The sequence below is a fragment of the Magnolia sinica genome, chromosome 18, assembly GCF_029962835.1.
Source record: "Magnolia sinica isolate HGM2019 chromosome 18, MsV1, whole genome shotgun sequence".
Lineage (NCBI taxonomy): Eukaryota > Viridiplantae > Streptophyta > Magnoliopsida > Magnoliales > Magnoliaceae > Magnolia > Magnolia sinica.
The window spans coordinates 4,588,951-4,661,039 of record NC_080590.1 but is presented as its reverse complement, the minus strand read 5'-3'; the positions used below and the strand labels follow the sequence as shown (position 1 = coordinate 4,661,039).

The 72,089-nt window shown below is 39.4% G+C and overlaps 3 protein-coding genes, 1 long non-coding RNA gene and 1 other non-coding gene across 5 annotated transcripts; 3 read left to right on the top strand and 2 right to left on the bottom strand.

Annotated features, from left to right (window-relative positions):
- The first annotated feature begins 23,821 nt into the window (after positions 1 to 23,821).
- On the top strand, positions 23,822 to 27,708 carry LOC131233782 (norbelladine synthase-like). The gene is made up of 2 exons (XM_058230574.1): positions 23,822 to 24,028; positions 27,285 to 27,708. Exons 1-2 carry the CDS (start codon positions 23,845 to 23,847, stop codon positions 27,581 to 27,583), a joined length of 483 nt encoding a protein of 160 aa, XP_058086557.1. The 5' UTR covers positions 23,822 to 23,844; the 3' UTR covers positions 27,584 to 27,708.
- Positions 27,709 to 32,615: 4,907 nt separating this feature from the next.
- Positions 32,616 to 32,689, bottom strand: TRNAI-AAU (transfer RNA isoleucine (anticodon AAU)). The gene has a single exon. It is a non-coding gene; the product is annotated as a tRNA-Ile (tRNA).
- Positions 32,690 to 36,041: 3,352 nt separating this feature from the next.
- LOC131232812 (small ribosomal subunit protein eS6-like) lies at positions 36,042 to 47,142 on the top strand. Its single transcript, XM_058229295.1, has 7 exons — positions 36,042 to 36,266; positions 36,410 to 36,474; positions 37,667 to 37,724; positions 38,163 to 38,271; positions 38,347 to 38,463; positions 38,580 to 38,735; positions 46,656 to 47,142. The coding sequence occupies exons 1-7, from the start codon at positions 36,057 to 36,059 to the stop codon at positions 46,892 to 46,894; spliced, it is 954 nt and encodes a 317-aa protein (XP_058085278.1). The 5' UTR covers positions 36,042 to 36,056; the 3' UTR covers positions 46,895 to 47,142.
- Positions 47,143 to 47,367: 225 nt separating this feature from the next.
- Positions 47,368 to 48,738, top strand: LOC131232811 (uncharacterized). The gene is made up of 2 exons (XR_009164949.1): positions 47,368 to 47,678; positions 48,221 to 48,738. It is a non-coding gene; the product is annotated as an uncharacterized LOC131232811 (long non-coding RNA).
- A 4,169-nt stretch (positions 48,739 to 52,907) lies between these two features.
- LOC131232711 (uncharacterized) lies at positions 52,908 to 63,594 on the bottom strand. Its single transcript, XM_058229134.1, has 7 exons — positions 63,302 to 63,594; positions 59,432 to 59,542; positions 59,187 to 59,285; positions 58,803 to 58,913; positions 58,410 to 58,713; positions 56,297 to 56,436; positions 52,908 to 53,731 (listed from the first exon to the last, which is right to left on the bottom strand). The coding sequence occupies exons 1-7, from the start codon at positions 63,437 to 63,439 to the stop codon at positions 53,195 to 53,197; spliced, it is 1,440 nt and encodes a 479-aa protein (XP_058085117.1). The 5' UTR covers positions 63,440 to 63,594; the 3' UTR covers positions 52,908 to 53,194.
- Positions 63,595 to 72,089: the final 8,495 nt, after the last annotated feature.

The window sequence follows — 72,089 nt, the reverse complement described above, 5'->3', positions numbered from 1 at the left end:
GACATCACACCAAAGAAAGAGAAAGGGAGAGAGAGAGAGAAAGAGAAAATTGGTGAGATAGAGGGACCCCGCCACTATGGGCCCCTCACTACATTACATACATCATTGTGGGTTCCACAACAAGTGGGTCCTTAAGATAGAAATTAACGGTGGATCATCCACCTCTAGGCCTTCTCCTTGCTCCCCTAGTTTCCTTAGCTCCTTGCTTTCAAGGTTGATGGTGGTAAATAATGAATAAACGGTTGAAATGAGAAATGAGAGAGTAGGAAAAGTGGGCCATACTTGTTGTTTGGGAGGGAAGGAGCATGAACCTGGGATGTTGCTTGAGAGATTTTTTTGAGAAATGAGGGAGAGAGAAGTGATGGGGTGATAAGGATGGGTGATGGGTTGAGTGATGTGTTGTAAGAAAGGGATGGGTGGAGAGAGAGAGTTGACTTTGGGAATGGGAATGGATGAGTTGCTTGTACTTGGGTATGGCTTGTACTTAACATGAGTGATTGATTGATTGATGGGACATTTTGTAGAAATTTTTTCGAAATTCGTAATGTGCGGCATTTTCTTCGAATTGAAAGCAGGCCCACATCTTCTGACCTGGGTATCGGTTCGGTGCGCAAGTCACGGCATTAGAATCGCGGCGACGACGAGGTCGCTAAGGTACAGGTTTCGGGTCGAATCGACTTCGGTATGTGAGACTCAGCTTAAGATCGCGCGCAAACGTCAGATACGTGTTGAGGATTGCCGGAATTCGACCGGAAAGACCGCGGAAAGCTAAGGAATAGTACGGACTATGATACGGGTCTTACAGAGTGTCTAGCTCTCGTATTAGATCTTCCTGATAGAAGGTTGGATGAGCAGAAGATGAAGAAGTAGCTATGACAGTGATATAGATTTTGAAAGAAGAAGAATATGGTATGAGAGCAATAAGCATAGAAAATCAAAATCAATTCAAAACTGCATATTTATTGATTAGGAGCGTTCGCATTAATGAAAGGATAGCCATGACTATTCTTAGGATTCAATCGTTTAAAAGAAGTTGCTAGTGCCACAATAACAACGATGAGAGAAGCAAGACTATCATTTGGGTTTTCGTCTCAACCGAGTAGAATCAATAGGTAGTTGACTCATGGAATGAAAAGCCGATAGCATTTATTATACTAAACAACGAATCACTGTCGCTATCACATTTTTGCCCAAAGGCAAAGTGACATGGGGGGGGGGGAGGGGGAGGGGGCAATATTGTACCTCTTTTTTTTTTACCATTCATAGAAGAACCAATTAGGAATGAACATATATCATTGCACAAGTAATATATATAGCACACATAAGATCTGCGAAGATATTTAAGGCTCTTTTTTGGGAATAATAGCTAGTGCTAGTCGGGTGATACAAGTCATCTAAGGGTAGAACGTGGTCGAGAAATCAAAAGCGGAACGTGGTCGAGCGAGGAAAACAATTATCCGGACATATGTTAAAAAGAGAAGTAAGGATATGGAAGACTAGAGTAGTGCTGAAGCAGTTGTTGTAACCGATTAGATATGGAAAGAAGCATTCAGATGGTTGTTTCAGAAAAAAATTATAAATGGAAAAGGAGCTCAACGAAGCAATGTTTCTCATACCAACCCAATCAAACAAACCAACATAATCTGTCTTTTATATTCCTTAGCGTAATCCAACATTAATAGGATTAATAATTTAGTAGTTATGATTCTTAATGGTAATCTAAGTCTACACTCATATGCTATGCTGGATGATTTTCATTGTGATATAAGAATTTCTTTTATTAGAAATGTGCTTTGTAGCTACTCCCTACGTTCGACTCTTAAGTGTTTTCGTTTTTGTTTGCTTTTGTATTTAAAAGTGCTTTTATATGGAAGGTAAGGTGGAACCCATTTTCAGTGGATAAACCCATCCCTTCCAATGCATATTCGGAGGATGAATCTTACCCTCTGACAATCGCCTAATTATTTTTAATAGCTTATGGGTGAGTGAATAGATGACCAATCTCCTCAAATCTCAATCATATATAGTGATGTATCTGTCTATCTTTGTGCTTGGTGTCAAAATTATTATGTTGAAATCGGGTCACAAAGTCAATTATGTCACACCCACAAATCACACCAGAAGTCATGTTGATCTAACCAGCAGGTGGGCCACCGCATGATTATGAAGGGGTTTTTTTCATTTTTTGGATAGTTATCCATTTTTTTTCACAGTTTGTTTGCACGACAACTGGATCTGCTGGATTTCTTGAGTGTCTAATATTTATGATGAAACAACTTGATAAATGGGGTAGATACCATTGATACTTAACAACCAAGATCCCAAGTTGGATTAGGTAGAGTTAGTAGTTAGGCTTTTATTGTACTGAGTAAACTTTGTTGGCCCACCGTGAATACATGTGGTTTATCCACACTGCACATCCGGTTTTCTAGCTCATTTAAGGGGTTGAGCCCAAAATTGAAGCTCATCCAATGCTCAAGTGGACCACACCATAGGAAACAGTGGGAATAATAATTTCCACCGTTGAAACCTTTCTAGGCCTACAGTGATGTTATTTATCATCCAACCTGTACATAAGATCACACAGACAGGGATGAAGGGAAAACACAAATACCAGTTTGATAAAAAAAACTTTGTGTAGCCCTCAAGAAATTTTTAACAATAGGCATTTAATTCACACTGTTTCCTGTGGCATAGTCCAATTTAGCTTTGGATATGCTTCATTTTTGGTACCAAGCTCTAAAATTGTCTATTAAAATGGATGGACGGAGTGGATGAAATACATAAATCGTGGTGAACCCTACCAAGTTTATTCAGCGTACTTACTCAGCAATCCGCTTCCGCACCGTACATGTCCTTCTCAACTCTCAGTTCGAAGGCAGGTAATTACAATAATCCATAAATAGGGAAGGTGTTTACAATTATCGTATAGCATGGGCACTTGTTCGGAAATATACAAGCTTGATTCGCGGGGTTTACTTGATGCTGCTCACGTGAGCAGCTTCATGTGTCCGTAGTCCATTTCTCCACCGTACAAATGGTCATCAATCATCGTGCGTGTTAACCGGGACTGTGCAGCTGGGCCCACATATTAGGGTGTGTCTGTAACTGTAATGTCGCACCGATTCGATGGAGTTACTATCAGGACCGGTATACTCTGCATCCTATGTCCTAGGAAACGCATGCAAGTTCCCGATATCTGTAGGGCCCACAGAGATAAAGTAATGTATGTGTGACATCCAATCCGTCCCGCCTCGTGTTCACCAAAAATCAGATCGATCAAAATAACAGGTAAAAATATAAAGTAATACCTAAAAGCACTAAACTCACTTGGCCACCTGAAATATGTGTATGAGGATGATTTTTGAAGTGTTTCTTCATCCAGGTGGGTATCACCTGATTAGTGGATTGGATGGCATAAAAACAACACGGTCGGCCCAAGAAAGTTGATATGGTGCGTGTTTCTGTCCCTGTTGTTCCCTGAAGTGTGGGCCACTGCAGTCTTGGATCAGCCAATTTTTTTGTAATCGACACACTAACTTTTGTTTTTGCAATTGATGGACGGTGTGGATGTCACACACATCACCGATGGGCCAACAGTCCTCATGTGCTTTACGTTTCCTAATGTAAGTGTGGGAGAGAAATCCGGTGGTGTTTGTGTTTCGCAATGAAAATATTTTTGAATTTTTTTTTATTATTATTTATTACACACACGGAAGCGGATCGGCTGGCGTACCACACACCAGCTGTATAGCTGGTGTATTAACGTCAGCAAGTTCTGTGAGTCCCATCATGAGGTATGTGTTATATTTGGCGAGCTCGTCTTAAAACTTGGGCCGAAAAATAAGACAGATTTAAAAGTCAATTGGACCACACTGCTTAAAATAAGACAGATTTAAAAATCAATTGGACCACACTGCAAAAAGCAGTGGGGAATTGAACATGTACCATTGAAACCCTTTTAGGGATTATAGAAGTTTCGGATTAATATGAAATTTGTTTTTCCTCTTCATCCATATATTGTAACCTTATCAACAGATTGGATGGAAAATAAACATTACGATGGGCCCTATGAATTTTTTAAAGGTGAAAATCATTATCCTCACTTCTATTTTTTCGTGTGGTCCATTTGAGCTTTGGATATGATTCATTTTTGTCTAATGCTCTAAAATGATCTCGAAAAATGGATAAACAGTGTGGATATAATAAACACATCATTGTGGGGCCATGTAACTTTGATCTCCTTTGAACCGTTGGTACAACCGGAAGTTCGAGGAACGTCCGTGCTCATCTTTGCATCACACGTATCCACACCGTGTGGTACACCAGCCAATCCGCTTCCCACCCACACCCACGTGCAAGGTAGCTGGATTTCACCACCAATGGTATCGAACCCAAGACCTCCTGTCATGTCGAAACTCATCGGAGTCTACCTCCAAGGTAAGGACTCGAACCCAAGTTTTTAAATTTTTTGTTTTCCCTCCTTAATTTAAAATTTATATTGCTTTTTGGTTTTGGGTTTAAATCCACATTAGATTTCATGTTTAGAAAAATATTTTTTTTTTGTCCTGGAGCTTAAGCCCCATTCAAGGAGCATGTGAATTTTATCATATAGATTAAATATGCTAATAACTTTAATTTATGCCATTGATAACACACGTACGTCGCACTAATTCAAAATAATTCGGACCATGGGTGTGAATTAGGACTATTTTATGTGAGAGTATACTCACGCTTGCTATTGTTTAAAGAAGTTTTGGATACTGAAATTGTTGCGGAACTGTAAGTGTTTTGAGCCCTAAGTTACCAAATCTATCAAGTTTTTCTAACATCATGGTAGACCAGTTAAGTGGACCACCTTTATCTTTGGGCAGTAAAATCTACACGGTGAGGTGCACCTGACCAATGGCCTGGATATTTCACCCATCTGCCACAGTGGTAAATATGGTAGCAATCAGCATTAGTTGGATTGTACACTCGATCAGTGACGTCTCTATCCTCCTGTGTATTGCATGAGAATATACTTTACCGCATTGTCCCAAATCGGTGCGCTTGGAAACAGACCAGTACGGTACCGGGCCAGTGGTACAACAGTATTTAGGTGGTGAATGATATGACATGCCAAAACTGGTTTTTAATCCTTACTTGAGATCGTGGGCCTCTGGACTGCCTAAATATAGTGGTCCTTTGCTCATTCTTCATCGGGAACACGTCCATTTGCGCAGCAACTATAGGACTATAAATAGTAGTCTAGATGTAATATACATTGTGATAAATATCCCTTTGATTTTGAAAATTGCAGTATGGTTTGAGGAAAATTGATTCCACTATATTAATTACAATAGTATGGTAGTTTTATTTATTGTGAAATTGTTGCAGTTTTAATGCATTATTATTTCTTAAGAGCTACCTCGTAAGATCTGCCTTGTTCATCAGGGACACTGCCTCTTTTTTTCTTTTACACACACACACCCCCACATGCTCACGCCATGGTGGGCTTTCACCACCTATGGACACTGCCTCTTGTTCACCATGGAACCCAAAAATCATGGTGATCTAATACTCAGGTGGGCTACACTATCGGAAACAATTGGGAATGTTGCTCACTTGTAGGGCCCACTGTGGTGTTTATATGTCTAATCCATTGATCAGATGTGCCTAATCTTGATGAAAGAATTATCCAAAAATAAGAGTATTTCTAAATTCAAGTGGGTCATACAATGTGAATATAGAGGTTTTAGCTGGATGTGGATTGGGTACCACCCTGCTTGTCTCTAGCTCGGAACAGATAGGTCCTCCGAGGGGCCACCACTATGATGTATAAGTTTTATCCACACTGTTCATCCATTTTTTTTCATAACATAAGCCCAAAAATGAGGCAGATCCGAGTCCCAAGTGGACCGCACCGCAGGATGCAGCAGTGGTAACGACATCCACCTAGACATTCTTAGTGCCCACTATAATGATTAATTGCCACCCAACCTGTTCATAAGGTCAGGTACACCTGGATGAAGGGAAAACGCAAATATCAGCTTGATCCAAAACTTCTTAATGGTAAGTGATCAATCTCCATCTTGTAGTCCACTTGAGCCATTGATCTGTCCCATTTTTGGGCTTGTATCCTTAAATTATCCTAAAATGATATGACAAAATATATGAATGATGTGACAAAATGTAAGAATGATGTGCATAAAACCCAAACATCATGGTGGCCCCCGTCCATTCCTAGCTAGAGAAGGGGGTACCTTTTTATTTTATTTTTACCCACGCACACACACCCCACACACTCACGCCCTAGTGGGTTTTCACTACCTATGGATACTCGAACCCTTGACCGGGTGTTGAAACTCGAGAGAGTCTACCACCCGAGCCAGAGTAAGAATCCTAAGGGGGCTCACCTAGTATTAAATCAGCCATTTTATTTATTTATTTATTTTGTTCAAACAAGGGACGGTTGTTTTCTGCTATCTAAGATGGTAACCTTGTTGGGTACCTTGGCAAGGTACACAAGAATATACCATTTTCAAAAGGGGGGTTGGCATATTGAAAAGAACCACAATATGGTAGAGCTATGGGACAAGCTGCAAGGTAATGTGAAAATTAAGTTTTCCCATACAGTATAACACCATGTTGTAAGATATTCCATAATGATAATGGTGGCCATAACAGCCACCACCATTAACTTTACGACACAGTCTCATGGGGCTGTAATAGCTACTATAGTTTCCATTTTATTGGAAAAATCTGAAAATCCGTATATGACCTGTAACAGACCTTTATAGGGGCCGTTATAACGATTACATGTCTTCTTTTATTTTCATTCATAACAGTTATTACAACTATTACGAGCTCATAACGTATAATGGTTGCAATTGTTACTAACATTAAGCAATGTAAGATTAAAGAAAAATCACATATTCATAATTTTTTTCAAAATATTTTAGAAAAAGAATAAAATTTTCATTTGAAAGTTGAAAATTTGAATTTTGATTTTGATTTTTAAAAATATTATTACTTCATTGAACTAAAATAAATTCTCAACATGGAATTTAAATGGGCCACATACTACTATCACCAATATGGCTCGCAGAGCATATTTCAAAATTGTTAGGTTAGAGGCCTATTGGACTGGTCCATCTTTACAGCATCATCCAGCACCGGATGCAACAAGTAATTATTTTTGCTCAGTTGTATGTTTTAATTTTGCCTTTGATCCACACGAGTGTACATCAAGGAGTCATCGAGGAGTCACCTAACACATGTTTTAGTCATTTTTTATAAAGTAGAACACACACACACACACACACACACACACACACACACACACACACACACACACACACACACACACACACACACACACACACACACACACACACACATATATATATATAGGTCATTAAGTTATACTGGAAGACCTTTTGGAGTAAGTTTTGGATAAATATAATATTTGATTTTCCTCTTCATCCAGGTCCATGTGACCTTATGAATAGATTTGATGGAAAATAAACATTATGGTGTGCCTATAATGTTTTAAGGGTGAGAATCATTGTCTATGATGCTATTTGTGCTGTGGTCCATTAGAGCTTTAGATATGACTTATTTTCGGGCTCTTGCTTTAAAATGATCTCTCCAAATGAATGAACGGTATGGATATAATAATACATCCTTGTGGGGCTCCTGTAATTATGATCTCCTTTGAAGCGTTCGTACAACTTGGAGCTAGAGGAGCGTCGGCGCTCTCTTTGAAGCGTTCGTACCACAGGTACCGGACGCGGATTTCCTGCTAAAGGAGATAAGCTCCTGGGAAAGTGTGCTGGGTGGGCCCACCGAGATGTTTTTGAGGAATTGACTCCGTCTATCCATTTTTCAATCCCATTTTAGAAAGTATGTTAAAAAATTTAGCTGTATACAACACTCAAATGAGCCACACGAGGTAGAAATTAGGAAATGAAATTACTACAGTTGAAACCTCCCTGAGCTCTACCTTGATGTTTATATGCTATCCAAAATGTTTAGAAGGCCATTCCCAATGGGATGAAGTGAAAACACCAAAAGGATAGCATGATACAAAACTTTTATAGCTATAAGAATGCTTCAACAGTTTTCACTGAATGCCTACTGTTTCCTCTTATGTGGCCCATTTGACTATTGGATACACCTCATTTTTAATCGAACGTCCTAAAATTATTTTGAAAAACGGATGAACGGAATTAATTCCTCACAAACATCTCAGTGGGCCCCATCCACCATCCTTGCGCAGGAACTTCCTACGAAAGGCTTCCGAAGGAAATCCACGTCCCACACGCTCCGCATTCAAATAACGTAGTATCCCAACCATCTTGTTTTCGAATCCACTGCAGAAGTGGTACACATGCGTAACAATCGAAAAGATGCACCCAAGGGGCTCCATCACGTCACGATCCATGGAACATGAGCCATTGATTAGTATCCTTCATCACCCATTTAAATGCAACCAATTTTCGTTAGGTCGGATCTACTAAAGCAACGACTCCTATTTATGAATTTCACATGTGTGACGATGACATGGAGGAATATGACATTCCATGCCTCTAGCTGCACGTCTCGAGTTCAATCGGTTGGACAACAAGGTATGATCCAGCCATCAGAAAATTGCTAACCTGTTTAGTGTATTTAAAATCCAATCCTTCCAATAGGTTGCCCCAGCCACGAGGATTACTTACTGCAGAAATCATCCCTACATATCCATCATGTGGGATCTACATATGATGAATAAGAAAATAAAATTATGGTTCGCATGGATGTGGCAGATGCTTCACGAGGTGATCCTCATGATCAGGCCAACCTACTGGACGGTTTGGATTTCTTTCACACATGAAAGGATGGATTTATCAACTGGTTGTAACATGAGTTATGGTCCAACTGGTTGGAATTGAGACCTTTCCTCTTTTTCTTTTTCTTTTTTGTTAGCTTGTTAGTACACTCCCCACTGTTAGATCACACTTCAAGACATCAGTGTTAAAAAAAGGTATCTTTCACTATTCCCTTTACATAGTACAAGATGTATTTAGACTTTCCCTTTATATAGTACAAGATGTATTTATTTCACGCCAAAAAATAAGGGGGTGGGTTCAAAATCAAATGGATCGGGTATAAATAGCGGCTCAAATGAAGAAAAGGATACAAAAGGGAGAGTTATTTGATACTCCAGCTACGTAGGATGCTTGATACGCAGCACTCCGAAAGTGTAAATGTGGCGTACATTAACTCAAACTAAGCCGATTAAATCGTGGAAAGCACTGTCTCTGAATCAAAGCCCTAAAATCAGATTAGTTGAACAATCTGAACCATTGATTTTGGACACTTGTTTTTTGAAATAGGACCATTATATATTTTTTCATTTTTAACTATCTAATTAATTATTCACCAATCCGATAATCTGACAATCAAATTAGCCTAATTTTTGGGTCATGATAAATTGAAGCTGGGACATATAATGTGGACGGTTTGGATAGAATTAGTCGTGTTCCAAGCGTGCCACCTTCTCAGTGGAAAGGTCCCACGTGCAACAGGCTGTGAAAGAAAAAATGTCCAACCCAAGTAAGTGTGGAGCCCACCATGGTGCATGTTTATCATCCAATGCAACCAACGAAATTGCCACATCCTACAAATACGATGGCCCAAAAATCATGCTCATCCGGTCATCACGTCGGTCACATGATAGAAATCAATGCGCAACCACTCAAGAACATTGACGTGTGGCCCACTTGATGGTTGGATCCGCATGATATGTGAGGATTCCATTTTCATCATGGGGCAACCGTGTTTGACCCGTTGGATGCTATTCAAGCACCACCTTGAGCACGACACGCCCAAATTGTAAGTGAGACGAGGCAGACTGCTTGCTATAGGAAGCTAAGTGGGGCCCACTGTGATGTTTGTGAGAAATCTGCCATGTATATCGGTTTTTTCCCGGACCATGTTACAACATGAGCCGAAAATGAGGTAGATCTAAAACTTACGTGGGTTGCACCGCAGGGAGGTTTTAACGGTAGTCATTTCCTTACCCACTTTTTCCTGTTGTGCGGCCCACTTTGAGTTTCAGATATACCTCTTTTTAAACTGTGTCATATCACGATCTAGAAAAACAGATGGACGAGTGGATTTCTTACAAAAACCACGGTAACCCGTTACCTTACAGACACAGGAAGCTTCTTGCGACGGAAACGGATTGGCTACTTCCCCTTGCCACCAGCCAATGGCCGATGGTCGGTGCTCTGTGGGCCCACCATGATGTACGTGTTTCATCCATGCCGTCCATCTAATTTTCTAGATCAGTTTATGGTATGAGACCAAAAATGAGTTATATCACAATCTCAAGTGGACCACATTACAGGAAACAGTGTTGAATGAGCATCGACCATTGAAAACCTTTTGGGGGGCCATAAAAGTTTTGGATCAAGATGATATTTTTCTTCCCTTCATCTGGGCCTATATGAACTAATCAACAGATTGGATGTCAAATAAACAGTACAGTGTGCCTTAGGACGATTTTAATGGTGGATATCCAATCAATATTGTTTTCCTGTGGTGTGGTCAACCTGAGATTATAACCCCCTCATTTTTTGGTTCGAAGCCCTAAAATGATCTGTAAAAATGGATGAACTGAATGGATGAAACATATACATCATGGTGGGGCCCACAGAGCACCGACCATCAGCCATGGGGCAGGTTGCAGGGGGAGTAGCCAATCCGTTTCCTCCTGCGACAGCGATCCTCGTCCGGTGAGACCATCCTAATGGAAAGTAGGCGGATTGGTGGTGCCTACGTTGATGTTTGTGATAAATCTACTCCATCCATCCGTTTTACCAGGTCATGTTATGATACAGCCTTAAAAATGAGGCAGATACAAAACTCAAGTGAGCCCCACAACAGTAATAAACCTCCAAAGTTGAAACATTTAAGGGTCACGGTAGTTTCGAATCAGATTAATATTTGTATGTTTGTAATTCATCCCAGTAGGGATGACCTTATGAACAGTATGGATGGCATATAAACATCCTGGTTGACCTACTGTGGTTTCAACGGTAAGCGTTTCCCTACCCACTTTTTCTTTTCGTGTGGCCCGCTTGAGTTTTGGATCTGCCTAAAATTTTAAGCCGCCGAGTAACATTATCCAGCTAAACGGATGGGCAGTTTGGATTTCTAACAAACATAACGGTAGCCTCTCAAAGACTCTCTCCGTTCCTAGCTAGGGACGAGAGGGGTAGTACCCAATCCGCGTACATCTCTTACGTGGGTGCCGGACAATTTGAGAAGCTGCAAAATCCAAGACAACCCTCTTTATCGAAAAACGACCAAACGCCACATTTATTACTTCCACCAACACCGACAGCTGCCCACTACTTGTGAACCAAACACTTCAATCAACAGACTTCAGAAAATGTCCCAACAACTTAAAGACCATGGTCCATCGTACCAACGGTTCACAGTTGTCAACGTGATGTTACTGGAGAAAAGGGCACACGTGTACGAGATTTGCACCTTTCATCTGTTAGGCCCAAATATCATAGCATTTAGGACGATCCTATCCATCGATTGGACGAGTTCTGCCCATAACATTGTTTCTTTCAATTGTTCACTTCCAATAGTCAAAAGTTCCTCAGAATGGATAACATCGTTTAGCTAGTGTGATTTTCAAGCTATCATTTATCCGGGACCGGTAGATGAACGGTCCAGATCCGGTACATCTTGGGACACGTAGAATGTTACGTGGATACAAGCAGCAGCACTAGTTCATGCATTTCATTGTCGGTGCATGTTGATGGAGGACTGGAAATGGACGCGAATTTCCTGCGAAAGCCTTTGGCAGGAAGTTCCAGCGCAAGGATGCTGAATGGGGCCTGCAGTATGTTTGTTGGAAATCCATCCCGTCCATCCGTTTTGAAAGCTAATTTTAATATGTGCTACCAAAAATTAAGGGTATCCCGCACTCAAATGGGCTAGACGAGATGAAACAGTGGGAATTCAGTGAGAACCTTTGAAGCATTCTTATGGCCATAAAAAGTTTTATATCAGGCTATTTTTTTTTTAGTGCTTTCACTTCATCCCATTGGGAATGACCTTATAAACGGTTTGGATAGCATATAAACATCAAGATGGAGCCCAGGAAGGTTTCAATGATAGAATATCTTTTCCCAATTTTCCCTCTCTTGTGACCCACTTGAGTTTTTTATTCACCTCATTTTTTGTCACACTTACTAAATTGAGCTCCAAAAACGGATGGACGGAATGGATTTCTTAAATACATTTCAGTGGGCCTCACACAGCATCCCTGCACAAGGCTTTCGCAGGAAATCCGCGTCCGGCTGAAATCGCCTCCCACACCTGGTTTAGGCGCCGGCGTAAAACACCCGAGCACTGTTGGGTACGCCAATGTAGTATATGTAAATCCATGCCGTTCATCAGTGAGAAAAATTATTTCAACCGGAAAAACAAAAGATCAGACCAATAAAAAAACTACGATGAGCAACACCAATTATGAAAATGTTAAACGGCTCCTAAAACCACTAAGTTCAAATGGTGTGGCCCACACAATATACGGATCAGGATGGTTTTTTATATTTTCACTTCGCCCTCGTGAGTTACATCTGATAAATTGGTGTGATGAAAGATGCATACCATGAGTAACGGGACAAAACAACCTATGGTTGGCATCCCATCCCCATTGTTCCCTGTTGTGTGGTCCACCTGAGTTATTATATCTGAATATTTTTCGTCCCTTACGGTAGAATCAATAATTCAACCTGATGGAGGGAGTAGATTCATAAATATGTTGGGCCCTACAAGTTTTGGTATTTTTAAATGGATGTTGTAAAGCATCGCGGCCCATTGATGAAGTCATCTGGCGATGGTTTTGTGTCTTTTGTATGACTCCTATTAAGTGAGCCACACATAATTATCATATTTGAATGTTGGATTAATTAGATTGGGCGATTCAGTGGGCCCTAATACAGTTGTGATAATTGAATATATGTTTGGGGCGGGAGGCTTGAACCATACTCTCTATACTCGGTTATTAAGCTAGATATAAAAATATACGGTATAACGACCCTATAGGAAAAGGTGTGATGGGTAAGTTTCTAGTTCTCTTTCTTGTAAATAAATGTATTGATATAAGAGAGAAAACCCTAATTCCATTAAAGGTTCTCTTAAAGAGTGTGAGGTACAAAATATTAAATTCTTGTCGGCTACCGCCAACCATGTATGCCTTAAGATTATTATTACGAATCTTCAATGTTGATGTATGGACGATCAGCTGATAGCAATATAACATTTTGATCTTCCGTGACTCATACCCTTCAGAAGAACTGCCATTGAGACTAAGTTTTCTCTCTTGTGTTGATGAGGGGACAAAGACATTTATTTATGGAAAAGAGAACTAAATGCTTACCCATTACACTTAGCAATAAAAGTATAACATCTTTAATATACATTTTCTAGTACAAAGTCCAGCAGGAAGATTTATGGTTTCCATTATTAGAGACATTAAAAAAAAATGTACATGAAAGAAGAAGAGAGCCGTTGGGATGATTTCCCACATTCTTTACTCCTTGATCAATGGCCACACGTGGCTTCTCAAGGGTTTTCTGATTAGCCCACCCCATCCACGCACACGCACCGTGTCATTGTTCATCACCAGGTGTAAATCTCATATCCCACATAGGTGGATCAAAATATTGATTAGACCTATTTCTATGTAATCAATCTTGACGGTCCATATTAAAGGACATTGATGAAATGGTTAATTTTCTCAGATTGGTCTCATGTTTGCATGATGGGCCATTGAAATGTGCGTTGGGCTTAATTAACGGCCTGGATCAAGGGATCGAGCTGTCTAAGTTTCCAATCTAACTAGGAGCACTACAGCATTTCTCTTTCCTTGTAACCATAAATGTTTTCTTTCACTAATCATTCAGTGGAATGATTGGATTGGGAGATCCATGTGATCTTTTGAGCTATGGCCCATGTAAGTTAAATCCCTCCGGATGATAGGTTCAGATCTCACACGGTTGTTTACCAAACGTGTGAGACAAATAAATCACTGATGATCTAAAAGACCATGTGTATAGCCCATGTGCCACAGGAACACGATTCAATTGTGTGTCGGAGACTCGGAGTATGGATGTAACGGCTTTTGGGCCCTGGCATGCAGCTTGTCTTTAGGGACGGGGATTGCTTCCTTCCCCGCCTGTCTCCAGCTGGGAACCGGCGGGAACTTTGAGTGGCCACCGTGATGATCTCATCTACACCGTCTATCCATTTTTTTCATATTATTTTAGGGTATAAATTGAAAAATGAGTCAAATCCAAGGCTTTTTTTTATTTTTTATTTTTTGTTAGCTTGTTAGTACACCCACTCTCAGGTTACACTTCACTGTTCCGCACCCCCACTAGGGAATCGATGCCAAGACCTCAGTGTTGAAATAAGGTATCTTTCACTCAGTCTACCACTTGAGCTATGAATCTGGGTGTACTACACAATAGGGATTAAACTCTTATCGTTGCCATTGAAAACTTCTTAAGGGCCACATAAGTTTTGGATGGAGCTGATTTTTGTATTTTCTTTTCATTCAGGTCTATGCAACTTTATGAATAGTTTGGATGGCAAATAAACATCACAGTGGGCCTTAGACAAGTTTCGACAGTGAGAATCATTATCACCACTGTTTCCTGTGATGTGGTCCACTTGAGCCTTGGATTTACCTCAATTTTGGGCATATCCTCTAAATGAATGGATGGTGTGGATTAGACCCATACATCACGGTGGCCACTCAAAAGCTACTGCCCGTTCTCAGCTGGAGCCTAGCAGGGTAGGACGCAATCCGCGTCCTGTCTTTAGTGCTCATAATAAAAGCTTCGGGGGGGAATGCTTTCACCATTATGCACGTAGAATTCAGCACCACATGGCAAAATTTGATTGGATAATAGATAGCTTTTCAGTCCAGAAAGAAAGATCTAGGTGTGACCCCAGTCCACCAAACACGTGCCACCCGTCAATTAAATGCTTCACATCCGGTTAACCTTGGTGCCCAAAAATCTTTAAACCTTGAAATTCAGGTGGACCACTTGAAAGGGTGACAGATTAAGAGGGGAAACACTGAGTACTTCTATTGAGTTTTCTATGATTTATATATTTCATCATCGGCGTCTGTCAATTTTATTAGCTCATTTTTGGACATGAATTCAAAATTAAAATATATCCAAAGCTCGAGTGGACTACACGATAGGAAACAATGTGAATTCAGCACCTGCCGGCGAAAACAACTTGTGGCCCACGGAAATATAATCCATGGAAGTTTTGGATCAGGTTGATATTAGTGTCTCCCTTTCACCTATGTCTAATGGGTTAGGAAAGTTTCAAAATTAGACATTATTATTGCTGCTGTTTCTTGTAGTATGGCCTGCTTGAGGGTTGGATATGATTTAATTTTACATCACGGAATACAGTTACATTGAGAGGGGATGCTCACCTTTGATTTATGTGGGGGCCATCATATCGTGTCCAGGATTTCCGGACCCTTGTTCTACTCTGGATGAATAGTCTGGACTAAAATAAGGTTATTATGAAGATCAGATGGGCCCCGGTAAGAATCAAGATTAATCATCCCCTCCCACCTGATTCCCTGTACTGTGGTCTGTGAAACCTTTAGATCCATCTGATTTTCATGCCCTGGGGTTAAATTGAGAGGAGTCATCTGATCTACGAGTTGGATGTGATACATACACCATTTGAGGCCCACATCTTCCTGGTACCACCATAATACCACCGGAGGACGCTCACTTGGGAATATGAATCCCATACTTTCATAAAAGCTGTGGGGGCCACTTCAACGTTACAGTTGGGGTACTACCCTACTAGGACTTAGCCAGAGACAAGGGTCCTGTCAGCGGGCCATGGTGATGTATGTATCTGACCACGCTGTTAATTCATTTTAATAGGTTATTTTAGGCTATGAGTCGGAAAAAAGGTGAATTGAAGGCTTAAATACACCACAACAGAGGAAGCAGCGGGGATTGAAAGCCTTAACATTGAAAACTTCTTAGGGCCACTGAAATTTTCGATCAACCTAATATTTAAGTTTTCCCTTTTTTAAAGCCTATGTGGCCTTATGATCAAGTTAAATGAAAAATAAATATTATGGTGAGTACTAAAATGATCTATAAAAATAGATGGACCACATGGATAAAATATATACACAACCGTGGACCGCACAAAGCCCCTGACCGGACCGTCTGTCTCCAGTTAGTTGTGGTGGCGTAGTACCCAATCTGAGCCCATGACATGGGAGCGGATTGCCTGTAACCCCGGCCATGTGGGGTCCACACAGATGTCCATGACAAATCCACTCTGTCCAACTGTTTTGGAAGACCACGATGAGTAAGGATTCTATAAATCACGCAGATCCAAAACTCACCAATAAAACAATGGAAACAGCCTGGAGCCATCCAAACCGTTCATAGAATTTCCACCACTCAGATAAACTGTAGGAATAAATATAATCCTGATACAAAACTTCTTTCACCACCGAGCGTTCAATCCCCAGTGTTTTGTGTGGTATGGCCCACATGAGTTTTTGAATCTGCCTGATTTTTAGAATCTTGGCCTATTTTGGTCTTTCAAAACAGATGGACAGAGTGGATTTATCACGGACATCTCCCACGGCCCCACACGGCTCCAGGCACAATGATATCTCCGTGCATGTGGGCACAGGCAATCCTTCCCCGTGACATTCACTTCATCTACCAGGAAATTGAGGCAGAACAAACTCTCTGGATTAGCCTACTCCACGTTAAACAGTGGAGATTGAATGCCCACGATTGAAACATTTGAGGGGCCGCATAAGCTCTGGCACGATATCTCTGTTTTCAGTTAATCCTTGTGGGAATAACATTACGAACGGTTTGGATGTCAAATAAAATATCATGGTGGCTTCCATGAACGTTTCAATGGTTGGTGATTTATCCTGCAGTATTCTGCGTCACTTAGGGGTCGTTTGGTACCGTGGATTGGAGGGGATTGGAGATTTCAAATCTGCGGGTTGTTTAGCAGCATAAAGTAACTGGAGGTTTTAAACCGGGTTTGCAATCCATGGTAAGAGCTTGGATTACACTTAAAATCATTTCAATAGTTGCAGGTGTAACATGCATGTCAATGTACACTATCATTCTATTGAGCATATGACCCACTAATCATGATCAGCACCGTCTAAACATTGTTCAGCACCGTCCAAACATTGTCCATGTAAATCAATGATTGAAAATCGTTGGTTAGTCACTTAGACATGAACTTGTGCCTGTGGCCCATCTGTGACTTGGGATTTCATCATTTTCAGGCAAAGCATATATTTCAACAGGCTTATCATAACCATTATGTCAAAAATTACATATCTCACTAATTAGAGATATTAAAGTTGACTTAGTAATTAAATTCAAATCCCTGTAAGTATACCATGCATGAGTATTTTTGGATTAAAGTTAATTCACACTCCAGGGTGCCAAACACACTTGGGTTCCAAATAAGGGAGTTCCAAATCCACACTCCCAAACAGGCTCATAAGTTTTAGATCTACTTCATTTTTGGTCTCATCTTTACGTGAGTTAGTGAAGCTAATGAAAGAAGTAGATGTCAAACAGATTTCCCATAGGCAAGAGTTACTGGTAAGGCGTTAAATGATCAAGTTTGAGGTGTATTTAGTCAAAACTAGATCCGCCCATTTACTAAATGGGTGTTGGTTTAAATTTTGATAGGTTAGATTTGGGTCTAAGTCAACCCCATCAAACCCATTTATAAATGGTTTTGAAAATAATGGGTCTTCTTAAGGGATATTAGACTCACTTATAAATGGATCCGGGCCAATTTAATTTTATATTAAAATTAATCAATGCCAATTAATAATAAAAATGAAATTTAGCAACTTCTCGTAGTAACAAAAATGCAAATAATGGCGCAAGTAAAGATTGGAATGATAGAGATAATTATCTTTACTTGGTCACATGTCCTACTTTGACCATGATGCATAGTCTTCATGAACTCTACTTCATGTGTGTTACATCTTGAATTTTGATACAAACATTATTCAAGAACTTAAAATTATTAGAAGTATCATTGAAAGGAAAATATTTATACAAATTAAAATTTCAAAGAATAAAATTAATAATTTGAAATTTTAAATAAGATATATACTAGTTCACAAGTTATTGTGGTGCACATGATCATGTTATTTGAAATTATCTTTTTTTTTTCCTTAATATTATGCAATTGGGTACCAACTACCGAATGGATATAGTATAGGCCGGGCATCATGTCTGGCCCAGTTAGCATTGCACGATTTGGACCTATTAGTTTAGTCGGCTGGGCTTGGACCCGGCATATGTGGCTCAATCAACTTTAGCCTAGCCCTGACTATGCGGGGGCCGATTTCATGTCGACATTTTACATTCACTCTATACTAGAAATATCCATTCAATAATCACTTAGGCAACACGTTTATCTTGTATCTAGATTATTGGTTTTCATTTTTCTAAATATCTATTTCTTTCTGCATGGCGGCCCACCTGTTCTTTGGATGTATCAGGAGCATTCACCTATGGAAATAAGGATTTGATGAACTTTCAGACCTGGCCAGGTTAGGTTTGGGCCCAAGAAAGACCCCAGCCTAAGGGAATAGATACAGTTCTCTAGGCCTACAACTCCAAAATGGGCCTCAATGACAGCTTGAGCGTAAAAGCCTCTGTAGAAATGACATATAACCGAAACCCAAGCCCAGCGAATATCAGGCCAAGCCCGACAAGCCTTTTGGGATGTCGTCAGCCCTATTTAAGGAGGTTCACAAGCCATAGTTTGGAGATGTTAACTCATGACATTTGTTGGGCCACCACATGAAGTGAAGAAAATCTTAGGCAAACAAATGAATAATGAATGATCCAAGTTCAGATGGATGGTAACCGCAAAGATTCCATTGCTAGGATTGTAGGTCACAGCACTTGAAAAAAAAAAAACCACCATCTGTCCACATGTTTATGCATCCATGCCCTGGCCCTGCAGAACGGGTCGTCCAGGTCCAATCAGGCTACCCACGCTATTGGCATTTTTTGATATCATCAACTTCTTCCATTTACAAGCCCCTGATCATATGACTGAGATGTTCTGATCAAAGTGATTCTTAACAAGTATGGATAACAAAGGCCCATTGGATGACTTTTTCTAGATTCATGATTGAGCCAATGTCCGTTTCAAAATCCATCTGGATTGTCTGTTTCATTGGGCATGGTATAGTAGGTAAGATTTTCCATCAATGTGGCCCTTGTGAAGCATAATCCAAGGTGGGCCTCTATGGTGTTGACGATCCAGATGGATGATTGATCCGATTTCCATTTCAAGATTGTCCTTGGCTAGCATCGATTAGACGGTTAAGATTGTCTGATCAAAGTGATTCTTGACAAGTATGGGTGAGAAAAGGTGAAAAGCAGTGGACCAAGCTATTGATCAGATAGCTACAAACTAATTTTCAAATTGCATTTCAAGAAGAGTTTGCATCTCCGGCATTTAAGCCTTAACCCAACTAACTGGGATGGATGCTATTTGCCTGTCAGTACCATCCGGTAACCTAAAGGTCTGTAGGGCCCACCATGATGTTTGTTATATCCACTTCTTTCATCCATTTCACCAACTCAAGTTGGCAGTGAACCACACCATGATGTATCGCGGGTTGCTGACAGTTTCATAGCGAAGATGGATCAGAAAAGGCCCGGTCGATGACATAAGTGATCCAGACCGTCATACCTTAAATCGGGCGTATCTCGCAATCCGGAATGATTTATTGGACCTAAAATATATAATTTTGGGGTAGGACGAGCTACTTTAGCTACCAACCTTGCTGAAGTACCATCAAATCAACAGTCGTTTCCCTATTTTAATTCCGTTTTTACTATATATAAATAGTAAGTTTTGATTATAACTCTTCATCTGTTGCGCCCAATGTGAAAAGTGATTAGAATAATTACGAGACCAGCATGGTGAAGCCAAATAGGACACTATTTTTGGCCAAAAACGCACTAGTGGAAATCACGACCATCTATTTATAGTGAGTTGCGAATTATAGGAGTTCTAGTTATAGTTTGATTCTGAAATATCGTCCATTGCTTTTAAAGACAACAATAGATAGGAATCTAAAAATCAGGCATATCCAAAACTCACGTGGCCCATACCACATGAAACAGTGGTGATTGGTGTGATGTTTGCATGGTAACCCATGAAATATGCATTGGACGTAATGAACGGTATAGGAGCACTAATCTTATCAGCAAAGAGTGGTGATGGATCGATACCAATCTCTATGGTTTCATCAACCAGGACAAATGAAAGGAGATAGTAATTCATATATTAGACATATCTTAGTATTGTAATTACGCTTTCTTATCATCCTTGTATGCATGGTTTAATCAACCACGAAAAATGAAAAGAGATAGTAATTCATATATTAGACATATCTTAGTATTGTAATTACTCTTTCTTATCATCCTTGTATGCAATTAGCATCTTTTTGTACTTTGATTATATTTTAATTAGATGAAATATAACCATTTTGGAGGGACTTTTGTGCTCTCACTACCAAGGGGAGGGCTGTGTTAAGTTGGCAACCAACATTTACTTTTTATTACGGGATTTGTTATAATGAAGCTATGATGTCCATTACGAGGAAAATGTAGGGGTTGTTTGGATGTCAAAATTGTGATTTTCCGGCGTATTTTGTGATGGAAATCGTCCATCATGCACATCTTTGTATAATGAATGGTGAGTGTAACGGGATATAGCGACGGATCTAGTCTGTCGCTAAAGTGATTTTGCGATGGATTTCATTCCATCGCAAAGTCCCTCTGAAGAACCACCTTAAAAATAATTAGCGATGGATTTTATTGATTTTGCGACGGATCATAATCCATCTTAAAATCACTTTCACCCCAACCTATATATATTTTTATTTGTATAATTTAGTGTAAAATTATACTTTATTATAGTTTAAGAAGTTTTTTTAAATAGAATTTCAGTGGTTTAATTGTATTTATTTGTATATAAGATTATCTTTTAATAAATTGATTGAATGCATCAATTTTATTTTATTTTTGTTTTTATATCAATTGAGTGGAATTTATTAATAATTATATTTTGCTTTAAAACTGATATTTAAATGCTTTGTAATATCACACAAAATCCCAATCTACATCTTTAGTACTTTATTCGAAATCCAGAATTTAGAAATTTATGTTCGAAAAAAATTGAGATTAAAAAAAAATAGAGATTTTGTTAAATAATCGACATTTTGAAAAGGAAAATTGTGAAGTGAAAAAAAATATATGATTTTGAAAAAAAAAATTGAGAAGTTTTAAAAAACAATTAACAATGTTTGAGAAAATTTGAGATTTTGAAAAAAAAAAAACTGTGATTTAATAAAAATCTAGATTTTGAAAAAAAATAAATTAAGAAGTTAGAATAAAATTGATAATTTTGTTAAAAAAAAAGAGGATATTTTGAAAAAGAAAATTGAAAAGATTAAAAAACTTGTGAAAATTTTGACTTTGAAAAAAATATATTTTTTGAAAAAGAAATTGTGATTTTGTATTTTGAAAAAACGTTGAAAAGTTCGATAAGAATTGACAAGTTTGAAAATAATATTTTAAAAAAGAAAATGGAGAAGTTTGAAATAATTGAAATTTTGAAGAAAAAATGAGATTAAAATCTAAGGGGTTTGAAATCCTCTTAGAGGAGGTTTGCAATCCATGGTGAATGTTTGGATTATATCTAAAATCATTTCAAGAGTTACATGTGTAACATGTGTGTCACTAGACTATTAAACTATGGGGCGCATGACCTACTAATGATATACTAAAACAATTAGATTATCAATTGACTCACTATAATTACTTTAATTTAATGATTAGTGCCATCCAAACATTGTCCATGTAAATCAACGGTTAAAAATCATTGGTTAGTTACTTGGACATAATCTTGTGCTTGTGGCCCATCTGAGACATGAAATTTCATTATTTTCGGCCAAAGTTTATATTTCATTGGGCTTATTACAACCATTGTGTCAAACGTTACATACTTTCACTAATTAGATATATTAAATTAAGTTGATTTAGTAATTAAATTCAAACCCCTATAAATATACCAGGTCTACTTTTGGATTAAAGTTGATTTCGAATCTAAGGTGCCAAACACAATAGGAGGATTTCAAATCCAGGGGGTTCAGAATTCAAAGGGTTCTAAATCCATGCAGGCCCTTATATCCACTCCATCCATCTATTTTTTCCTAGCACATTTTACAGCATGAGCCCAAAGGTAAGCGGAAATGGTGGGAATGGAAATGCCCATCACCGGAGCTTCTTAAGGCTATAAGCCTTGATCAGGCTGATTTTTATGTTTTCCCTTCATCTTGGTGGGAATCACTTTATGCATGGATTGGATGGGATATAATAACGATTAAGGTTAAGTCTTGAAAGGTTTCAACATTGGGTGTTCCTTGCGCAAGGATTTTGGATGGGGTCCACTGTGATATTTGTAAGAAATCCAACCCATCCATCCGTTTTTCTAGCTCATTTTAGGACATGTGACCAAAATTGAAGAGGATCCAAAACTCAAGTGGGCATATGAGATGAAATAGTGGGGAAAGGAATGCCTGCCATTGAAACCTTCCTAGGGTCCACCTTAGATATTTATATTCCATACAAACCGTTTATAAGGTCATTTTCACTGAGATGAAGTGAAAACACCGTAAACTTAAACTGATAAAAAAAATAATTTGCGACCCTATAAATGTTTCAACGGTGGTCACTAAATCCCCACTGTTTCGTCTCGTGTGGCCCACTTAAGTTTTGAGTCCTCATTTTTTGTCGGATGTCCTAAAATGAGCTGGAAAAACGTATGGACGGAGTGGCTTTCTCACAAACATCGCAGTGGGCACCACACAGAATCCCTGCGCAGGGCTCAAAATGATGTTTTTGTTATATCCACTCCATCCAGCCGTTTATTCATCTCATTTTAGTACATAAATCCAGACATAAGGGATATCCAAAACTGAATTGGGCCACACGAGTGAAGATTGAGCGCTTACGGTTGAAACCTTAGTTAGGATCCTAGAAATTTTGGATCATAGTTTTGTCCGTGTTTTCCCTTCATCCAGGTGGGAGTCACTTTATGAACGGTTTGGATGACATCTAAACATCACAGTGGGCCTCAGAGAGGTTTCAATGGTGTATGTTTCTATACCCACGTTTCCCGTGGTATGGCCCACTGGAGTTTTGAATCTCTTTCTGTGTTTGGTCACATGTCTTAAAATGGGCTGACTAGACGGATGGACGGCGTGGATATAACAAAAACATGGTGGTGGTGGGCGCCACAGAACTGTCGCATCTACGCGTGTTGGCCTTATGGATCAAAGTAAGACCCACTTCATGAGGTAGGACCTACCAATACACTGTAGACAATCCTCTTGTATGTATGAATAATGCGAACCAACCAAAATGCAAGATGCCCAGCATTATTTGGTTGCATCTATCAATAGATCGAATGGCTAAGATCGTTTGTAGGAAATTGTACTTCAACCATGGTCCATCCATCACAAAACCTGACTACTGGATGGTTCTGATTTCCCGTACGCATTTTCCAACTAGCAGATCGATGATTCATTTGAAGGGTCCGCGGACTACCGGGTCAGGCTAGAATCTCTCGTATTTAAAGCACCTGAAAGTCTACTTGGCCACTAAAGATAAAAAAGAGCAACACAAAGAAGAGAGAAGAATGCACGGGCAACTTTCAAACGAGTTAGAGGTAGGTGTGCCTGCTACACACGTGTGGGAACTCTACAGCACGCTTAAGCTGGCCCAACTTATCAAGGAACGGCTCCCTTACATGGTAGAGAAGATACAAGTTATAGAAGGTGACGGAGGAGTCGGCACCATACTCCATGTTACCTTGCCTCCCGGTAAGCTCACTTTGCACTTGCACTCCAACTCATCACCATCTACTGTGCCTCCCACAACATCGTCTAGGGCTGCACCTCACCTTTACTTAAACGCTGTCATGGGTGCAAAGGGTTGGTTTGATCCGCCAGAGCCCGGCTTGATTACAAACCGGGCTAGGTATTCGTCTCAAACCGCCCGACCCGCTCTGACCCATTCAATCGTGATAGGGCCAAGCTTGGCTGACCTAACTCACCTCAGCACAACTACACTCGGGTTTTAGGAACTAAATATGAGACTAGAGATATGCCAGTGGATACGTACCATGATTCGGTATATTAACTTGGCGAAGAAATTATTATATACAGTGTGGCATATCGATGTAAAGTGAATATCAATTAAAAAAACAATTTAAGTAAAAATTATTTAAAAAATGAAATATTAAAAAATCTATCATTTTCTATATATATAATGTATTAAACGACGTATCAGACCATTCTTTGATGAGAATATTATTTGTTGAAGGTCAACTAAATATGCTATAATTAAACACAAATAAAATATGATTTAATAAATAGTAACTTATTATATTGAAACATAGTAAAAAGAAGACAAAAAAATTAAAAAGAAAGGGAAGGTTTATCATTTTCTTTTTATTTTTATTTTTCTTAATGGTCCACTTGGCTTTGATTTGTCGAATTACATTCAAATAATTTGTTTTGATTTCAAAATAGGTATGTATGTCGTTTAAAATGAGTTTTTAAGATTCTTTTATGTTTTAAATGAAAAAAGAAGAAGAATATAAGAGGAGTGATTTTTATTTAATTTAAAATTAAAGTTTTATGGGTATATTGGCCTGTATTGGCCCATATCAGTGCTGATACACCCGATATGGGTTGATATAGACTAATACAGATCAGTTTTTTCGTATCAGACTGATACAATCCCATATCGTGTAGCGTCTTATGCCGATATGAATTAACACATTCGTATCAGTCAATATGATACCAATATGATACGTATAAACATACATGCCCATTGTTAAGTTATATAGACAGGCAGGTTGAGTAGGTTTGAGTTCATGTCTAATTTATTTACTTAAATCGACCACAATTTCTAATCAGATCCCAAACCCTTGATCCATAGGGTTGATCAGCCCATGCAATGAAAATTTATACACACAGCATGTAATTAATTGAAATTGAACAGGCCAAAATGGATCCGAATTCAGATGTTTGATGAAATTACACCGATTTGATTATCTAACCATTCATTTGGTGGAAGTTTTTGGCCGGTAGTAGTAGAAATATCCAACGGTATTATTTCAACAAACAAGCGTCCGGGTCCCGGGCCTTAAAACATCCACTTGTCTTATATGAGGGAAAGGAGTGGTTTGAAAGACAATCACCAACTGCCGGTATTGGCCATTCACATATTGCCTAAATGATGACTGGACCAGCATCTAATGGAGTGGCTGTGGACAAATCCTCGTCTCGTGGGTCCTCGACATTCGATGTCCACTCTCAGTGACTAGAGTTGTTCATGTGGTGGGCCCCACCCTGGATTCCACAACAATCAGCGATAAATACGAAAGATGCTTTTTTTGTGGGTTCGTTTTATGTTAGTGCCATCTCCAGGTCGTCTGGACCCGACTATGTTAAAAAATTCACACTAGAAACATAATCATAAACATCAGTTGCCGAATATGTGTCTGGACCCGACTATTTTGTTTCTGACACCGATAGTTGGCCTTACATCATGCGATCTGCATAAATTTTGGATTGTAGGGATTAGACAGAAGTACCCAACAGATGTACGGTTCTGATCATCCGATTATCTCTGTTTGTGGGGTTAATAGGGTGATGAATGCTGATGACTGCAACCCGCCCCAAAAGGAATCCTTTCTGGTTTAATTAACTGTTTCACAAATTAACGGTGGGCCTTCCATATCATCCCATCCATGTGATTTTGGGTGTAAGATCATCTATGTAGACAAAATCAATGGTTTCAGTCCTAAGAGATGGTGCTCTTGTACGGTAAAGATTGGGAACACTCGTAACTTGGCTGAGTTAACTCGATTGGGCGAGATTTCAAGCCTGAGTCATCCCTGGAAACATGGTTTTTTGAGTGACTGGTCCCTGACTAGATTCGACTCATTAACTCGGTTGACTCGACACAAATAGGCTGAAAAAAAAGAAAGTTACGAATGGGCCCCACATAAGGCCCACACAAACCAAGACCTAACACGGGGCTTAAAATATATGGGCCTAACCATAACTCATTTCAGTCCATCCAATTCAAAATCTGGGCCCAGCCCATTGAAGACTATAAAACGACCCTCACCATAAATGGACCATTGTACATTTATTTCGTGTAAAATTTTGATACTCTGGCCGAGTGGGAGGGACGATACTCAGGCACGGATAAAGTTACACTTGGCATTCAAGCTGTTTAAATTGAACGATCAAGATTACGAATCTTTATTTTAGATGTATCAGAAACCAAAAATTACACTTATTTGATTTAATAGCTTTCAGATTAGTGGAAATCTTTTGGACGGTTGAAATGGTCCGTGTTTGACCGATCAGAGGCTATGATTGTTCAACCATTTAGCCAGTTTAGTTTGAGGTAATGTATGCATCGTGGACAATTTCTTATCGCCCGTGTATCAAAGCATCACGCAATGCCGGAGTATCAAAATACTCCCCTTTTATTTCTGACCGTCTACATGAAGGCTATTGCTTCAACGGTTAATAATTACCAAAATTATGACATATTTGGGGCCCATCTACGGTGAGAGATGGTCTCTCTCAAAGTTGATCAATTGATCTGGACGGTCAATTGAACGATCTTTACCAGACCCTTCCAATGCCGATTATCGAAACACCACCAATCTGTCTCTAGGATTATCTGACTGGTGCGATTTTTAGGTTGTGATAGCGAAGAGTAGATGAATGGTCAGGATTCTATATCTGTGGGTAATGATAGGGTCCTGATGGAACAGATAGTGAACATCATCACGAGTGGTCCAGATCGTGCAAGTGGGCCCCATGGTTAGTTGAACAGAACTGCTGACCCGATAGCCCCCACAAAGGCATTTGAAAATTTTGGAGCACACCTCATCCATGATGAAATCCAACAGATACAACGGTTTAGATCACCTAAATGTGGGCCCCACATATATAAACTTGAAAATCAACAGACTTCCCATAATAGTAACTCCAAATATTCTCATTTCCCATTTGATGTTTGGACTGTCATTTTCTGCTGTTATGCTAGGAATGCCGTTTGGTTTTTACAAAGAGAAGTTTGTCGAGATCGATAACGAGAACCGTGTGAAGGTGGTGGAATTGATCGAAGGTGGATATCTGGATATGGGATTTCGTTTGTATCGGCTCCGTTTGGAGATCCTCGAGAAAGATTGTGGTACGTCCATCATAAGATCGACCACGGAGTATGAAATAGACGACGAGTTCGCCGCTAATGAAACTCTTGTTTCTAACCAGGCACTAGAGGTCATCGCGGAAGCTGCCGCAAAGTATCTCCTCGAGAAAAAAGCTGAAGTCTGCAATGCTTAAATTCAGTGGCTTTTCATGCCTTTTTCTGCGTTTGGATGCACTCTTAAATTGGAACAATCCACAATCAATTGCAAATGATCAAATTGTAATTAGTTTCCTCAGTATTCCTACTACCGAAAAAGTGAGCTCCAAATTATAATGATGTTGCCTTTCAGAGACAATGTTATATATGATTTCGTAATTTCCTTTTGATTAAACTCATTGTTCAGTGTATGATTGAATCATGCATTCAAACGGTCCCTTAAGCTTGTCTTAAAACAAGAGTGGATTTCGTCATGTACTTTCACATAAAAGCCTATTTGTATTGTGAATTACATCAATGATGTATCGTAAAAGTATGATGATTACAAATTATAATACCTGACTAGGTTCTTTGACAAACGAATAAGAAATATAGATTTTCACTTCAATATAATGTAAAATTATAATGATTATACATTTTTTTAGACTGCCCTCAAACCTTAACATTAGTGTTGAAACACACATTTTCTACCACTTAGAACCATGTTTAAACAAACATTGTCAAGCCATAATGATGGTGGTTTTACATCAAATTATTGATGTAATTTGCAATACAAATAGGCATGTGAGTGAAATTGCTACCCACCTCAAGTTTATGGCATCATGCATTGTGGACCAAGGCTATTCATCAAGTGGTCCTCTCAGTGGATGGACTATGGATCAAAATCAAAGCGACCAAGCGATCATGTCCATACAACATTGTCCCATATGAAGAATACTTGTTATCTAGTGCGTGCATGGAAAAATGAGGAGAAAAATTACTCTCTTTTTATTAAAATAAGCCTTGAATCCACAAGGAAAAGAAATCCCTTAAACAAGAAAAAAGATTTGTAATAGTGAATTAATTGTTTTGTACAATGTATTAAATATGGCTCATATAAGCAAAGATGTCCCAAAGTCCTAATTGTAGGGACGACAATGGGTTCAGCTAGGGGTAGGCCAAGTTGGACCCAAGTTCCCTAAATCCTATCCCTAATCCTGACTGAGCCAAAAAGACCTTGGCCATGGCCCTAGCCCTCTAGGGCCAACTGGGACCTACATAGGAAAAAGTAAAATGTTCAACAATTTACAATGGCAAATGCAACTACATATGTATATTAAATGTGTATTGGTCACAAGCGCGTTTAAATTGTTCATTCATTTATATAACTGTGGCCCACTTAATGGATGAACTAAGTTGAACCGGTCCACATTCATCATTGGCCCAGAGCCAACTAGGCTTGGGCACCAGGCTTAGTTTTCAAGCCTAAGCCTTACTTTTGCGGCAAGTTTAGTCACCCAAGCTCTGGCCTTTTCAGAGTCAGGCCATATGTGTTGAGCTAGCAGTCCAACCGGTTGCCACTTCTACCTAATTCTACCATAGCTAGTAAACTTTTTAAAATAGTAAAACTTTTTAAAAATAGTCAAAACATTTAAACCAATACAAATTCATTAACCACTCTTAGCTAACTTAAAACAAGGATTATTGAGTCAAGACAAGACTCTTAAAACCCTAAAATAAATAAAAACTAACAACTTTAAAATTTATTAAAATAAACAGTAAAATTTGATCTCAAATCGAAATATTTTAAAATTACCTTATAATATGAATTTACTTGGTCAAGTTGTAGGGATCAATGTCTTATAATAGTAACCCCCAATATCCACTTATGAAATTAGGAGTATATCATGTACATGTTATTCAATAGAATGTGAGAATTGCGATGTTACATGAACGTGTGTTCAACCCATGCATCTAGTGAGCAACACAACAATGACCAAATGCTTCAAAAATCATGTCCATACGATTATTATATGAGCCACACTCTGAAAAATAATAGACATCCACTAAAAAACTTCCAAATTCATATAATGGCCAATGTGATTATTTGTCAGCCTTATATCCAGGGCATTCCACTTTCTTGAGACCCTTTTGGATGGGGAATTACGTGCACAAACCTCAATCAATTTTATGAAGGATCCAATCCTCCTTTTGGGAGGTGGATGGAATCTTTGAATTTTTTTCATTACAGAACTTCAGAAATGCAGAATATTGATTTTCTCATTTTGAGAGAACAGAATAACTAAAAGTTATAAAGTAAAACACATAAAATTAATGCATGATAAAACTCAAGGGACCCACATCACAGGGAAGAGGTGTGATGCGGACACCTACAAATAAAAAGCATCTATAGATGTGTTTTTTATATGAAGAAATGCCCCGCCAAGATGAGTAGACACACAAATATTCAGTCATTCCAAAACTCAGGCAAGCCGCAACAAGTGATTTTAAAAAGTATCACAACATAAATTGTACATGTTGTGGCCCATTTAAGGAAAAGTAGAGAAGATGAAGAGGCTCTCACATGATGGATGGATGGGAAGTCATGCAAACACTACAATGGGCCTCACACGTGGCATTGGTGGTTGTTGATGCATAATCTGGTCTACCCTTTTTTGACGTTCAAGTACCTACGTAGGAAGAAGTCAAGGAAGACCCTGGCTAGAGCAGGGACCCTCCGATGCTAAAGTCAGGTTAGGAATTTTGTAGGGTTTTGGGTGAAAGATTTTGTGTACGTTTCACTATAGGCAAAGTAGTTATTAGAGGTGATTTTTCAGCCCTCAAGCAATCCAGAGTCTTTCAGTCTATTCATCTGGTCAGTCCATTTTTATCCATAATAGTGGTTAAGCATAACTTACAGAGCTTTACTGCGAATCCAGCCCCTACTTGACAAATACTAAACTTGAGAAATGTTCAAATAAAAATATTCTAAAATTACGCAAACATAGAGAAAAATTAGGATAACTAAGAGCAATGTAAATCCTTCTTTACATTTTTACATATGAAGAATAAATACCCCTAGAGAGTATGATGTTCCATACACATGTAAATGACCATTGCATAACATATACATACCATAAAAGTACCTTATTCTAAAAGTCCAAATCTTGGGACACCATAGTAGATGGGTTATGACCCAAAAATCATGCTGAATGGATGACCTTAATTCCTTGATTGGTACCCTTGAAGTGGATGGTTACAATGAAATTTTTGGAAAGGTTGAAATTCAACAAACAAGGTCCATTCCTCATACATAAAATCGTCTAATCAATCTAAACTGGGAACTCTTCCCTATCGTAGGGTGCATCTGAGGGTGAAATGGATTGTCCAAATTGTGACTGCATCCTAGAGAGAGCTTAGGTAAATAATTGCATGGGTCAATCTATCCTAACTGTTCTATCAAGTGTTTGTAGTAGAAGTTCCAAAATGAATGGACAACAAAGGTATTGAAAATATAGTTTGCATTTAACATAGATAGAAAATGATAAAACTTATGCCTATCCTTGCTTACATAGAAAATATGAGAAATTGTTACAAATCGCAGTGTGGTTTTGATGCCGCAAGTTGTATTTTGAAAATGCAAGATCATCAATAAAAACCAATGCAAATACAATATCATGCCCAAGAATGTAGAATTCATATTGATAAGCCACCCATGAATGGTTGTTAATAAGGTTTTTCAATTGGAGAAATGGTTAGAAACAAGAAAAAGGATGAAGAACAATTAAAATTAGGACTGCCAACATGCTGGGTTAGCTCATGGGCCTTTTGGCTAAGGAGGCATTTGGGTTGGATTTGAGCATGCTTTTTTGCACCCATGAGAAGGGCTTGGGCAACCTTCGACTACTCTCGGCCTGACCCAATCTGATCCATGTCCATATATCTCTAAAATGCCCACGTGCGTGCACACACACACGCTAATTATAGGGCTTAAATGTGAGCTCACCCAAGCCTTGGGAAATTAGTTTTGACCTTTCGGGTCATAGATATCAATGTACATGGGTTATATGAGATGCAATTTAGTAATTTTTTTGAATCGTAATTACAAATTTTCATTTAACTAGGGCTTAAATGATTAAAAATTTCCATTTTATTTTCATATTTAGGATAAGAAGTGATCATGTGCCAAGCGAGGCTAGTCATGGGCACATACACTATCGGATGGGGCAAGTATAGACAACTCTTTGGGATTTTCTTTTAGACATGGGCCAGGCTTGGCAAACCGAGAGCATTTTTGGGTGAGATTGGACAGCATATAAAGCCTAACCTAAACAAAATTGAGAAAGAATGCATTACAATTCAATGGCCAAGTGTGCATTTGGTTTTACCAAATATCATGATATTTCATCGTCAATATGTCTAATCAGATGCAAAATATGATAATATTTCACAATATTTGGCTACCAAACGTACACTAGAAAAGAATTGAAAATTATGAAGCTGACCCACGGTAACACTACACTTAGTATAAGTCAACGTAAGAAATAAATTACTAATACAGTTGAAATTGAAAGAGATGGTATGTCACCAAAAAACATAAGAGACATATGATCGCAATAGAATGACTAAAAACACAAAATGATAAAACATGAAATTGTCAAGGTTGGCTATGCAAATCATCTTCTACCAATATTCTACTCCATTAAGTGTCAGAATTTCAATTACACCACAGTCATCGAGTCTTTCTTTCCAGCTCCAGCGGCATTTTGTTGAGCCTTTCCCTTTTCTTTGCCCTTGCCCTTTAGGCTGTATGTCAAACTTTTGAAAAAACAAAAATTAAAGAAGTGAAGCATAAAATAAAAACCAACCCTTGTAAATACATGGCACCACATTATTGATGCCACGCAGTATGTGCTACATTGCAGGTACCATAAATAAATTTCAAACTCAAGCAGATGGTTTATATGAGACAAAAATGAAAAATAAATGAAACGTAAAATGTTGAAAATAAGAAATGAACATAAAATATGGCACATGTAAGATTTAAAATATAAATGCAAAATCAAATCAATTGCAAATAAGAATTAGAACATAAAATGATAAAATATTTAATTAATATTTAAATATTTAAACACTCAAACAGGCCAAATTAATATTTAATTTTCAATATTATTTATAAATATCAAGGTGAAATCAATAAGTAGAGTAAGAAAATAAAATTTAAAATGACTAAAATAAATTTTCTAAAAATGGCCCATGCAGGTCTCGAACCTGCGACCTTCGCGTTATTAGCACGACGCTCTAACCAACTGAGCTAATAGGCCAACTTGAAAAATGTTTTACTGTATTATTTATAAATGTTGAATTATAAAATCTTGGGGATACACTTCCAGCAACAAAACCCCACCCACAACGATGTCGGGCCCAGTGTGATGACCGTTCAACATCCCCACCGTCCCTCCATTTCGCCACATCATGTTAGAATACGATCTTAAAAGTTAGGTAGAAAAAAGATTTAAGTGGGCCACGCCACAAGATACACGGGGATTCAACGCTTACCATTGAAACCTAGCTTGGTTGAAATTTGTTATTTCATGCATGTTTGGTAAACAATAAACATGCACTCACCTGCTGGGTTAAAACTTAAAAGGTAAGAAGACCAATACCATTCCACATACACGTGTGGCCCAACTCACGAGTTTTCTGGATTGACTTATTCATCAAGAGGCCCACGTATGCACGGCTGCAAGTAGCTCACAACATACATATGTGGTCCTACTTGCGAGTTTTCGTGATCGACACATTCATCAAGAGGCCAACGTATACACGGCTACAAATAGCCTTCCTCAGATTAAGATGACAAAATTCAAGACTTTGGCAACCCTCATCTGAGTGTTCGCACAGACACGTGTGAGTTTCAATCCATTAAGTAAAGGCACTTTTGGAGAGAGCGAAAGCTGTGGGGACATGTTTGAGACTTGAAAAAAAAGAGATTCGAGTCTAGATGGATGCGTCTCCACGTACCTATGCATGCGTATGTGTTATATCTAAACTGTTTAATTGGTCAGCTAGTTGTAAGGCTTAGCCCAAAAATAAGACAAATCCAAAGATCAAGTGGACTACACTGCAGAAACTATGTCTACTATTGAAACCTTTTGAGCCACAAAAGTTTTGGATCAATGTGATATTTGTTCTACTTTTTTAAGTTTGTGTGACCTTATAAATAGTTGGATGAAAAATAAACATTACTGTACAAATGTTTTAACCATGAGAATCATTGTCCTGTGGTCCGCTTGAGCTTTAAATATAACTTCTTTTTTTTTGGGGGGGTTGGTGCTCTAAAATGTTCAACCCAAATGAATGAATGGTATAAATACAATAAATATATCATCCTGGGGCCAGGTAAGTTTGATCTCCTTTGATCTCCTTTCAACCGTATCTACATTCCAGATATAAATACAATAAATATATCATCCCGGGGCCACGCAACTTTGATCTCCTTTCAACCGTATCTACATGAGTTCAAGGAGCCTCCGCACTCGTCTTCGCACGCCACGTACACACACCACCAACTTAGACCAGCCAATCACCCGAGTCCATTCTCTTTTTAGACCGGGTTTTGGGCTCCTATGTTGGGCCTGGTATGAATTCAGGCCCGTTTAAGTGGGCCAGCATTACGCTTGAATCTACCTAAGCTCCAATAGGTCATTCCAGCCACGAGTCTACCTAAGCCCCAATAGGTCATTCCAGCCAGGCCCAACTTATTCAACAGTGTTAGATTGTATTTGTATAGCGGGCCTGGAACAACCAGTGTCGATTTTCTCTAGTCGTCTGGACCTGGTCTTTAGATGTTTAGCTCAAGTAATGTGAATCTCTCCACCGTGTAAGTGGGTTTTACCGAAAATGGTCCAAATAGAAAAGTTAGGAATAAAAATAGAACAACGGTGCACCTTTAACTGAAAAGGTCCGAATATGGTGGCTGGAAGGAAAATTTTGGATCATGTGTACATATTCTCAGACCTGCTCGTGCAAATGATCAGGGCTGTCAACGTGCCGGTTTTTGGGCAGGACTTGCTAGGCATATGCCGTACTCGATGCAGATGACATTGAGACCGAATCTTTATTTGGGCCTACTTCTCTGGCCCAACCCTAAGCCCAACTGAACCCCAACCCAAGTCAACATCACGGCCCAAGATCTTACAGGCACACTGTCCGATCCGGTTTGGCACCACCAGTGGGGATTGAAAATAGAGGATGACTTAGCCGGACTTAGCTGGACTCGGCTAAATCTCGACTCATAACTAAAGGAATAGGGCCAAGTCATACAGTTAGAAATCTAAAGAGCCTCGGCTCCATTAAGCATATTGATTCTATCACACTGTGGATGGTTTGTCTTAAAAATCTCCTTCATTAGATAATTTCATCCGCATGAATTTTGTTCTACAAATAAACACCACAGTGGTCCACATTCTACTGAAAATGGTCCAAATGTTGGTCCTTGGGATCTTTTATTTCCTGAATTTTTTATTTTTTATTTTTTGGCATTCTCCGTTCACCGGAGAATAAACCAAAACATGTGCCCCACTTTTCAAGAATTGAATAAATTGTGCGAAGAAGGTGGGGGTGCTAGTCGTACCAAATATTATGCAGGAGCTTCTTGCAATCCAAGGTATTTCAGGTTCAAGGGCCAGCCACCATGAGGCCACCCATATCAACGGCTCAGTCCAGAGCCTTGACCGGATTCAATTTATAATGACATGGTGCTTTGCCTAAGCCCTTTTTTAATTCATCAAAACTTCAAGCATAGAAAGGTATAATGACATGATTTCTTCTTGGATTCTTAGTGTTATAGATAAGAGTCTCACTAATAACATAATCTATGGTGGTACGCCTCGTGAAATATGACTATATTTTGACCAATGCTTTTTTCAAAGTAATAATCTTTAAAATTTTCAATTACAGCTGACAATTTGCACTCTTAGATAGGATTAACAGTCTTTGATTGTTTACTATAATACTCTTAAATTACACTAAGAAGAATTGAATACTCATATTACTGTTCCTAATGTACATGTAAAGCTTTCAAGGAATGAAAATTTTTTCAAAGAACAGAGCCAATTTATCAATTCTTCATGGGCCTTAAAAACACTTATTCCTCAATTAGTAGTCAGATTTTAGCAATGGATTCCCTTGTTAATAAAGTACATCCCATCAACAAACGAGAAGAAAAACAATAACTTTACCAACCAACTCACAATTCTGGTAATAACATTGTTATGATTGTCTATGCCCAATCACATGATAATGCCTCATGGGGCAACTCACTTTATGAACTGAGCCAAAAAATTCAATGCAAATATAAATATCAGTAGATCATTTCTAAAAAGGTTATCATTAATTGCCTACCATTAAAAACACTATACTGTTTATTTTCCATCCAACTGGTAGATAAGGTCACGTAGGAATGGATGAAAGGTAAATACAAATATCAGCTTCATCCAAAACTTTCATGGCGCACAAAAAGTGTTTAATAGTCATTCACCACTGTTTCTTGTGGTGTGGCTCACCTGAGATTGGAATCTACTTCAGTTTTTGTGTCATAGCATAAAATGAATTAGAAAAACAGATGGACGGTGTAGATATAAAACTTACATCGATATGGGCTCCACGGTCAGGGTATCATCCACATCGATGGTTGCGGGTCCAAGCCAAGCCTCGTCCGGTGTACAGATGCAGGGTGTGTGTAATTTCCTTCAAAGACAGGTAGGTTTTAGTAATTCTCCCCAACCCATATATAAGTCGTCGAAACCCTATCCGCCGGCCATCATCGTAACACTCCCCTCTCTGTCCCCTGAAGAGGATTTGCGAGCGGAAGTCTTACCTCTGAAATCGACTATGAAGGTTTTCTCTCTCTATCTCAAAAGCATTTCTGCTGTAGGCTTTGGAATTTCCACAGCAGTTTTGCTGGTGGTTTATGGCATTTTCACCGGAAATTTGATCTGCTTTCTCACATTCTTTCTCTACTTTCTTTTCCAACTTGGCAGTTCAACATCGCAAATCCAACCACTGGTTGTCAGAAGAAACTGGAAATTGACGACGATCAGAAGCTGTAAGTTCATCTTTCCCTCTTTTCTTCTTGTCACATCTACCAGCTATTTCTTTCCTTTCCTTTCCTTTCTCTTTGTAAAAGGTGCGTAGGATAAGAAGTTTCTGCGTTATGTTTAGAAAAAAAAAAGGATCTATGTAGGTCTGGATATGGAGAAGATGGTAGGCATTTGAATTTGGTACTCTTTGTTTATCTATTGTTGTCAAGGTGTAGGATAACATTTATTTTTATTTTTTATTTAATGAAGGGGAAATGTTGATTTGGAAAAATGGGTGCATTTGGATCAAAGACATTGTACATAAATATCAATTATCCTTTTATGTCCAATAGTTTGAGGTTATGTTTGAATGCACAATCGAGTTGGATTGAGAGCATCCTATTTAATCAAGAGAAATGAAAGAAACTGATAGTGTTTCTTAGTATTCATAATGAGGATGTAGCTCTCAAATTGCAGTTATTTTTCTTTTGAGCATAACTAAGTTTTGATTTGCAATTTGAGCGCATACCCTTGATACGAATCTTAAGGAAGACGATCATAATTTGGTTATTTCTGCTTTATTTAGATTAATAATTGCAATTCAATTCATTAGCATATCCAAACGTCCTAAAGCTTTTTGTAAGAGATTATCTGAATTGGTTGAGTATGAATAGAGTGTTATAATGTAGAGTTACTGAAGGTGCTGCCACGTGATGTGTTTCTGTAATTAAATTCACAAAGGGAAACTAATATGAAAAGCCTGGTATGGACTGGATGCTTTTATCCACACCAGTGTCCTGAATTTTGCAAAATGTGGAGCTGAATGTTTTGGGGTGTCAGTGGATGTAATTTTATCAGTTACATCAATTACAAGCTCTGATTTATGTTGACAATCTTTTACTCTGCATTTGGCTGTTTGCCAAATCCCCTCTCATGACTCATGAGTGTTTCCAGCAAAATGGATCCACTTCCTCACTAATTGGCGTTTGGGGTAGGCTATGTTTTTTCGGATTTGAATCTGAACGAGGCATGCTTCCTCCCCAAATTGAAATCTGGGGAAGTTGTACAGATAGCAGTTTGCGCTGAGCACATTGAATCTGCTCCAATCCATGGGATCAGCTAAATTGTTACCTTAATGTTAAGTTCTGACTATGAATTGGTTGTTGCGTTTTTTTTGTGCTCTGTCTATTGACATTCTTTCTTCTTCCTGGTGAACAGCCGAGCTTTCTTCGACAAGAGGATCTCTCAGGAGGTTAGCGGGGATGCTTTGGGTGAGGTATTAGTTTTTTAACCTTGTGGAGCTGGTGACCTTAAAGCAGGTTCTGTCGCTGCAGATGCGACAGCTAGTGTGCAAAATATTTCATTAAAGCCTATGGTTATAATTCTGGAAATTGATTTATGGTTTTCTTTACATTTAGATGTGCCCAACAAATTGGACAGTCCTTATGACCACTGTCAATTTTCGGATTATAAAATTGGTTCTGGGCTGAAAGATGGAAACACAACATAATTTGGTTCCTGTTTCTCTCTGCCTCAAGTGTGCGGTTGAACAGATCCGTATGCATCCAACAGTACCTAAGATTTCAGACCCAGTTTATGAAATATCGAATGCTATCACTTATTATTACTACTTTCAGAAAGTTGTTTTGATTCGGTTTAGTTGGGTTCAGTATGATTGTGCGCTTTTTTTTTTTTTTTTTTTTGCTTTTTATAGGAATTCAAGGGATATGTCTTCAAAATTATGGGAGGATGCGACAAGCAGGGTTTCCCAATGAAACAGGGGGTTTTAACTCCTGGCCGTGTTCGTTTGTTGTTGCATAGAGGTGGTGTTGTTGGTATTTTATTTTATATTTTTCTGGCAATGTTCTGTTTTATTAATCAGTATCTGTTTTGCGCAGGGACACCTTGCTTCCGTGGTTATGGCAGGCGCAATGGAGAGCGTCGCCGGAAGTCTGTCCGTGGATGCATCGTCAGCCAAGACCTCTCAGTTTTGAACTTGGTCATTGTAAAAAAGGGTAATCTCTATTATCTGTTCTGTTCTTTAATCCAATGGCACCTGAGTTTTGATCTTTGCACAAGCTTCTGTAGATCCCCTAAATTGTTTGGTGAACTTGGTGTGTCATGGGAACAGGGGAAAGTGATCTGCCAGGCTTGACAGACATAGAGAAACCCAGAATGAGGGGTCCAAAAAGGGCCTCTAAGATCCGGAAGCTGTTCAACCTGTCTAAGGAGGACGATGTGCGCAAGTATGTCAATACTTACCGGCGGACATTCACAACAAAATCTGGTATGCACTCTTTTCAGTGGAAGTTTTCAATCTTAATTTGTTTATTGATTTTGTTTGCATTTGTAATCAGTGGCCTTTGATTTCTTAGTTTCATGCATCAATCTGAATACATGGACACTATTGAAGAAAAAATCTGGATACATGGATGGATAGATGCATTGATGCCATGATGAATGGATGGTTGTGGGGTTGCCTGTGTTGGCCTACAAGTGTACTCTTACATGCTACATAGAGGGAGGAAGAAGCCTCATCTTTTATGGCCTGCTAAGCTAATGGAAACTGGACATGACTTCTAAAATATGAAGATGGAGACACAATTATGGATCGACTCCTTGTATTTATTGATATGGATAAAGTAAGCTAATGGTCAAACTTGTACCATGCTATTTATTTATATTTAATTATAATTTTTAATTAATGTACATTTGACCTATTCTATTTTTTAGCGTAATTGAACAGGCTGCTATTTCAGTTGTTCTGTCATACCAAATTTAATGAAGCAAATGTTTTCAATGTGTTTACAGTAAGATTTTTGCAACATTCTTTATATATTGTGATCAGAATATAAAATATTAATAGGATTAGGAAAAAGGAAAAAAGAAGGAACTGAATACAACGTTATTCAGTTTGAACATACCCTGCAAGTATCCAATCAGTACCAGCTCATATGAGTGACAGGATTTGCAGAGGATATTCAAGTATCTGGGTATTATAGCTGCTAAGTAAACAGGCCTAGGCTCATGCCAAGTGAATCAATGAGAAGTCATGAAGTGGCCCAGGTGTTATTGCTTTGTAGATACTCTTTTATACTGGAGACTTTTTTTTTTTTTTTTGAGAGAGAGAGAACTACAAATTTATTGAGAAACATGCTGAAAGGCAAGAAAAGAATACAACACAACACATAAAAAAGAGCCAAAAAGATTTGCGGCCATGGCTGCCTTTACATATATTACCCACCTCAAAACAAGACCTTTAAATTTTCTTATAACCTCTTCCACTGCCACTCTCTCATTCTGGAAGCAACAAGACTTTTAATTTTATACTTGAGATTAGGAATGTGACTCTGCATGGTTATTTGTTTTGCCTAAAGTCACATTAATGATTAGAAATATATACAAGGAAACTCTAGTCAACATAATCATATGCCTTCTCCATGTCTTGGTTCTCAGTTTTGGTGAACCGATTGGTTGGCATAAGGGGTGCATTTCCACAGTTTCGTTCTTGATCTTCCTGAATGGGTCACTGAACAGTTCCTTTCCTATCGCAAGAGGGCTTTTTCAGGTAGACCTTTTGTCACCTATTCTGCTTACAGTTGTGGCTGAAGGTTTTAGTTTGATTGTGAGTAAGGTATTTTCTTCTAGCATGATTAAGGTTAAGAAGCAACAATGTGGAAATGTAGATTCCACATCTTCAGTTGGTTGATGACACTCTTGAGGTGTGAAGTGCCGGGGGAGCAGGTTTCCTACATGAAAGGTTTTCCGAGATACTTAGAAGTTATTTCAAGCCTATGTGTTGATCTTAGTAAAAGTGTTTTGGTGTGGGTGGATGTGACTGAAGATGCGATCAAGTCTTTGGCAACAAAAAATGGGTTTGAGTTTGAGAGCTTCCTTGCACTTATTTGAGTCTTCCACTTTGGAGCGAGCTGAATGTCACTTCCTTTTGGGACAGCATCATAGCATCATTTAAAGAATAGAGAAGAAGTCAGCAAAGATGGAAGGGCAGAATGTTATCTTGGAGGGTAGTATTGTTCCTATCAAGTTTGCTTTATCAAATCTCCTGGTCCACTACCTTTCTTTCTTCAAGATTCCAGCAATAGTGGCGTCAAAGGTTGAGCGACTGCAAAGGAACTTTTGTAGGAAGGGGGAGATGAGGGCCCTAAATTTTACCTAATCAATTAGAGCAAGAAAAGCCTTTGTGAGAAGGGGGCCTTGGAATTGGTAATATTATGGAGTAAAATTGGGCTCTTCTAAGCAAATGATGGTGGAGATTTGGTGAAGAACCGTAAGCATTGTCGAGGAATGTGGTGATTGGGAATATGGATTGTTTGAAGGAGGGTGGTTCCTAGGCTTATGCCATAGGTCCAGAGTCCTAGTGTGAAAAATTATTAGCAAGTTTGTGTAGGCAACTTTTGGGCAAAAGTGAGGTTGTTGGCAAAGGAGGATTTGGTAAGGGTGTTCAATTTATAATTGGTAAAGGTGACGAATTGCAGTTTTGGAGGGATGCTTGGTTCGTTGATGAAGCTTCTGAATTGTACTGGGCCTTGGTTAGGATTACTATGAATTTGTGAAAAGAGATGTGTTTTGGAATATCAAATTAAGAAGGAATCTTCCAATATGGAGCCAGATATCTCTGCTAACCTGTTAAAGTAGTTTGTGTAATGTGCACATTGACGGCTTCGACTGAGGATTAGAGTAGGCAATGGGTCAGGCCTGGGCCAGGAAAACTCAATATTTTGAATAAGCCCAGCTTGACTGATTCAAAACTCGGGCTTGGAACAACCCTAGGCCCGCTCGTTGCAAGGCCTACCAAGGATAGTAAAGTATGGACATGATCCCCTACGGGTGGGTAATTGACAAACTCCTTTATGGTGCTAATGGCGTGTCAAGAGGAGTCTTCTCGTGCGAATGTGTGGACCACGTTGTCATGGACTTGCTCGCTCTTTAGCTCCAACTCCCATGTGATACTTGTGCAACACCCAATGTTACTCGAGTCAGCCTAACTCCCACCTGCACCACTAAGTATACTCTCCAAGACTTGGTGAGAATGTAAGAGAATTGGAAAGGATCACAAGGAAGTGAAGAAGAAACTTGTATTGCATTAGTGAGAAGAATGCTTACAATTCCTGAGTGAATTGCAAATGAGTGGGTTTCCTCCTTAATAAAGTCCAATTTTTATTTTTATTTTTTTCTAAAAACTCTAGTCTATGGCTAGGATTGTGCTTTATACACTTTACAAGTCTCATATGTACAAAGCAGGCCAAAAATGGCTAAGCATGGAAAAAACCTCAGAGCATGTCACAACCTGCTCATTCTCTGCTCTATTGTGAGGGAGCTCTCCCTCGTCTCTTTTGGGGGTCTCTTGGATCATCAATGATTTTATTGGTGATGGGTTGTTAGAATGACATGGTGGACCTCTTAAAGGCTAGGAGAAGATTTTATAGAAGCTGATATTCTTTGGGATCTTCCCATCTCTACTATATATAACATGAGTAGCTATGGCCAATTTTCTCACAATTAATTTCTGGATGAGATCAACGTTTTGCTTTATTCTAGGACATGGGACCGTTTTAAGAGAAAGAAAGGATATTTAGGAGGATACAGTAGACCGACTGTGCATTCAAACTAGGCCTCCCTCATTCTATGACGAGAATAAAAAAGTTTGATACTTTGGCAAAGATGTTTGATACACAACGCTAAGAAATTATACATGTGGAAGAGAATGAATTGAAATAAATTGTTCAAATCATGGATTTGGATTTAGATGGATTTCAATTAAATGAATATATTAATTTGATTTTCTAATGGCTTGATTAGTGGATATTTAAAGGGACATGCATGCATGGGTTTTAATCGTTTGAACTTTGAACTACTCATGGGCTTGTGGGTTTGGGTGGGGTTGCATGTCTGTGTATGTGTGTATTCTTTGCATTCTTGTAGGGTTTGTGGAAAGATAGAAATAGTAGAATCTCTGAGGAAAAGGTTGCATCGGTTGCTTCAATAAGAAGAATGATCTCTCTCATGATCATAGGGTGGGCATTATAATGAAGTAAATTTAGACTGCTCTAAAAATGACCTCTCTTTTTTTGTTTTTTGTTTTTGTTTTGTTTTTTTTTTTTTTTTTTTTAATAAAATTTTAAGGCAAAAGTATTTTTTTTAAAGAGAGCGCTGAGATGGCACCCAAACAAAACTACCCAATCAAACAAATGGTAGTACTAGGGGCCTATTCCGCCACATAAGATTCTGCCCTATGAATTAATAAGAAATAAAGTTGCTAATATTATTAAAGCATCTCCCATTCCTTTCCCCCAAACCATCCATATTTTCTCCATCAGAATCTCTATTCAGCCCTTGCCTGCCTCCCTAGGTTCACTCCATCCCAAGCTGAAAACAAGTGCACCATCAAGCCTAGCATGACCCATTGCATGCTAAATGAACAGAAAATGCACGCCCATACCCTGCGCGTGAAAGGGCAGTGGATGAGCAAGTCCACATATTTAGCATAACCCATGCACGTAAGATGAATATTGGGGATAACCATGCCTCTTCTCTGTAGGTTGTAGGTTGTTGATGGTTAAGACCTTCCTACTAACCAACCATGAAAACGCTGCCACTTTTGGAGGATCCCTGTGCTGCCACCATTGTAGTTGGGGACTGACATTCCACCTGCAAATCATGAAGCAACTCGTAGAAGAACAAACTGAAAACGACGCGAATTCTCTTTATGCCAAATCATGCGGTCCCTCTCTCTAGCGATGGAGAAGTAAGATGGATTCTCTCAATGAGCAAGACTAGGTCTTCAATTTATTTGTTAGATAGATTCCTTTTGCATGGAGGCAACCACAACACCGAGTTTCCGCAACCTCCCTACAACTAGTAATGTCTCTATTTTTTTGTGATGCACGCTAGTCTTGAAAAAGCATTTTGGAATGGAGTCCGCACTAGCCCACATATCCTTCTAGAACTGGACATTCTCTCCATTTCCAACCAAGAAGCTTATCCCCTCCTTACACCTGGCTTTCCCACCAGCAACACTGCTCTACAAAGCTGATGCTCTATATAAAGATGATTATTTGGTCCACCAACCCCCTCCACCGCATCCATATTTGGATGCAATCATCTCGGGTTTCCTTGGCCACTGAGTGATGAGAAGGTTTCCTGTGCTATATGCAGACACACAGACACACATGGGAATGACCACATGGAATTGACTCCAGAGCGTCTAGTGTAGTTGAGCAAATGTGTGCCCCATGTGATGAGCGCATGAGATCTGACCTTTCCAAAAGATGGTGCTCTCCCATGTTGGGCACTGACCCTAAAAATCAGGCAGTTCCATGACTTAGGTGGGCAACAACCATGGGGAACAGTTGAGATTGGACACCCATAGCTAATTGTGTGGATGGTGTGCCCTCCCATGTTGGGCCCTGGGCTCAAAAATAAAGATCCATGACTCGTCAAGCCCAAAAATGTGTGCTACATACTAGATCCTGGCTAGCATTCTGTCTTCTCGTCTCGCTGCTGATATGGGGAGCCTAATTTCTAAACATCAAAACGCGTTCATAAAAGGGAGACAAATTGTTGATGGTGCGCTGATCGCCAATGAATGCTTGCACTCTTCCCATAGATCTGGAAGAAAAACTATATTTTACAAGTTGGATATCGAAAAGGCTTATGACCATGTAGACTGGGATTTTTTGCATGACATGTTGCTGTGCATGGGCTTTGGCAATAAATGGCGGAGATGGATCAGATCGTGTGTTGAGTCTGCGCATTTCTCTATCCTCTTAAATGACACTAAAAAAGGCTTCTTTCCTGGCTCCAGAGGATTACGCCAAGGTGACCCTCTTTCCCCTCTTCTGTTCCTTACGATTGGAGAAGCTTTGTCGTAAATGATTCTGAGTGGGCAGACTGCTGGGCTGTATAGAGGTACTTTTGTCGCAAATTCTGTCATTCCTATCACTCATATTCAATTTGCTGATGATACCCTGATCATGATCGAGGTTGATGAAATTTCTGTTAATAATCTTCATACAACTTTAAGATGTTTTGAGGCTGTTTCGGGTCTGAAAATCAATATGGCCAAATCAAAACTATATGGGGTGAACGTTTTGGCTCAGGAGCTATCTGATTACGCTGATATTTTGGGCAGCTCTTTGGCTTCTTTCCCCACCACGTTCGTTGGTCTCCCCCTTACTATTGGTCCCCCACCGATGATGATGTGGGAAAAAATCATTGCCAAAGCTCAAAAGAAACTTGCTACGTGGCAATGTAGATATTTGTCGATTGGTGGCAGAATCACTCTTATTAAAGTTGCGTTGTCCAACCTTCCTCTTTACTGCATGTCTCTTTACAGATGCCCGGCTCCTGTTCTGAATCGCATTGACGCGCTCAAAAGAAATTTCCTATGGTGCGGTAAAGAAAACCATAACAAATTCCATTTAATGGACTGGAAAGAAGTATGTACTCACTATAGGAATGGGGGAGCTAACATAAAAAATCTCAAGACAATGAATTCAGCTCTAATGGGTAAGTGGCTCTGGCGCCTGGGCAATGCATCTGAAGGCTGAAGCTCTGTGGAACATCATCGTCAAAGGAAAATTCGGCTCCTCTCCAGGTGGTTGGTGGACTAGTGCCACCTCTTTATACGGAGCCTCTTTTGTCTGGAAAGGCATCCTGCGTCATAAATCTGCAGTGCTTCCAAATATAGGCTTTGTTCTGGGCAATGGAACGAGAATGGTTCCGGGAAGATCAGTGGATAGGCGATCACACTCAAAGTAGTAGATTTCCGAGTATCTTTAGAATTGCTGCCAATAAAGACAGCATGATAACCATCAACTATTCCTACTCGGGAAACACTAGGGTTTGGGAAATCAACTGTATCAGAAATCTGAGGGATCGGGAGGTGATCGAATATGTTGATCTGCTTCAATGTCTCTCTACTGTTTCGTTGGACGCTTCCTCTCTCAACAAACTCATCTGGAATCGCCACAGGTCCGACTTTTTTTTGGGTAAAATCGTTATACGCGCTTCTAACTCTCAACTCTTCCTCCTCGTCGCAGATCTTCCCTGTCTTTTGGAAAACTGCAGCTCCTCCCAAGTTCATTTCTTTTGGCTGGCTTGTAGCTATGAACCGGATCCTTACGACCGACAATCTCAGGAAGCGTGGGATGCAACTTGTTAATATTTGCCGCTGCTGCATGTGTGATGAAGAGACAATAGACCATCTTTTGGTTCATTGTCCTTTTATCTCTCACATTTGGTGGGACTTTTGGCCTAGATTCAATTTTGTTGGTTGCATTCCTTCCTCTGCCGCGTCCTTGCTCGCAGTTTGGCACAGCCACAAGCTTGGCAAAGTGAAAACCAGAATCTGGAGAACGGCGATTATTGCAATTTGGTGGGGCCTGTTTGGACGGAAAGGAATGAGAGAGTGTTTAATGACTCTCAGGCTACGGCTAAATCTGTGGGATCCTTTGCCAAAACTTGGTTTTTGAATGGGTGACATATGTAATGGGATTAAAAGACTATAATCTTGTTTTTTTAGGCTCTTAGTTTGCCTCGGGTCTGCTATCTCAGCAGTCCTTTTTGTATGTTTCTTTCTTCTAATATATTTTCTTCGTTACGTTCAAAAAAAAAATAAAAATGTGTGCTACAGACGAAGGAGTGTTGCGTAAAGTTGGCAGCTGGCATGGAAATTTTGCCACAAATTTTATCATGAATCCTGACAATATGGATTTCAACTGCTAGAGTGGAATGGTTTGCAAACAGGATTCATGTAGCTGACCCCAATTAGTTGGGATAAGTCTTGATGATGATGATATCTCTATAACAATATGAATATGTGTGTGTGTGTGTGTGTGTGTGTGTGTGTGTGTGTGTGTGTGTGTGTGTCTCAACCCACCTGGTTGACCTGCCTGGTTCCAAGTTGACCCGATCCAGTTACCGGTCCGAGTCCGAGTCTGGGTCTGTGAACCATCACACATATCTGTATAAGTTTGTGTGCATTTCATGTATGTTTTGCACAAAAGTATCCGAGTCTTTATTCTGTGCTCATAGGCAATCACATGTATATGCACATGCATGCTGGCATGCTAGTTCATCACTATCATCTTCCTTTATATGCATGTATCTTGGATGAGCAAAGACATTACATTTGTCTGTAATCTGATGCTCGTTTTGCCCCTTGGGTGCCCAATGCCATTAACAGGGAAGAAGTGTAGCAAGGCTCCCAAGATTCAAAGGCTTGTGACACCATTGACGCTGCAGAGGAAGCGTGCTAGAATTGCAGAGAAGAAGCAGAGGATTGCCAAGGCAAAGTCAGAGGCTGCAGAGTATCAGAAGCTGCTTGCCACCAGGTTGAAGGAACAACGTGACAAAAGGAGTGAGAGCTTGGCGAAGAAGAGGTCCCGTTTATCTGCTGCTTCGAAGCCATCGGTTGCAGCTTGAGAGGATAGTCTTTCCTGGATCATCATCGCTTATGAATTTTAAGTTGATACATTCAGTTTTGACTACTATGATCATGAAATGGTGTTTTCCCCTGTTGTGTGTTTGCCATCCTCCCTAGTTTTGGAGAAGGCACTTGGATCAGTTAATGGTTTTGACTCTGTACCTTATATACATCGTCGGATCTCAGACTTCCATCTTTTGTTATTGAAGTTTTCGATACTTAATTAGTAATACGTTTATTTTTCTTAGTATTGCAAGTATGGTGCTTGCTTTCAGTGAGTTGTCTATGGTGTTTGCATTCAGTGAGTTCTTGCCATGCTGATATGATGCTTCTTGGCTCTCCATCACACAGGTGTATCTTTACTGGCCTGATTGGTAACATAACCACTGTTAAACTAAGCCTATGTTTTCTCCTGCTAACTGACCATAGGGATGGCATTCTGCGCCATCCCCCCCCCCCCGCCCCACAGGTTTGTTCTAAACTGCTTCTCTTGTCATGGGTTTTCAAATTTCTGATGTTTTCTTATGTCCGGTTGTGCCGGTTGAAGTGATGTGAAAAATTTTGCATGGCATGTTTGAGCAATCTCGGTTAACAATAGGATTGAGTGGGTATTGTGAGGAGATGATGGTATGTGATGACCTGCCCTGAGTTTTTGGGCTACAGGACATGATGGGGCCTAGAGAAGGATGAAAAACTATTCTCATTTCTGTCACAACATGTGCAGCCTTCTGTCAAAGATTAGACAAAGGTTTTTAGACTGGTGTCATGGCATCAAAACAGCTGGTTAGTGTTGCCGTATTGTTATATAAAGGGCATTTCTCTGTACATAACACCATGGAGAGTAACCATTCCCAATATAACTGGCCAGTGGTAGGTGTTGGGATATTTTTTAAAACCATGAGACTAATCATCTGGCTCCATTCTTTTAATAAATGCATTGGTACTGCATAAATCCATGTTTGATAAAATCAACTCCTGATAAAGCCCATATTTGAAACTGAGTCAAGTGCAATCCCCAAATATCTAATCTAATCGCGCAGCAATGTTTCATTCTTGGTTCACTTTGGTATGCCATTCCATGCCCGTAGGTCAATGGTAGGCACCCCTGTGTTCAACCAGGTCTTGGGTTTAGGCACAGCTTTCCATTTATCAGCTTACCTATTCGCATGGGTTGGTGCAATGATCCTGAGTTACATGGGGGCTTTTCTTTTCTTTTCCTGCTGATAAATGGTTCTCTAATATAATTTTGTCTTTTTGGTGGATGATCATATGAGTCTGTCTTTATAAAATATCCAGCTCAGGATTTCTCATTTGTATCAAAATAGCTGGCACGCAGGCTACGATGAAGATAACCACGAGCCATCGATCATGAAGATCAATGCTGAGCCATATGATATCTGCAGTCACTCATGTTTATTGGCCCATCGGCATCCAGCTTATTTTCTATCAGCATAACATATCGCCCTTTGTTCACCCCACGAAGCAGTTCTTTGATGGAATATCAGTCGTCGATGGAAGTGCAATGGCAGTGCTTGGGAACGTCACCAGAAACAGGACCCAGCAGTTCTCAGTCTCCTGAGAAGCTATGGAAGGAACTTGGTTGAAACCCTTGTACGGTGCCATAGATTTCTTTAGAAGATTCATCAAATGCACTGGTTGGCTCTTCATCCCTCTCTGCCGCAGATTTCTTTAGAAGATTCTGTGCAGTACTTGTATGGTAGCCTGAGTAAGGTGTTCTCGATACGGTTCAGAACTGAACTGGCTCGATTGTCTAACTGAACTAATGTAACCAAAAGCACTACAACTTATAATGCTCCCAGAGCAATGGGGCGTTTCTCTTTTACTTGTATACAATTCATAATTGTAGAGATTGTTAGGTTCTTTAGAGGGCATTTGAATGCTGCTAAAATCCTTCAGTTATAAAGAGTTTATAGTTAAGAACATTATAAAAGTTGTTGAATGCCTGCAATTACATGTAAATCTTTTGCCGTAAACTCTTTTTAGGTTACAACAGCTTTAAAATCCTGGCATTTTGTTGTATTTCAGTTTACAGTTAATCAAACACATGCCAAGCTATATTCACCATCCCCCCCAAAGTAGTGCGAGGTAAATGATAGAGATCATATCAAGATGATTTAACCGTGTTGTGTGCAACAAAAGGTAGAGATGGGTTGAAGGGATGGGGAGAAGAGCTAAATGAAGGACTTGGGTCTAGGATGACTTGCATAAAAGGGTCAAGTTTAGTCTTCACTTGATTTGGGTTGGGGTACCATATTTGAGGTACCATACCCAAATCCGATCAGGTTTAGGTATCTATTTGAGAGCGAGGGATGTGAAAAGGCACCGAGTGGTAAGAATGTGATGGGAAAGGCCCACAGATGCCAAGGCTGTGAAAAGTACATGAATCTAAGACATTCAGATCCTCCATTTGGCCTCGATGAAGGGCACCACAACCGCCTGGTACCATCATAAATTATGGTCTGGTAGCATTGGAGCACACATTTTAATCAATATCAAATGCAACCTTTCTTACTTAGTACAAACAGCATGTACTGGGGTTGCGTTAATTCCGAGTGCGCCACTGCATCCTACGGCGCACTCATCCTACACAAAACACGCCGAGAATCTCACTGGTCAGGCCTATTACCATTCATACAGAGGAAGTTGCAAATAATGGCTCGAAAAAGTAATTCCTAGATTTGGTATGGATGTTTAAGGATCTAAAATCAATGAGGACATTTTTCATGTGGCACATGTATACTGGGACCTTGAAGATGAAGGGTCTACATCATCATGTGGAAAGAAGCGGAAGGAAAAAGGAAGCAGAAAAAAGCAGCTTCAGCAGCCTCAAAGGGAGAGCCTTTTTTGAGTTCCTGTAATGCTTAATAGACCAGCCTTGGCTCATTACATCAAATAGGTGTTCCATTGTGTTAGAATACTCAATTCTCAAATCTAGATAACTCATAAAATAAAATAAAATCAGAAAAGATACACTATTATATATATTTATATATATATACTCTCATGCTCAAATATACTACAATTCAGAGACTACATGCTGGAAACTTTCTTATATCTATTCCATTGAGGATGAAGAGAACATATATACTAGGCGTGAGATTTGTAAAAGATTTTAACAAATAAGGAATTGTCCTAATCTACCTGAAAGCCCAGCACACTAACCAGTCTGACGAGAAAGCCCCAGACAACAGAACAAGTACAGTTAAAAAAAGTCAGCATTGATAGAAACAAGCCGACAACTTACCTGGGAGGTCAATATATCTAAATGCGAAATTTTGGATGTTCATCTCCCAGAGGATGCGATTTATTGGCTTGCAGGAGTATTCGGATGCCAGGCCGGATCCTTCCCATCCTCTTACCTGGGATTTCCTCTATACATAGGTAAACCTCCAAAACATATTTGGGATAAGATTATTATCAGAATGGAGTCCAAATTGTCCCCATTGAAAGGCAGACATCTTTCCCTTAGAGGAAGGCTGACTTTGCTGAAGTCTTCTCTCTAAAGTCTTCCTCTTTATTTCTTCTCTCTATTCAAATGTCCCAAGACAGTGCTATCCAATATTGAGAATCTAAGGAGGGATTTTCTGTGGAATGGGGCAGCGTCTAATAATAGATTCCATTTGTTTGAGTGGAAGGAAGTGTGCACTCCTATTTCAGAAGAGGGAGTGGGTATTAGGTGTTTGGAGGACATGAATATGACCTTTTTGGCAATTTGCTTGTGAAGAAGACTGTCCGTGGTGTTTCATCATTGCTAGTACATATGGGACATCTCTGTGGTTGGAAATCCAGACAGTCGTCCCCATATAGAGCCTCATTTCTGTAGAAGTCCATAATGCAGCTGGAGGACGAAGTCTGGGGGTGTATCAGTTTCTCTGTGGGCCAGGGATCAAGGATTTGTTTTTGGGATGATAATTGGTTAGGCAAGAGTAGTTTAAGATATGAGTTTCCTAACCTTGCAGCCATTTGTGCTGTTGAAAACATCACTGTTGTGGCTTGTTTCACTGCTTCCAGTTCAGGTGGGGTGTGGATTCCTCCTTGTGGGCACAATTTGAATGATGTTGAAATATTAGAGGAGCTAGGCCACCTCCTCAACCTTCTTCAAAGAATCAGCCGGCCTATTCTCAGTCAAATCGCTGAATGACTTTATTTGGCATAGAAGCCCTGATGAATCCGGCAGAGGTTGCGGTTATGTCTGGTCTTATGGTGCCCCGACGAAGGTTGCCACTTTTGGGTGGCTCGTGGGTCGCAATAAAGTCCTCACGATTGATAATCTGCAAAACCATGTTATGGTCCTTCCTAATATTTTCCTTCTACATATGGAAGAAGCTGAATCAATCAGTCTTCTTTGTATATCCTGCTCCTTCACTGCCCTTCTGTGGTCCAACGTCCTTTGATTCTTCAACATGTCCTGGGCTATGCTTCTCCTAGCAGTGTTGTGGACCATTTGGAGAGAATGAAACAATTGCTGTTTTAGGAATATCAGCAGTCCTCTGTCCTCAGCTCTTTTGGAAGTGTTCTTGTTGAAAGGAATGGGGAACCTATGTATTGGTTGTCCCTTTTTTATTCCTGATCCTCTTTGTTTGTATACTTAATTCTCTTCTTTCTTTTAATATAATTCTCTACCTTTCAAAAAAAAAAAAAAAAAAAAAACAAGTCTGACATAATAGGTTGGTGACGAATGTAGATGAACATGGTGGATGGTGGCTAAATTAGCAAGCAGCAAGGAGCAAAGGCCTAGGGATGTTTGTGCACATGAATCAGTGGACTCTCTTGAGTGCCTAAAAACAATACCTAAAACAAAAAATGTTTAGCACACCTCTTACCATTGTAAAAAAGAGAACAAGGGCAGCAGGATGGCTAAGCATATTCAAGTAGAGGGAAATTTGGTGTGGAGTTCAGTTTGGGTGAAGATCTGTGACAGAGTTGGGAGTGGTGCTGGAGATGGGTTGTGGTCGCAGACATGCTATGTTTGAGGATCCAGAGATGAGTTCAGGGATGGAATCACCGGCCAGTTTGTGATGACATCATGCATCGATGGTGTTGTGAACGGCATTGATCGTTGTGGTTGCAAAGATGCTGGGTCGAAAGAAGGCAACTGGTCAGTTGCCACTTGAGTGGTGACAATCCAGAACTCGTGATAGAGATTGGATCAAACTGGCTGAGATGGGAGGCTTTTTTTTTTTTTTGTGGATCGATGATGGCAAGGGCGATGAAGGTGGTTGCAGTTGATGAGTAGATGATGAAGGTTGTTGCAGTTGATGAGTAGATGATGAACTATGATTGATCCGTGGCTCGGATTGATGTTGTGTTCAGCACACGAAGCTGTGTTGTGCAAATGGAGAAATTATCAGCAACATGTTAGGATAGAAATTCTGGTCAGCTATAGGGTAGGGTGGGAACAGGTCCAAGCGCTGAGGTGACGGTGATGGGCTACCATGGGCAACCTGTAGCAGATGATATGCAATAGCAGCACCAATGCAGATCTGATTCAGTCGGTCATTTGCAACAACTGGATTGGGACACTGACTTCTGGTTTGATTGGACTACCTAGTTGTTTGAACGAGGTATCCACTTTGACCAGATGAGAAACCTAGATGATGAGATTGCACGAACAGCAGGGCAACATGCAGCAAAGATTGATGATGGTGGGGAAGTTAAGCAGAGATGTAGAATCAGGCAGAAACAGGTGAACGGCTCAAATTTGTGTTGATGGTGGACAGAGAACTGATGAATGGATCTGATACTGTAGTAGCATGAGACTACATGGTGGAACCAGTCACATCAATTCCATCGATGACTAAGCGAATATATAGAAGATGTGGGAGATTTGTAAAGATCCATAGAAGATCTACTCTAACGAGATGTTCATCATATCCATATATCACAAGCTCAGTACTACAGGCGTTGGAAGTGCTAAAAGATTACTTGTTATTCAAACCTTAAGAAATACAGAGATATTGGCCACCACTTGAAAACAAGAACAAAACATCATTAACCACAACAAAATTCGACTTGATAATCAATCCAATTGCCTGCTTCAGAGCTTTCAAATGAATGGGTTACAAATACAATGAGACAGCAGCGAACCAAAAATTACAAAAAGGGAAGAAACATCAAGAGCAAACAAAGAGCAGCCCCTCATGGATAATCGAAGGGATGCATGCTCCTGGAGAGCTTTAACTGATTGATATTGAGACCTACAATGAATTTTAAAAAAATGCCCCCAAAAAACTTGAAAAGATGACAACACGAAACAGCAAGCAGAGAACAGCTCTGCCTCATTGCGGAAGTGATCTAAGGCCCGCCTCCAAATCTTCCAAGGTGATTGTGAGCAGATCATCTATGTCCATGCACTCGAGGTCCAGCCTGAGATCCAGGTTCTCCCTAGCATTCACAAGCATCGGATCGATCAAGCCACCATTCATCTCTTTACGCTGCTTCTCCGTAGTCTCTCTCTCAATCAGATCTGCAACAGCCCCCATGCTACAGGCCCAGTGCAGCTTAAACCCGTAAAGCATACTATCCTCCACTTGACTGCTCATTTTGAGATGGGTGATTTCGGCTAGTTCTTTAGTACTGAAGTCGCCAAAGTAGAAGAATTTTGTGACCCGCCTGCAGAAACCTTCGTTTGATGAGATTACACGCTTCATTGGCTCGCTGTAGCCGGCGAATATGACGACGACTTTTCCGCTGTCCATGAAAGACATGATCTCCTCTAAGGCCTCTAAGCCATAATCTTTATCATCTGCTTTCTGCATTGGTATCAATCTGTAGGCCTCATCAACGAAAAGAATCCCACCTTCTGCCTCTTTTATCTGCAAGGGACAGGAGTAGTTTCATTCAGTGTTTTAAGTATCAATGATATCAGCCAAAATATCTCACAATATATCTTGTATCCCACTTGTGCGATACAAAACACACAAGTAGTAAGATATATCCCAGATGTTCGATCTGGTGAGCATTTTCGTTTTTCAATCTTTTTATTTTTTTTCTTTTTTAAATCATGTTAAATCAGTGTCAAATTGTTACAATGGGAGCCTCAAATTTGAGATTCCGAGGAGACAGGCCGAGTTGTGGAATTTTTATTTATTTAAAAAATCCCAATTTCTTGCAAATTGGTTGCAATAAAAAATCCCAATTTCTAGCAAATTGGTTGCAATCTTTGTGCCCAAACATAAAATCAAATATATATGTAACTTGATATAGTGATTCTTCTTTTGTTTGTGAATGTATTGCTTGTGTTTCTACACGTCTTCTTACATTTCTAAATTATATGAATAGACTTTGAATATACTTGCATTAATTCAGTTAGACAACACATAGATTAGGAACCCATACAAAGAAAACCCATTATTGCACTTGTTTTTATTTTTATTTTTTAATGTTTTGATTTATAAGTGTATTGATGTCTTTTTAACAATTACTAAAGTTCCATGAAAAATTCGACTAATTTCCCCATCTTTCCAGCAATAGCAATACATTACACGATACAACCGATATATCCCATGCAATAACCGATATGTATCCGTATCCTAAGGGTGCAATAAGTAACTTTGATACTGATATTTCGAACACTGGTTTTATTCTAATTTCTAAGTTCATAACTTATACAATGGCTGCAATTTTGAACACCAAAAACCCTGATTCATCATGGAAAAGAACTATGATACCACTTGTGTTTGATGCCCTTCCTATAGATGATAAAACAAAAACCCTATCTACAATTGCACATGTTCTACTTAGACTGCCTACTCTCTACAAGCTTAAAGTTCACCATCCGTTCGATTTTGTACATTTAAGGTTGGGCGGCCCAAGATTTGGTTATCCAGATATTGGTCTGTGGCCCCAAAATACCCTAGAACAGAAGATCCTAACCCTTGGATCTTTTGGCCTTTTCTTGTTAAATTTGGACATCTGTCCACTCCTAGGCCAATGATCTAAGCTTTATGACATCCTATCTGGGAGAGTTTGGGGCATCACCCCACTGGGGCTCCTTGAATTCATTAACCGTGGTCCCTGTATGTTGATTGAAAGTATTAGCAAATATACAATCTCTCTGAGGTTTAAGACCCTATGGGCATGTTTGGAAATGTGGAATCCAAGGCAAAAGAAGGGGGGAAAAACAATAATTATCCAATGATGATTTTCATGAGAACTATTTAAACATGGATGCCAATTTTTAGTTCCAGTTTGGGTAGCAAATGGAAATTTCAAATTCCTCTCACAATACTCGCTTGGTTTCTTGTGCCAAGAATTCAAATTATTGAGAAGTGTAACAAGTGCTTGGTGGAATCCACCCTTTTCTTTGTTATCAAAACAACACAAATCATTACAAAGGAAAACTGTTTTCCTCTTCCATTGTTTGGCATGGAATCCATGGTTTCCAAACATGGCCTTAATTTTTCAGTTATAAAATATCTTATTTCTACTTTATGTTGTTTTGTGTGGTTCAACAACCACTCCCGTTTCCCGTTGCTTCTGTAACAGGAGCCTTCAACCCATGACCAAGCTTCAGATGCAACACAACCATTTTGCCATTAGTCAAAGTATATTGGGAAAGCAGAGGTATGTCAATTGATCCATAAAAAGAGATAATGGAGTTCATCACCTTTTTTTTTCTTTCTTTCGAACAGCTAATAGTAAACTGATAGGACTTTAGTTCTTCTTTCTTTCTTTCTTTTTTCCTTTTGTGAAAAGAGTTAAGAGTAGTGAATCCTAACTTATACAAGAGGGCCAAGTTCCAGGGAATGCCTGGATTCAATCAGTGGTTTACAGGTTGAAGGTTATTTTGCCAAAATGAAAGAGAAACAGGTTTAGGTTAGGCCAGCCCAGTTTTGGAGGTGATGCAAAGACCTTAGCCTTGTGGCTATAAGTCGTCATCATCATTGAAGGAGGTTGATTTTTTTTTCCTGGACAAGGATATGGCATTGTAGATGGATAATACAGCCATCACATATATTAATCAACAAGGTGTTTAAAAAGAGTAGCAGTTCTTGGGATCAATCAACTGTGCGATGTCTTTGTACCCTGTTTGCATGATTAATGTAGAACCAAGGTATCCAAAAATGGCTACGTAATGGCCATAATGGTGGGGACCATTATGCATTACGGGATTGTAACTTGTAACAACTGTTACAGAAAAAAATGGTCTGTAATGGCCGGTACCTTTTTTTTTTTTGGCCATAATGGTGTCATGGCCCATTTCGTAACAGTAATGACGGTGGCCGTGGTGGCCACCATTACTGTCATCAAATGTCTCGTGTAGAACATCTGTGCATTACTTCATGACGGTCTCTCCTTGATTTGATTTTTTTTTTAAACAATGAAACTAATTCATTGGCCATTTCACATAGTGAGTGAGAATATAAAGAGAGGAATACCTTTCTCCTGGTCTTTGGTCCAGTATGTCCAACAAATTCTCCAACCAAATCAGTCCTCTGAACTTCGGTTACCTTATCAGTAGGTAAAATTCCCACCATATGAAGAAGCCTCCCAAGGATACGAGCTACCATTGTCTTTCCTGTAGGACATAATGGTCATTTCAGATTAGTAGATTAAGAAAAGCAGGCATGGTAAATGGCAACTAAAGGCCCACCAAATTGTTCTGGCAAACAAATAAAAGAGACAGTATCCTTCAAAAAGAAAAATAAAAAGAAGATGGATGGATTGAATTGTATTACAAAATGTATTTTCATTTTCATTATAAAAAATTGCTGGGACAAGGCTATGATGATGACGATGATGATTATCAAATAAATAATAAATTGTAGAAAAAAGGATATCACCATATCAATTTAAATAAAGAATTTAACATCAAAATTTTTCTAAACACCCAATAGCATTTCTCTCTCACTGAACAAAACAATATGGACCCTCCACACCAATCTGACATGGGAAAGTAGTGGTTGCATGTTACTTGAAAATATCTTTTCGATTCTATTTTTGATATTACATATTAGCATAAAAATGTTAATAACATGTACCTCACCAACTTTTATTTATCGGTAATTAAAAAAAAAATCTTTACTGGAAAAGAAACACCCGAGGGCCTTTACAAGGCTGACGCGTTACAAAAAAAGAACCGACCAATTGCGGGAAACATCTCCTAAAGAGTGGGTGGAGGAAGGAATCTGAGGCCTCTGCTCATGAGCAAGACATTTAACTCTAGCTACAACAGTAGAGACTGGCACACGAATAGTCTAATAGTATTAGAAGCAGGTTGTTCCTTTTCTTCCTAATGGCCCATAGGATAGCTACAAACCCAAATAATTCTCTGCTGCTTGTGAGGGTGTCGGAGTCTCCAAGCTTCAAATAGCTGGTGGATAGAACCAGGCACTAACCACCCCACATTGAATCACTGAAGATACCATCCCCATAAAACATGCACAAATTAACAATGAATAAAGAGATGGTTAACAGTTTTGGCATCATGCAAACACAAGCAGCATCAGTTCACAAAAATCAGATTCCTGCAATGCAATTGGTCCATTGTAGGAATGCAATCATGGCCTGCAAGCCACAGAAGCGGATTGCGTACTGAGTAAACTCTGTGGGGCCCACCGTCATTCATGCATTGTATCAACTCCGTTAATCCGTTTTATCATATAATTTTAGGGATATAACCTAAAAATCAATCATATCCAAAGCCAAAATGGACCACACCACCTGAAACAGTGTGAATTGAAGTCTATCGTTGAAAAGTTCTTGGGGCCCACAGAAATTTTAGATCAAGATGATATTTGTTTTTTTCCCTTCATCCATGTCTTTGTGATCTTATTAACAGTTTGGATGACAAATAAACATCACTGGGGGCCTTAGAAAGGTTTCAATGGTGGAAATTAATACTTCCACTGTTTCCTTTGGTATGGTCTACTTAAGATTTTGATATACTTCAATTTTGGGCTCAACCCCTAAAAAGATCTGAAAAAACGGATGGACAGCGTGGATAAACCACATGATTTCACAATGGGCCCAAAAGAGTTTACTCAGTACGATAAGAGCGTACTGAGTAACTCAGTACGCAATCCGAATCCGCAAGCCACACCAGGTGATAACTTTAGGAAAGCTTTTGACTTCCTGATCCAATCCTTCAGGGCAGCAAAGACACCGACATAAGACATTTTTCGAACCATCAATGTAACCAAGAATGATTAGAATGGGTTACCACAACAAGGAATCCTCCAACCTTTCAACCCTTGAAACAAGATTTAAATTAACAACCACCATAAAATTGTATTGCCTCCCATTATATGAGTACATCTTATGATCTTTCATTAGATAGAGTTTGCCATGAACCATGGCTTAATTCTCCATGGAGTTCAACTGGAGTACTCGTATTGAAATCACAAATGATAGGATTTAATAGCACTAGCATCACTCTCATCATAAGAGCATCACCCAACATAATGGGAGCCTTATCTATACACAGATATATATCATTATTTGAGCATCAGAAAAATGACTATCTTATCCACAAAAGACACCATCTATTACCTGTCCCGGGATTGCCAAGAAAGGCCATATGAGGGGGTTTCCTAGCAGCAACTCTAAGCCCCAAGGCCCTGCGCTTCTCATCCAAAAGCATCCCCCTAGCCCACTTCTTCAGTTGCAGCTTGAGCTCATGCAAACCTACGATGTGTGTCATTGCTTCTTCAAGTTCTGCCATCTTAGCTTTTGTCTCGCCAAACGCTTCAACAGCTTTCCGCTTCCTCTGTTCCTCGAGATGGCGCTGAAGGAGTTCATGCACCTTCTCATTGCCTGGGCCTTGTAGAAGATGATTTAAAGGAGTCATCCCTTCCTGCAGTACAATGGTTTCACTATATATTTCTCTAATTGAGTGCTTCTCATTATTCATTTAAATTTGAAAGGAATGGAGATGGGGCATACATTATCTGTTACATTGCAATCAGCATTGTACTCGAGCAACGTTTTCACAGTTAAGCAGTCTTCAATCCGGGGAGAGGACCAGACAGCTAAATGCAGTGGGGTCATACCATTCTGCATAAAACACAAACGGCCAATGAATGAGTTTTGGAACAGGCATATCATACTGAAACGGTATAATAGCTTAAAATCTCTATTTGGACCTTAATTCACACAAGTAGTGAGAAACTAGACTGAAGCAGCAATTAAAAAGTAAAATGGCTTATTTAAGGGAATCATGCTCCAAGGAATTGTGAGATGCAGAAACAGAGCATTATTAATAGGTTATTCTCATAACTAAAGTTTGGATTTCAATAAGATAAAAACTAAAACAGGAAGGAAAATTACATTGGCTTTGGCTGTCAAAGAAGCACCACGATCAAGAAGCAATCTTGCTGCTTCATTGCAACCATTTTTTGCTGCCATGTGTAATGGTGTTTCTCCATACTGAAAAAGCAAAAAGAATCCCATTTGCATGTCAAGAGCCAAGGATTAAACAAACATATGCATGAGGGGAGAGAACTGTCTTAATTTTCACATAGCAATTATCATTGTAGAAGTAATGAAAGTATAAAGCACTGTTTCCAGAATACCATGTTTTTGGCCTCCAACTCAATCTTCTCAGGACCTCGCCAATCAAGCAAAAACTTAACTATCTCAACATTATTGTAACCAGCTGCTACATGGAGAGGTGTTTGTGCCATCTGCAGCAAGGTACGTGCATGAGACAAACAAAATAAAAAAGAAGCGAAAACAATATATGCATGATGGTCGTGACCACGAAGTCCAGTCTAAGAATGTATTTGAAAATAAAATAAAATGGAGTATATAAACCACATTCAGTTTAGCGTGAACCCAGATCATAAAGTTTTGGAACGACATCCACCCATAAAGCAAATTGAAAGCTAAACTAAACAAACTCTCAGCTAACAAGTTGATAGCACTGCTTGAGAGTTGAGAGTAAAAATTGCATTGACTGCAATTTGTGTGAGCTCGGATAACAAGTTTGCAAATTGGCATCTACCTATCAAACAAGCTAAACCCAGACGAAGGCAAGGGTGTGAATTATGATAGATATTTCTAGCAAACAAGTGATGGCAACACTTGCTCGTACATAGGGAAACTCCCTTCCTAAAAAAAACATCGTCATTTTTTTTTTTTTTTTTGAAAGATAACTGATTGAATTAAAAGAAAATAGAGATACATTAGCTAGAATCTGCTGAGGGAGCAGAAACTAGATAAGCCCCTAGAAAAGCAAAATCAGTATTCTTAAGGTCGACAATGTAATAGGCCCATTCCGCTATTAAACATTTGGCACAGGAGGCAACCAACTGAGGGGATTTAGCTTCATTTTTTAAGATTCTGCTATTTCTTTCGGTCCACACAGCCCACCAAATGGCAAGGATCGCCATCCTCCATAGGCGAGTTTTCAGTTTTCCTATTCTGATACTGTGCCAAGCTTTCAGCATTGTCATTTTATTAAGATTTCATATAAAAAAGAAAGAAAAAGAAAAGAAGCAAACTAGCTTTTATGTAACCATTTGAACAAATGCAAACTTCTCGGTTCAGTCCCCATTTGGATGAGAACAAAACCATTTAAGCATTTATATACATCTCGAAGTTAGGAGAACACTCAAGTGCATGTGCCATTTTATTAAGATCACAAATTAAATAAGGAAAAAAGAAAAAGACAGAAAAAGAAAAGAAGCAAACTAGATTTTACAAAACCATTTGAACAAATCCAAACTTATCGGTTCACTCCCCATCTGGATGAGAACAAAATCATTTAAGCCATATACAAAATCCGATATGCAGACTTATTGGTTTAGTCCCCATTTGGATAAGAACAAAACCATTTAAGCATTTATATACATCTTGTTTCACATCTGTTAGGATAACACTCAAGTGCATGTCTTAGCATGCATGTGTCATTGTATAAAGATTTGTTGAAAAAAAAAAAAGAAGGAAAGAAAGAGAAAAGAAGCAAACTAGGTTTTACATAATCATTTGAACAAATGCAAACTTATCAGTACACTCCCCGTTTGGATGAGAACAAAACCATTTAAGCCATATACATCTTGTTTAACATTAGTAAGTTAGAAGAACAGTCAAGTGAATGTCTCAGCATGCATGTGTTACCTGGTATACCCTGCACTGTTGCACACTTGTGGGGTTCAATGTGTCCATCTTGCTGTTCTCTTATTTAGATTATAATTTGTAACCGTAGGATCCTAATAGTTGCTAATAGATTTGTTTGGAGCTTGACCACTTGCTGGAAAGAACATTGGAGATTAAGATTTATTGGGACTCCAATGGAACAGGACAATTGGTGTCTGTTGGAATTTACATGGAAGATTATATGCATTATCCGAAAATATGGATCATTCTGCAAAACCTATCCAAACAGTCACCCAAGTGTCCACACTGTCTTTTCCCAGCAAAATTTGCAAAGTGACTTAATCGGACATAAGTACATCTAGAGTGTGTAAATATAAAATGGTGTATGTAATAGAAGTCTATCCATGTGTACACCTCTGGAGAGAGAGGGGTATCGTAGACATTCTACTCATAAGTTGTTGTCATATAAGGCAAGTTATATGAGGCTAGCTGGTGAAAAACAAATTTAGGTTCTATTCATGTGAGGATAGAAAAGAAAGGGGTGCAGAGAGAGGAAAGAAAAGGGATTTCTTTACAGTGAAATTTCTCAAGTTGGAGATTTCTCCAAGAAATTCTCTTCCATTCCTTAAAATCAAGGAAGCCACGTGTGTTTCTCGACAGCCGATCAGGCACTTTACAACGGTGGGGGTGGCAGCATGAAAGGGGAATGGGTGGTTGTTTATGGTTGCATTAGAGGTGAAAGGAGAGGTGATTCAGCGTGCATTTCGTCTGATTGGTGAGTGTTTATTTCAAAACACCAAGTTTTAATTTCTTTTTGAAGATGGTGGATTTATTTGCTTGCCTTTTTCTGTGAGTACAACCTATTGTGGGGAACCATATAAATCTTGTTTCTTGTGGCATGTGATTGTTTTGGTGCATTTTTCTCTAATTTATTTTTTCTTTATTTTGTATTGTTGCACACCATTCTCGGCAGAGTTGGTGGTCGTTGGTTATGCACACAAGGTGTTTGTGGGTTAACTCGAATTGTTGATTGGTTTGTGAATGGTGATGTTAGCCTCCACAAGATGTATCCTCAAGCACGGAGATCAACACAGAACATCATTGGTCGAATTTGAAAAGGTTTCTCTTCCAAAGTTTATAAGGATTTGAATGCATGAATCGGCAAGTAATTTTCTCTACACTAAGATAAAATCACCATACTCCTATAAATATTTCAAGATGAACAATTCAGCCAAAAGAATGGCTATGACAAGTCCATACCAAGAAAGGCATGAAACATGCAAAGAAGCGGCTGCGGCGGAGCAATTGTACAGAGTACCTTTGGGTTTTCAGTTCATACAAGTGGGGCCCATGGTTAAGCAATCTGGATTTAATGGGACCCATCATGTATGGCCTATACACCGAAAATCATGTGGATTCAAAGATCCTGGATATAGAATTTGGCTTTTTATTGGTTGAATGGGAACTGTTGCTGCAGTTTCTTTCTTAACCATTTATTTTTGGGCTGCCTATTGAAAAGTTTGGGACTTTGCCATCTGGTAGATTTCTGAAACAGAGACCATTCAGAGTGGGGCCTGATAACATCAATGGATTGTATAGATGAACAATGTGCCCCAATTGTCCAGTACCGTAATATCAATGGCAGTGCTGGACGATTGCTCCACTCAGAACTATACAGCATCTCCATAAAGAAAGGCTCCAGATTTTTCATATATACATAAAGAAGAGTCAAAGTTTTGAATTTTCTAAATCCAACAAAAGTCTGAAACGCCCAAAAGAAAAAGAAATAAAGAAAAAAGAAAAAAGAAGAAGATCACCAATTCTCCTAAAAATCCAAATTCCAGGAAAAATTTACACACCCAATTCAGAAAAAAAAAAAAAAAAAGAAATAAGAAAAGAAAAGAAATAAAAACAACAAATACTTCAAAAATATCCAAAAAAGAAAACTAATGAACTCAAATTCAAAAAAGAAAAAGAAGAAGAAGAAGAAGAAGAAGGAAAAAATCAATCCATTTGCAGAATATAGATTCAACGGCTATCATGCAGACAGAAAAGCACCCAAACCCTCAAATTTCAAAACCAATCGAAACTTTAAAAAAAGAAACAATTCGTGAAAGAAACAAAGGAAAAGAAAAGGAAATTCAAATGCAGAGAGAGAGAGAGAGAGAGAGAGAGAGAGAGAGAGAGAGAGAGAGAGAGAGAGATTTAAACACAACAGATTCAACAAAAACAGTATAATCCCAATTCAAAAGAGAAGGGAAGAAAAACTTCTCAGATCTATAGTTTTCTTCCCAATTTCTTCATTTCCTTCTTCTTTAATTTCTAAACGAGAGAGAGAAACGTACGACATCGTTTCTAGCATTGAGAAGAGATGGGTTCTCTTCGAGTTTCTTCTGCAGGCCGATGAGATCTCCGGACTGGGCATGGCCGTGGACTGTGAGGGGTTTGGACGACCGGGACCGTCGATCTTGAGTCCCCGGCATCTCTCTATCCCTTCGTTTCCTCCTTTTCTTTTCTTCTCCTTTCTTTTCTTCTTCTTCCACGAGAGGAAGAGGGAGAGAGACGCGGGTTTGGATCGGAATCGCCTACAACACCTGTTTCACGCGCTCACGCGCTGCGGGAAACACCCAAGCCCTGTGGGCCCACCATGTTTTATATGTAAGTTAAAATCCGTCCATCCGGTAAGAACCATTATATGGACCGTATATATACAAACAATAAGCCCCATTAAAACTCATATGGGCCACTGCAAACGGAACCACAGTGTGGGGCACCTGAATTATTTTTTTTCAGGCTTTTGTTCAAGTTGGTGCGTTACACCTGATTAACGGCACGGTGTCAAACATGCAAACCAACGGTAGGCATCTCATTGTTCCATATGGCGTGGGCCATATGAGTTGTGGAATTATCTGATTTTTCGTAGTAGGTCCTAACATAGAGGATATAACCTCATAGACGGAACGGATTTCACTTATACAACATGATGACCCACCAAAACGTGGATGTTTACGCACTCTGTAAAACAGGTGGTGCAGAGGATTCCAGTCCGTGGGTTGTGAGAATCTTCCTCGTGGTCGGGTTGAGACCGACCATTTTACGCGGTATTATTTTAAGGAGGAATTATCGGGTCCAGAGAGTCGCAAAATGACTCGTTTACTGAGACACGAGAGTTTTGCATGTGCGGCCCACCATTCGGTGATCCACAACCGCAGATAAGATGGATTCCACAGCAGATGAGTTTCTCGGAAGATCTTCTACTTTGAGAGATCCTAACCCTTCGTTTTTTGGGCCTATATTCTGTTGAATGTAGTCTGGATGGAGTGATAGGGCCCTCATGTATATCAACGAGATTATCGTCCTTATAAGCCCTTGGTTCGGGATCCGGACGGTTGATTTCAAGGAAAACAAAATGGATGTGACGCCTTAGAAAAAACTGTTGAGTAGTCATACGCCTTACAAACGAACGCCTGGGAAAAAAAGATGGCAAAGGATAAATAAATAATCCTAATTGGGATAGATAGTATCATCCCATTCCATCCGTAGTGTGGCCCATCGTATCCTTGGTCTGGATCAAATAGTCATGAAATATGTAATCCGCATTATTCCACCACGGACCGTTGTATACACATCCAGCATAGGACCCATAAGATCAACGGTTTGGATCATAGATCCATGCACTCGGCCGACAGAATCCTGCGACTCAGCAACCATGGCCTGGTGATGCTCGGACCCAATAGTCGTTCCCATTCTTGTCGGTGGAGAAGATACGGTAGAACCATCTCTCTACAGACACGTGGCAGGGTGATGCATGATCTGGTCCACCCATATACTGGCATCACGACAGATAGCTTACCTTTTAAAAACAAAACGCATGAAATAATCCTGTTCGTTACTTCTTCTTTTTTTTTTTCTAAAATTTATACCACTGCATACTTGACCGTTAAATGCTTTCGTTTTCCATCATTAATTTAATGGCCAGAGATCAAATGGATATGAATGTTTAGTAGGCGATTTTTGACAGATAAGCCATCAACACTAGACTTGCATTTGGACGGACCCGATTTCCAGATCACCATGACATGTCTACCATAGAGAGATGCTATAACCATATTACGGTCGTTCCAGCTCTACCGTACCATCCCCTTTTGGGCGGTAGCCAACATTGCCGATCCCGACTCGTGCGGACGCAGAAGCGGATTGGCTGGTGTACCCCCACCGGCTATATAGCTGACGTATTGACGTCAGCAAGTTCTGTGGGTCAAATCATGAGGTATGTGTTATATCCAAACCGTTTATCCATTTTTCGAGCTCGTCTTAAGGTTTGAGTCGAAAAATAAACATATCTCAAGATCAAGTGGACCACACTACAAAAAGCAGTGGGGGATTGAACTTCTACCATTGAAACCCTTTTGGGGGTCACGGAAGTTTCAGATCAATATAAATTTTTTTTTCCGCTTCATCCATGTATTTTTGACCTTGTTCACAGATTGGATGGAAAATAAACGTTATGGTGGGCCTATGAATTTTTTAACGGTGAAAATCATTATCCCTACTGCTATTTTTTGTGTGGCCATTTGAGCTTTGGATATGATTCATTTTATGGATAATGCAATAAATTATATCGAAAAATGGATGAACGGTGTGGATATAATAAATACATCATTTTGGGGGCCATGTAACTTTGATCTCCTTTGAACCGTTCGTACAATGCGCGGAGCGTAGGCGCTCGTCTTCGCACGACAAGTATCTACACCAGCTATATAGCTGGCAATCCGCTTCCTGCGGGCGCGGATTGCGTCCTAACCGCGCCCGTCTCCAGCTGGGGAACGGGCAGCAGCTTTGAGTGGCCACCGTGATGTATGGGTCTTATCCACACCGTCCATACATTTTTTTTCGTATCATTTTGGGGTTAAGACCAAAAATGAGACAGATCCAATGCTCTAGTGGACTAGACAATGGGGATGAAAATCTTACCGTTGAAAATTTCTTGGGGGCCAGAGAAGTTTTGGATGGAGCTGATATTAGTGTTTTCTCTTCATCCAGGTCTAAATAACTTTATTAATAGGTTGGATGGCAAAGAAACGTCACGGTGGGCCCTATAAAATTTTCAACGGTGAGAATCATCATCACCGCTGCTTCCTGTGGTGTGATCCACTTAATCTTTGGATCTACCTAATTTTTGGCTCTATACCATAAAATGATGCGAAATAATGGATGGAAGGTGTGGATAATACCCATAGATCACGGTGGCCATGTGGTTTAGGACAAGGCCCACTTCAGAAGGTATGCCCAACCATGGTTTAAGGTCTTTTTCTTTCTATAAGTATGATCTCAGCCATACAAAATATTGAGTCGAATGCAAATCTGCACCACTCTTTGATTTTACTAGTCCAGATTTCGAAATGGAAAACTCATAATTTTCCATGGGAGATCCATCGTGCAACCTACCTCCGGAACATTCCAACCATCGATACGCCCGGCCCAGCTGGTGGGCTACACATTCACTCAAGTAATCCACAGGCTACAAGACAGCACCCTCTGCTGTCAGCTTCGTACCCTTGAAGATGAGGTTGGTAACACAAGTGCTTCAGATCCGGATTCTGGGCCTCATCAGGTGATCTGGTTACACTGTCTGTGAACATGTCTTTTGCCGAAAATCATAGTAGCCAGCTCATTAGGTGGCCCATACTGTCGGCCGTCGGCCGTGGGCCACTTATGGGAAACCACTTGGGGTGGGTCCCACATTATTTATGTCATTTTCTCCCTTAGTCTTGGTTATAAAAAGGGTGCAAAGGTGTGTAAGATTAGATTTTGTAGAGCTATTGGATCCTCAAATTATTATTGATCGGGCCTATTATTGGGCTACACAAACACATGCATTGAAAATAAACCATCGATTATACTACTGTTCTATATCTTGAAATCATTTTATAATTTGAAATATTTCACGTGACCTGCCTTTAATCGGGCGCCTCTTTCAACAATCCCTTAAGTTGGATGATCCTTATCATCTAAGTAATGTTTGGAAAATGAAAGTTCCATATTAATTATATTAGGAAAAGTCTCAATCATTAACTTAGACCGTCTATTGCGTGGCCCTACTTTTGTTAGCCATCCCTCCTAAAGTGGCTTTCCTCACACAAGCCTAACCTTCAGGGGGCATTTGGCACGTGGTATTAGCTAAAATTAGGTGGGTTGGAATTACGTTCGGTCTCATGCAAATCCCATTTAGCTTCTTGGGGAGGATCATGAGAAGGGTTGTGATTAGGTGGAATGGAATTGCATTTGGTTCCTTTTGAATTTCAGGCATAGCATTACTTCTCCTACAAACAATTTGAAAAAAATTGAAAAATGTCATGTTGATGTCAGTAAGTTCCGTGGGTCCCACCATGATGTGTGGGCTATATTCACATAGTTCATCTATTCTTATATATCATTTTAGGGCATGTGCCTAATAATAAAGCAGATCTAAAGCTCAAGTGGACCCCATCAAAAAAGCAATGGGGGTTGAACACTTACCATTGAAAACTTCTTAGGGGCCACTAAAATTTTGGGTGAAGTTGATATTTGTGTCTTCCCTTCATCTAGGTTTGCTTGACCTATGAACATGTTAGATGACAAAAAAAATACCATGGTGCACCTTAGTAAGATTTCAATAGTGGGTGTCATTGTCCCCACAACTTTCTGTGTTGTGGTCCACATAACCTTTGGATTTGCCTCATTTTTAGGCCTATGCCATAAAATGATGTTGCAAAACAGATGTAAGATGAAGATATAACATATATATCTTATTCTCAATGGTTTCAAATGCTGATTGGTATATCTATTCAATGGCCACCAAACGAATCATTAAATGCCAACATGACACAAACACATCATAGAGTTATGTTTGCCCTATGGTAATAGGAGGGAATCCCTTGCCACCTGCGATAATTACATTTTTCTAATCCCATCCCACTTAATCCTATCTAATACCATGCATCAAATGGCTCCTTAAATACACTTAGAAAATAGATTGGTTTGCATTGATTAGATTAGAAAAGGTCTAATTATTGACATGTATAGTTCTTCATGTGAGCTCACCTTTTACTACTTATCCCTCACAAAAAATACTCCAATTGTATTGTTCTAGTCATTCAATTAATTATGGCTAAGAAAATGGAGGTAAAATTTTAATTACACTAGAAATGGTATGATCAATATTGATCTTTGGTTGTATGCTCATTTTCAAAATCACTTTGATAGGATGATCCTAACCAATATGGATAGTCCATATTGATTACATGAGAAGGATCTAATCAATAATCTATATCGTCCATTACTTGGGGCCCAATTTTGAGTGTTGTTCCTCCTAAAATCACATTAATTTGATGATCTTGACAATTTGACCCATTGCTAGGAAATGGATGTCCAATCTAAATTATATTAGAGAATGTCCAATAATCAATTTGGATACTACATAACGTAGGGCTACCTTTGATTACACATCCCTCATTAATTACTTTGATATGAATATCCTAACCATTTAATCAGTGGATAGGAAAATGGACTACTCAAATTGGTTACAAAACCATCCATTATGTGGGGGGAAACCATGAGTGCTTATCCCTTCCAAGAATCACTTCCATTAGAGATCCTAACCATATTTATTGATTCTAGTAGAAAATGTCTAATCAATGACATGGACCATCACATAGGGCCTACCTTTGGTTGGCCATCACTCCTAAAAATCATTTTGATTGGATGAATGATAATAACATGATCAAATCCTAGAAAAGTGGACAGTCTATTTAACTCTATTAGAGAAGGTCCAATAAGTGATCACAATTGCCTATCATACCCTTCCATCTTTGACTCCTTACTCCTCAAGATTGAAGTTAATCAGTTGATTCCAATCACTTAATCAATGGCTAGGAAAATGGATGGTTTTTATCGATCAAATGAGGAAATTAGTTCTAATTGTTAACATCATGTGGGGCCAACTCTAATCACCCATCCCTCTTAAAAAATTACTTTTCATGGGTGATATGATCCTTTAGAAATGGGCTGTCCATGTTAGTTATGTTGAAATGGATTGTTAATTCCCATCATTTGGCTTTTGGATCCCACCATCTCATTGCTATCCCTTAACCCATGGCTATAAAATTTAGTGACCCGACTCAAAACTTGTATCAAAACCCATCCGAGTCAACTCAGCTTTTTCTAACTCGTTCAACCAAACACAACTCGTCACGACTTAAACTGGATGAGATGTTTTTAATAAATAAACAGAGAAAGCGAGAGCATGGGATTTAAAACCGTCAAGTACTGACAAGCAAGAAGCGACTATAAAGCCATTTACTTCTTGTTATAGGAAAAATGGACCGACTCATAATGACAGGCCTGACCGAGACCTGGCACCGCGTGACCCAAATGGGCTAATGGTAGAGAAAAAGCTAATCATCGACTGTTAACTAAAGTTAGCACGACCTTCAACGGACTCTCTAAAAGTTAACTTTAAGAGTCTGTCATGCCTCATGAAGAAGTTAAAGGCTACGAAAACTGGATATCACAAGGACATCACAAGGACTTTTGATCAGTTTAGTCGGCACCTTCTTATAGCTTGGCCGGCATATCCCTTTGCATTGCAGCTTCCACTAGCTGACCTTAATCGAAGCTTGAACAATCATGCTTCAGTTTTTGGACGCAGACCGACCTAACATGAAAGAAGACTTGTCCGATCTTTCCTCCGAAACTTGCAAAAACTAACTGGTGATCAATTTAGGATTTCAAGATCCGGATCCTAGGAGATTTCCTATGCATTAGGAGCTCTAATGCATCTGCAACATGTATCTACTAAATATGGAGGTTCTTTCTACGTTACTACATCTTTCAAACTATAAATAAATGCACACATAATCCTTACTGTTAAACCGCTTCTATAAGAACTAGATCCCTGACTTTGGCATCGGAGGGTCCCTTACACTAGCTAGGATCTTCTTTGCTTGTTCATTGTATAGGCACTTGAGGGTCCAGGGTTAACAGGAAAATGTATCAACACTTCTTATTTATAATTTCTGTTGTTTTTTTTTATATTCATTTCCATTTAGATAAGAGGCACTCTGGACCCATAGGGGGTGAAATCCCACTAAAGCTTGCGTGGGTGGTCTGTGTGGGGTGCGTACGTAAAAAATAAAAAATAAAAAAATGGTCCTACTGATTGGACTATACGTCATGTCCAACCAGCTGGATGCCATCCATTTGGGGTTAAATCTTTTAGTATTTAATTTCCAAATAAATAAAATATAGAAAATTTATTTAATGACTTTGAAAGTAACGTGATTTATTTATTATGGTTTGTTAATTGTGAAAGGTTTGATTGAATATTGCCATGATGTTTGAGAAGGAAATTCTATTACTCATGTTTGGTCCTCCGTGATGTTTGTGGATATAAATCCACCATGTCCATCCGTTTTGCCATATCATGATAGAACATAGGCCCAACCTTGGACATGAGAAATCCACACCGTCCCAAGATTTCCATGAATATTTGCGCGGGAAAAAATTTGGAGAAGTGAATCTAGGCGCATGTCCCAGCCCGTGTACAATATCATGCCTGAAAATTACGTGGGGCCATTTGCGAACATTCCCTGACCTGTAAATCATCTCAATTCAGACGTCGTCTGCACAAACTGAAGATGGACGGTTGGAAGGAAAATCACTGACGAGGTGTATTCAAGGACAATGTTTGGCACGCCTGAGAAGTGTACGGCGCCGACATGCATGTTACTGGATCTCAGATACTTGTGCTACATCGATGCATCTCTCCAATCTTTACCGTCGATTTTAGAGACCAATTTTTGAACTGGGCGAGTACGGATAACACAATCAACGTTCAACAATCTCCCCCACCACGTAGTCGCAGAAGTTGAGCAGACTAAATCATTTTATACAGCTGCATAGCTGGCGTAGAACCCACTCCACGTGCCTAGAAGGAACGCGGGGAGTTCCTTAACGTGTGGTGACCAGATCATCTTACGTGCGGAGGTGCTTAGGCATCTTGCGCCCATCATATCTGAAACGGGCCATCCTCTCCAGCATCTGCGTGCAGCTAATTAAAAAGCACGTGTAGCCACAACTGATGCGAACGGGCTTCACTGGAGTAGGTGTGGGTGCGTACCGGCACCCATATTCCATATGGAACAAAGTGAGTAACAATCAACAGTTCCGATAATCCTATGTCTGCCACGTGTAGCGCTGTCAATGGACCGGAATTGGAGTTGGCTTTGACTCGGATTTTGAACTTTTTGGACCATGACTATTTAAAATTTTGATTTAACCCTATCAGGGCTCAGCGTAGAGCCGGGCACGGGACGACTTGACTCAGCTAATTTGACTAATCCAACTAGTTTAGACCCAAACTAATCCGATTCGATTCGAACTGAATGAGTTAGTCGATCTGAACTGAGTAGACTTCTTTCAATCTGAACTCAAACCGAGTTCGGGTCACCCAGTAACTCGACTCGACCCAAAATCTAACTCGGTTGAGACTCCTCGATTCAAAACTCAACTGGTACAAAAAAATAAAAATAAAATCAGATATGACTTTTCAAACCTGAGATGCCATGTAGCCAATGAAGAGGTTGCAATTCTGGTAAGTGCACTTAAGTTTTGAGTTGTGATTTCAGCCCGTGGATACTTGCTGCACATGACCCGACTCAGTGCCAACTTGACCCGACTCGGTACTCATAACTGTGTCGGACTTGGTCCGGATTAGTCCAGGCCAGACCTGGACTCGGATCAGGCCAGGCATGCTGGATGCAGTACCGAGTCGGGTCGAGTTCGGGTCAGGTCTATTTCAAAACTAGATCGAGTCGAGTCAGCCCTAACTCGGTCCGACTCAACTCAATGCCAAGCTCTAGCTCAGCCCATCTACCGCCCTAAATCAGTGGCAAATCTGTGCGAGGATTTCTTGGCATGGTATTTCTCAAGAGATTTTCAGATTTTGACATTCTTCTCATGATATTATTAGAAACATTTTGTTGAAAATAAAATATTAATTTTTTATTATAAATTAATAAATAACTAAATACATAGTTGTAAGATGCATTATTTTTACTACTAAACGCTTTTACCTAAAAAAAAAGAGAGGAT

Excerpts from the sequence above, each read along its gene's own strand:
- LOC131233782 (XM_058230574.1), top strand. The coding sequence starts at position 23,845 with ATGCACGGGCAACTTTCAAACGAGTTAGAGGTAGGTGTGCCTGCTACA. Across the intron at positions 24,029-27,284 it reads CCATGTTACCTTGCCTCCCG|GAATGCCGTTTGGTTTTTAC; the intron begins GTAAGCTCACTT and ends CTGTTATGCTAG.
- LOC131232812 (XM_058229295.1), top strand. The coding sequence starts at position 36,057 with ATGGTTGCGGGTCCAAGCCAAGCCTCGTCCGGTGTACAGATGCAGGGT. Across the intron at positions 38,464-38,579 it reads CTTGGTCATTGTAAAAAAGG|GGGAAAGTGATCTGCCAGGC; the intron begins GTAATCTCTATT and ends TCATGGGAACAG. Across the intron at positions 38,736-46,655 it reads GACATTCACAACAAAATCTG|GGAAGAAGTGTAGCAAGGCT; the intron begins GTATGCACTCTT and ends TGCCATTAACAG.
- LOC131232711 (XM_058229134.1), bottom strand. The coding sequence starts at position 63,439 with ATGCCGGGGACTCAAGATCGACGGTCCCGGTCGTCCAAACCCCTCACA. Across the intron at positions 59,286-59,431 it reads AGTTGGAGGCCAAAAACATG|TATGGAGAAACACCATTACA; the intron begins GTATTCTGGAAA and ends TTGCTTTTTCAG. Across the intron at positions 58,914-59,186 it reads CTTTGACAGCCAAAGCCAAT|AATGGTATGACCCCACTGCA; the intron begins GTAATTTTCCTT and ends TGTTTTATGCAG.